Source organism: Athene cunicularia (assembly GCF_003259725.1).
Source record: "Athene cunicularia isolate RWA chromosome 11 unlocalized genomic scaffold, athCun1 chr11_part1, whole genome shotgun sequence".
Classification (NCBI taxonomy): domain Eukaryota; kingdom Metazoa; phylum Chordata; class Aves; order Strigiformes; family Strigidae; genus Athene; species Athene cunicularia.
In genome coordinates this window covers 10,768,617-10,832,627 of record NW_020799113.1, presented here as the reverse complement: position 1 = coordinate 10,832,627, position 64,011 = coordinate 10,768,617, and the positions used below count along the sequence as shown (strand labels likewise).

The 64,011-nt window shown below is 39.0% G+C and overlaps 3 protein-coding genes and 1 long non-coding RNA gene across 4 annotated transcripts in view; 2 read left to right on the top strand and 2 right to left on the bottom strand.

Annotated features, from left to right (window-relative positions):
- LOC113484422 (protein C19orf12 homolog) overlaps nt 1–51 on the bottom strand; it is a 4,434-nt gene extending 4,383 nt beyond the window's left edge. The window contains exon 1 of the mRNA XM_026856804.1: nt 1–51. Coding sequence (XP_026712605.1) covers nt 1–51 — 51 coding nt within the window.
- A 4,285-nt stretch (nt 52–4,336) lies between these two features.
- LOC113484421 (uncharacterized protein F13E9.13, mitochondrial-like) lies at nt 4,337–45,174 on the bottom strand. Its single transcript, XM_026856803.1, has 7 exons — nt 45,091–45,174; nt 37,665–37,845; nt 30,124–30,274; nt 27,858–27,985; nt 21,687–21,782; nt 20,729–20,845; nt 4,337–9,333 (listed from the first exon to the last, which is right to left on the bottom strand). Exons 2-7 carry the CDS (start codon nt 37,822–37,824, stop codon nt 9,311–9,313), a joined length of 675 nt encoding a protein of 224 aa, XP_026712604.1. The 5' UTR covers nt 37,825–37,845; nt 45,091–45,174; the 3' UTR covers nt 4,337–9,310.
- Nucleotides 45,175–51,147: 5,973 nt separating this feature from the next.
- CCNE1 (cyclin E1) lies at nt 51,148–57,457 on the top strand. Its single transcript, XM_026856845.1, has 9 exons — nt 51,148–52,506; nt 52,604–52,746; nt 52,824–52,959; nt 53,769–53,915; nt 54,737–54,832; nt 55,203–55,337; nt 55,426–55,537; nt 55,622–55,779; nt 56,603–57,457. The coding sequence occupies exons 2-9, from the start codon at nt 52,637–52,639 to the stop codon at nt 56,723–56,725; spliced, it is 1,017 nt and encodes a 338-aa protein (XP_026712646.1). The 5' UTR covers nt 51,148–52,506; nt 52,604–52,636; the 3' UTR covers nt 56,726–57,457.
- A 3,316-nt stretch (nt 57,458–60,773) lies between these two features.
- LOC113484498 overlaps nt 60,774–64,011 on the top strand; it is a 13,948-nt gene continuing 10,710 nt past the window's right edge. The window contains exon 1 of the long non-coding RNA XR_003399241.1: nt 60,774–61,075. This is a non-coding gene — a long non-coding RNA (uncharacterized LOC113484498). The remainder of the gene's footprint in view (nt 61,076–64,011) is intronic.

Genomic DNA, 64,011 nt, shown 5'->3' with positions numbered 1-64,011 from the left:
AGGCCGGAGGTCAGGCGCGGTGGAACCGCTCTCCTGGCGGCCGGTGCCCATCGCGGAGGCACCCGGGCTCCGCCGCGCGGACACGGCCTTTATGAAGGAGCCGGCAGAACGGCCCTGGGCTTGCAGGGTCTGTTCTGGAAGAGCACGGCCCGGCCCCAGCTGAGCCCTTCCCCGGGAGGAAGAAAGGGCCTGCGGCGCACAGAATGCTGCCAGGACGTCCCTGCCTGTAATCTGAGAGCATCGGCGGAGAGTATTTTTGCGTACTTTTCATCCAGGTTTATTTCAGTCATCAGCCCGGTAAAGCGCAGCCTGCCAGTCTGATAGAGCACCATATGTAATCAAACGCGATACGCACCGAAGCAGCGTTAAACAGCTGTGTCACATATGGCGCTTGAAATATCACACTGCTTCTTAACACCGGTACAATCTTTGGAAAGTTACTGCCTCATGTTAAAAATGCTGCCATTTCCCAAGAACGGATTATTAACAGAGGTTTTTGTTGTTGTCAACTAAACCTCTATTATGATTTCATTTCTGATTCCATTTCGGATTTAAGGTAAACCATCTCCCCTCAGTTACTTGTTGAGAAGATGAAAAAGCAGGATGAGGAAAAGAAGGAGGAATATAACTTGCCATTTTTGTCCATTTCCTGTGACTGCGCTGGGGACTTCTTAACCTCCCCATGCTTTATACAGTCACATAAAATAACTCTCTGTGTAACAACTCAAAATGTTGCAGGTCTGCTGGTGCTCTTGATTTTTTATGATTTGGATGTAAAAAGCAAATGCAATTCCTAAAATGAGCAAAGAACCAAAATGCCATGTACATTTTTTTAAGTAAGGCCCCAAATTCCAGCTGTAAGCAGCTTTCTGATGAGGACAATTAAAAGCAATTAAGTCTGCCAACCATCGAAGGAGGTTGTTTTTTGTTTGTTTTTTTTTTTTTTGGTATCACTCTATACCTCACTACTCCAGTTAAAAATAAACACATGTTACTAAGACCACATAAGCAGGTGTTTATGATGTCTATTTTTTTCCATGGTAGAAGTTACTAAAACAAAAATAGCAGGCAACAGTGCAGAGCGTATCCTTTAAAGATGTACATGCTGCTGTAAATCATACTACATTCTCAGAGGAATTCTGACTGTTGAAGTCAAGGAGAGTCTGGTTATTGCAGTCTGCGGGATTAAGATTTGATTCCGTACATAAGGACCAGCCAGCATCCAACTGCATGCCTGGTATTCTCCTCGGTGAGCGTTAGCCAATACACGTGAATCAGCACACCACATGTTCCACCAAACATTCTGTGAGTTTGGGCTAAACAACAGCACAGAAGTCCTATTTTTAGTCTTACTGAAGCAGCAAGTCCCGACCACGTTTGCTACCCGGCGGGCTCCATCTGGTGGCTCCCCACACCTCGCCATCACCGGAGTTCGGCTCCGCTCGTGCTGTTCGGGGAACAGACATCCTAAACACAAGCAGGGACACCTCTGCTGGCTGTATTCTCTGGTACAGGAGTGTGTATTCTGGCTGGATCTGTCCCTAATTCTTGTATTTGTGCACATTCCAACATCCACTCTTAACAGATAATTAGTACCAGAGATAAAGGTTCACGAGCTTTTTAAATTCTAAGAGTGGAGTGAGAGCAGTTCAAGGTGGTTCTGCTCCTGCTGCAAATCAGTTCCTGCCAGGAATCTCACTATATTCACTGCAGTATGCTGGGCTCTCAGAATTTGTTATTACTATTCATAGATCACAGTTCTCTTTGTCCACTTTATCAGGATGTTTTACATCTTTTTCCTCTCCAGGCTACTAGGGACTCTATGCTTTTAAAAATCAAGAGAAAAAAAATCCCTTTCACCCCCCAAAATCCTCAAATCATCTGTCAAAAGCAAGCTTCAGAAATCAACCGCAGCAATGGTGCATTGCCACTCTGGTTTGATGAGCCACTTAGCGGATTTTTGCCAAATCCTTCCTTAACTAACATACAGCAAGAACCCAAAACAACCACAAGGCAGTTCAGCATGTCCTCAGCATCCTGGGTTCACTGCATATTTTCATAGCTTTTGACATCCTAGGAGATACATTGAGGGGCACCAGGAATGATTTCAGCTGGAGGTGGACTGTTACTAACAACAGAATGATTCATTCTGGCTTTCAGCTTGCTCCTTACAGGGTCTCAAGAAAATGCCCATCAGGAGCAGGCTCAGTCTGTAAGAACTGTCCAGAAATACGTGATGCAATCATCTGAAATACCTGTTACCTTCACAGGAAACCATGACAGATTTTTTTAAGGTGAGGCACTTAATCTTGTTGGACAAAAAAAAAAGCTGTTTCTCTGAATTCTCTTCTATGCCAGAGATTCCCGAAGAAAACATGAAGATTAAGCAACTGAAAGTAACAAACTTAGTTTCATCATTTCATCTACTTGCTTTTTTTTTTTTTTTCTCAAAATCTTTACATTTCTTACTATCACAATGGCAGGAAAGAAACATACAAAACTTAGGCAAAGGGATCTATATTACTTGCACTGCGTCAAGTTTGCAAAGCACCTAAAAATACTCAAGATTTCCCTTTTGTGTCAGTGTGTTAACTTGGATATGGGTAAGGGTGGTTTAATTTACAATGTTACATCAAAGCAAGAAGGAAAGAGGAAAAAGGAAGAAATGTCATGTGTTCCCCAGAATGCGTGCATGATGGGAGTGGTCCACAGAGAAGAAAGGGGATGGAAGATGTAACAAAGCAGGTTTCTAATCACATCCAAGTTTAGGAAGGTAAGAGATTTCTATCAGTTCCCCCAGAAGTCTGGGAAATCCTATGCTGCAGTGAGGAAAAACTGCTCTGCTTATCCCAGTTTAACATCTAGGGCTCCAGACAACATACATCTCTCCCTAGATACTATATAACCCCAGTATGCATGCTTTTACAGGGTCACGGGGAATACAGCATCTGTTCTGAAAGAGTCTGCCACCTCTGCTTTGTATTACATTTATAATTTGAACCTTCCCTTCCTGACAACAATACAGTGTTATAACTTCTGGGTTCCTGATACTCCGGATTACCAAGAAAACGGTAAGCTTCACAAGATCAAACAAGGCACATTGAAGAAGAAAATTAATATAAAAGTAATGCTATAGCATTTCAATCCTTAAACAGAGCCACTTAGTAATGGAAATTTTGCAACTGCTTGACTGTTCAAAAGGAATGGTGCTTTCTCCAGAACTCTCTACACTGAAAAAAAGGCAACATTTCTAAAAGCAGGAACTCAGCTCCAATTTTCATCTATTAACACTCTTCACCTCTGTGCATGCAGGTGTAAATAAAATAGTAAACATGACCGAATCGCTACAGGAAGACACAATACTAGGTTACAGAGATCCACTACAAGCAAAACATATGCTTGATGGCAGATCTTTTCCCCATTTCCTACATTAGATATTCATCAGGGTCTGACTTCTAATTGAATGCAAATAAAGGATATAACAGGTTTTTGCATATGAAGTGAAGATATAGAACATCTGTCTCTTCACAGCCTTTCAATGTACCTTATGTGACATTAAGCAAAGAGGAGGTTTGCCTCATCAGCTTGTAGGAAACAGTTTGAATTTAAAGAACAGTATCACTGTACTAAATCATTTCACTGCTGCTGTAAAAAGTGCTTCTCTGGTCTCCCTGCACAATCTCAGGTGATAAAATGGCAAGTTGGACAAAATCAGTTTCAATGCCAAAAAGATAGACTGCTGGTGCAGAAGGTCACAAAACACTATTAATTGCATATATCAGCTCAGTCTTGAAAGATAATGCAAAAATAAAGGCTGGTGCTTTGGAAGAAGGCATCTATTGCTAGCTAGCACTATCCAAGTGAGCTGTTAAAGATACTTAAGGCATATCCTTAACTGCATAACAATCCATAAAGATCCTTAAGGCATACCCTTAATGGTGTACCAATCTTCTGCTCTTTCAGACTCTTATTACAGTAGTCATTTGTGCTGGCTTTTTACTTCCTCAGAAGCCTCATTCAGAATTGTGTTTACCAGTACAGAGTAGCCATTTTGTGACCTTTTCAGAAAAAGCTATAGCAAATCTGAATGTAAAAGTCAGTGTCCTGAAATTAGTTTACATGTTTACATGTATGTATGAACACTGAAGTGGAAATAAAACCCTGGTTAAAAAATAGCTACACAAAATACCTGCAAGGTTTCCAGTCAGGAGCTAAAAAAGTGGTCTCCTACAACCACTTCCTCTATTCAACACTCTTTTGCAGAATGTATCCAAGAAAAGTGCATCTGAGCTTTCTTCAAACCTCTAATGAAAGGGCATACATAAAGTAGACAAAGTTCAAAATCAGATCTAAATTGTGTATTGTGAATTCAGTTAAAGAACAAAAGCATTCTACTATCAAGGATGGAAGGATGACATTTAAAGGTGTCTGGAATAACATTGGGGATAGATTTCCATGCTTGATACTATTCAGTGATGTGAGAAATCTGCACCGTAACCTGTGCTTGTGGAGTCTGAGAATAGTAGATGTTCAGCTACATATAATTCTGGCCCCAAACATATAGTACTTCAGAGACACAAAGAGTAAGCACAAAGCAGCTGACTTAAGTCCCATCAGAGTCAAGGCTCCTTGGCTGACTTCACAGGTGCTGAATGAGAGCCCAAAGATACAAAGCCATTAAGACTAAGTTTCCTGTTCTTCTGGGAACACAGAACAGCTCTCTCCAGCCTTCCTGGGTCTCAGTTCTGATAACGTGGCAGGCAAGAGGGGAATTCTCAGTCAGCTAGGTAGCAGCGTGGAAATGAAGAAGCCAGCTTGCACACAGTGTATTGCCCAATGGTCTCTTCTCATATGATAGGTTGGAGGCAAGAAGATGGAAAGGTGAATTTGAATCACTCTCTACAATGATGGACCAGATTCCAAGCTTCTAGAAGTCACTGCAAAATCTATTATGGTGGGATTTTCAGACTTACACAGTTCAGCGTGTTATATTTTAATACTGTCTCCTGGGCCACCTCTCTGCTTCACGTGGAATCACAAGGGTGTCACCATTTGGGATCACACTTGATGCCGGTATGGCTATAAGAGAGTTGTATAAATAGCTATTGCTAAACTAAGTGAAGAGCAGGGCAGTGTTTATACCATATTTATAGTTGTACCATAATGTGATCTAGACTTAAGAAACAAAAAGAACTGGAGAGTCTTTGCAAACTACAAAGAGGCCCTTTGCTGGTTTTCTGCAGACCTCAATTTGGGAACCACTGCCTTAAAAACATCACAAATGACTGTCCCAGAAATAAAATGATGTGCATGCAAACCCATAATGGGCATAATTGATAAAGAACAGCTGATACCAAATGGCTTTAACTACAACAGTGTGTATATACACAACCATGAGAGACACTGGAGTAGAGGGCACTGGCCAAGCAGACTAGAAAGGGAAAGATCTGGGCAGCTCCTTCTCTATGATAAGTTCCAGGGGATCTTTCATTCTGCCCTAAGTAGACAAGCATTAAGTTCTCAAAAGTCTGTTGAAAAGACTCACAGCAGGGTGTGTCAATCTCTATGTCATGGAAGAATAAAAGGCTAAGATTTTGCTGCGATTAGAATAAACAACTGTCCTTAATTTCTGTCAAACAGTAGATGTCTCCCTTTGCCAGTATTTGAAATGTGTGTAAAATGTTGTTAGGGTACACATCCACAGCCAGCATTATTAGTCTTTTTTTCAGCCTACATTCCCATCATGCCTTGTAGAAAAATCCATGGGGGACGAAAGATAACACTGAGTCCAAACCCTGAGAACAGAGCCCCATGAAAGCAACAAATTATAAACTCTACTGAAGAGATTTTCTTCAGAAAGATCACAGGTCTCATGCTTTAGTCATGGCCCGTTCCTTTGCCAGCAGGTTCAGAGAGAGTGATCTGTGAGAGCTAAGTGATTTCTTTCAAGTAAGCTGCTCACGATGACTACAGAAACCGCAAGGATTACAGTGCACAAACAATGGGAGAAAAGCTGCTTCAAATAATACACCCAGACAATGGAGTTGCCATTATGGTAGCAATGCAAAAAAACGGACAGGGATTTAAATGAAATGGGTGATATCTGTATACTTTGGAGGGCTCACGTGTGCCAAATTTGGCAGCATGAGTGTTCATATTGCTTGTTGCTCCACCCCTTGAACAATGAGGCTAAACCCCGTACGTGCAGAAGTTGGTAGAGCACAAGCAGTTTTGCTAATCACACTGCATGCAAAAGCAAAAAGACAAAGGAAACTAGTAATGCTTAGACTAGCATTGGGGAAATAATTAAGCATGAATGAAATATTGTATGTGGATTTGAAATGAATGTTCTTGGAAACAATTGTGCTGTTTCAGTTGTGCTGCTTTCCCCCCTAAGTTTCACAAAGTAATTTGCATGTCATTTAAATAAATACCATAAATTATTGCAAACTTTTTGTTTTTATTTACATAAACCAGAATGCTCATTTCCATTATTGTTTGGATTACCTGACAAGAGTGAAATGCAGAGGTCTGAGAGGAAACTTGTCTCTCCAAAGAATATTAGAGATTTGTCATGCATGAGCGAGCCAGAAAGGAGGGCACCACCTTTAGCTCTGCCTCACATAGTCAATTAACACTCTGTAGATGTAACAGAGATACAGGACTGGATCTTACAGCTGAGCCAAGCTGGAGCTGCAAGCTGGTCAAGGGTACTGGTGTATGCACTTGTCCGGGCTTCATGGCCCTTCATGAAATGAACAGCCTCAGCACTGCTTGTCGGCTGGCATGCAATGTTCACTGGCCAAACCTGCTTTTTCTGGGATAGCTTAGTTGTTTGGGGCTTAAGCACCTGCAGTGAACAATGACAACAGCAACTCTACAGGCATACTGAACTTGCACAAGCTGCTCGAGAGCCTGACAGCATCTGCAGTGGATACTCGCTACAGCTTTCACATGCTGGGAGGTTAGGATATTGTTAACTCTCATCTCTCTGATGAATTCTGTTTCTCTTTGAGAATTCATGAGATTTAACTTCAACCACTGTAACGTACAAGGCCTACACTCTTCTTCTCTGATGCTCATATTGTTTTCAGTTCCATTCAGTGTTACCCACACATCACCATTTTGATTTAATCTCTGATAAATATCTGCCTGCCTCCTTGATAATATAATTAAACTTCCTTCTCAGAGTCCTTCTCAAACCTGTTTTCTCACCCTACCAGGGGGGTCAAGGGTATCCAATTCATAATCATTGCCATTCTGTGCATTCAGAGAATTAAAAATAAACCAGATTATCAAAATAGAGATCCTAATCCAGAAAAAGATGATTGCAAGGTAGCCTAAAAAGTTAAGTAGGTGCACATACCTCTGCACAATCATATAGACCTGTTGGCCACTGAAAACTGGGTAGTTTTCAGATAGGTACCATCACCTGAAAAACTAAGTGACCTAACCATCTGTAAAAGCAGGAATTAAATATCTAGCCTAAATTTTAATGTTCTGGCCATAAGACAGTAAATGATCATTTGGGCTTCTGACCTGTGAAGACTACCTGCAGGTTTCCTCCACAATGCTTTATTTACATCTGGTTGCTCTCTCCAGTCTAAAAAGGAACCCAACAAATATTCTCCTCCCTTCTCACACAACCCTGGGTTGCTTTTCCCCATGGTCTGTTGTAAAATACATCCAACAATACAGACTGCAGAACAGATAAACTCATGATACAGATGTTCTTTTCACAGAAGAATATCCTGTAGTCTCAATTTCTAAGGCTCTTTTTTGTTTCATAAACCAAGGGATTCAACCCGCTTCACATCTTGAATACAAAAGCATTTACTTTCATAGACTTTGCTTACTGGAATCCTAAGTTTGCCTTCACCACAAAGGAAGTAAAATTGACTGGGTCTAACTTTGTAATTTCCAGGTATCACTAGGGTGTGCTGTAGATCATGAAATCTCAGTAAAGCACAGTTAACAAGGAAAAATCCAGCTGCTACACTAAATGTTTTAGATTAATTACAAACATAGAAGCAACACTGACTCAAATTCCTTTTAAAACAACATGTACACTCAAGAGAGGTAATATAACACCTTAACAATTTAGAACATTTTTGTTACACAGGCTTGGTAAGCACAATGTGGTACACAATGGAGAACTAACCAGAGTCAGGCAGATAATCACACACCTAAACTGCACATAGATAACTAAAATCCAGGAATGCAGTCTAGTGGGAATTGAAAAAATGGGACTAGAACCAATATCCATAACAAACCAGGTAACAAGCAATAAGGGACTCTTTGTGGAAAAATTTATTTGAAAAAAAATTATGAGACTATTTAAGTCACTAGAACTCACAAGGGTAAGGCCTGGAGATGCAGAGTCAGGGACTGAATAGTAATTATTTATACCAATTAATGCATAAAAACAATGGTGCTGAAATTCCCAGTGAGGACAACAGTAGAGCTGAACCAAATTAATCACAGGCAACTGCACCTGTCAGGTATCAGTTCTTAGTACAAGAGTGCCCAGCACTGAGTGACACTGGGAAGGGGACCGCAGCCTGAGGAGGTGGGAACCCTTGCTACAACCTACACCCAACTAGCTGCTCAGCTCTTTGGAGGGAGCATCTTCCTGCTCTTGCACCTATAACCTTCAGCCTAGGAAAAAAACATCTATTCTGGCACACCATCCCATCAACTCCCATATAGTCATGGAGTAGGGGTGGGATAACAAACCCAGCACAATAAGGATGCTGAATCAGAAGAGGTTTTTAAGCACACACTCAAGCATATATTTACACTAACAACCACAGACTCAAATGTAAATTTAAAACCATGCACCTATTTAAATACTAACAAAAGCTTAAATGGTTTACTGGCTGAGGTCCCAACTGTCAGGACATATCCTGTATGCCACAGTTAGTGGTAACAGCAAACAGAATTATCAAGTGATGCTTCAGCAGGCTGTATGAACTGAGTTTGGTAGTCTTACACCATGAACCATGTATTCATTATTATAACAATTTGTATTACTATATGTAGCATCTAGGGAACCCCAATCAGGGCTCTATTGTGTTACAGGCTGTACAAGCACAGAAAAATAGGATGGCTCTTATAATGAGTACATCACAAGCCCCACTACCATAATTAACATTGATTAGCATCGATGCAAACAGCATGGGAAGACAAAGATTGAGCCAGTCTGGAAGATGAGGTACTCTCTCACCCTTTAAGGTGACTCTGGTTCCCAACTGCAGAACAGCGGGGAGGCTGTTTCAGTGGGGAAGGCTGCAGTCTCCAGCACTCCCAGTTAGCAGCTCCCATGAGCACATTCTAGGACATGGGATTCAAAGATGCATCTTTGTCACTTACTAATCCAGTCTGTATCAAAGGCAACTGCATCACACAGTCCTGCCCTTAAAATTATCAAGCACCATTACAAACCATCTAGGAGTGCTTTTTCTTCCTACTCAGGGCATATACATCTCTCTGAAAACAAACCAGGTTGGCTGAAACAGTTGCATTAGACTGTGTATCTGTGTACCTACATACAAAAGAAAGCCTACTCTTTGCTGTCACGGATCAGTATTAGTGTGAAATACAATAGTTAGAACTGACCTCAAACAAGAATCAGTCACACTTTCAGGGTATGTAAATCAACTAAAGTCAAAACACCAGTACCAAACCTGCTCCCTAATGTCTGAATGGGCTATGCCCCCTGCTTCTCCAAGCCCCCCTCCCAGCATTTGTTACTGTTCCCCAGTACTGCTATGAAGCTGTATGATTGCAACCACCACAATCTATTCTGATCAAAAAGGACAGTTAGCAACCTCTGATCTACTTCATGTATTAGAAAAAAAGACCCCAAAAATCCAGAAATCTCAAAAGAGTGACCTTAATGGACATGGAATGTGGAGTTTCATGTAATAAACTTTCTCTCTCCAATATACAGCCCTTGTTACATCTATAATTATTATATGCACCTCCTCATCCCAGGCCCATGTCATTTTCCCAGGATTGCTTTGGATACTAAGACTGTTATTCCTTTCCAACTGCAGGAAAGAGCATCAACAGCTCTGTAATGCCAGGAAAAAACATTTTAAAATGGATAGTGTGAAATTATAGGGTTGAATATTTTGATTGTGTAATGAAACTACCTTTATTAACCAAATTAGATTCAAGACCCAAAATGTGCTTATAAACCATCCTCTCCCCAAAATGTTTCTGTATGTTTTTATTGCATAACCTAAAAAAAATACAGCCACCTTGAATTTTACTTTCATATCCAGTACCATGGAAAATATATCTACAAAATATACATTCACACTAGAAATTTAGATCACTTCTCCATGGCATCACTCATGTCATGACCTAACCTGCAGTCTGATGTATCCTCAGACTGTGAATATCTGAAGAATTCTCATATGCATAAAACTGAACATGTATGTAAATATTTGCAGGATTATACTGTAGCCACAATATCAGCTGCAATCCAGACATGTTTATATGTTCAACTGTAGTTAGGTTCTGGTGTTTTGCTACTTTTTGTCATTCTGGTAAAGTTTCTTAATGTAATTTTTTTTTTTTAAGATACTTCCTACAATTTCACTCAAAGGGAAGTGAAATATAATTCTATAAAGCCTAAAAATAAACATAGAGCTGCTAAAAAATTCATCATTTCACTCCCAGGCTTCCACCAGCTGGGCTTCTCTGCCTTAGGTTTGACACCCCTGAGAGCTACAAGCACAACTTATAAAGATGAGCAAGTTTACATGAGAATGATTAAGAGATCCAATTTTTTAATCTTTCCTTTGCCAAAATACTGTCTGGGGCACTTATTAGTGGAAGACATTTGTTTCTGGTAATTTCTCACTCACTTTTAATACCATACTTATGTTATCTGCAAATTTGGAGCGGTAACGTCCAAATACGTATACTTCTCTATGTGTACGTCTTTCAGGTTTACTCATTACATTCGTTAAACTATTCAATTCTCAAGGATCTACTGGAGATACAGTGAATACCCCCTGAACAGCAGTTAAGAATAAACCTGTAATGAGAATAAATTACACACACATATCAATTGCCTCAAGTCCTGTAAGGAGTGAGACCCTTCCACATAAACATCTGCTGCAGAATTAAATCTGATACATTAATAAAAGCCCTCCCCGCCCAAATGAAACAATGGAAGTAGATCAGTTACCCTATCAGCTAAAAGAATAAACCTTTTAAATAAATAAATTTGCACTACACCAATTTATGTCACTGTGGTACTTAAGGCGAAACCTTTTAAAGGAACAGATTTACTGTGCATACAGATCTCCACTGGGTATGTGTAATTATGCAAAGGAAAGGCATTACTTTTAAAGTGGATGAATGGCTGATACTTTTTAATTTACTGCTAGAAACAGAAAAATGGTAATGGCATGAAATAAGCATTTGCAAAACCGTTTTGGCAGACAGAAAATGTGTGATTTACCTAGGGCATCCATCAGGTTCTATACTTTAGATAAAAGTAGATAAATGGAAAGGCAAATGGATATTTGGAAAAAAAAATATCTACAGCTTTTCTGTCAGCCCTGCAAGTAAGTTAAATGTTTGGAGGTGGAAAAAGCCCAAGGCTCTCTGGATGGAAGAAAGTCATGATTCATCACTGCTCTGGCAGCTACAGCTTTCTGTATTTACCTGGAAAGGTAAGAATGGCATGGAAGTAGCTGTAACTTTCTCATTGTGGGCCTGATTCTGAGAGGTGATTTGAAGGCAATCAGCAAAGCTTAACATTTCCATCTGAGCTGGAAATCGATAATGCATACCCTGGGTCATATTTTCCTCTCAAATCCAAGTTGTTCACCATCTTTTTCTCTCCTCTTCTGTCTTGAATTTACTTTGGTGAAGAAAATAGGTTCCAGTCAAGACACACACCCCTCAAAAAACAAAAAAACATTGCATTCACAGATCCTTTCAAAACCTTTGCAATAGGAAAGCACACTTGAAGGTAGGACAAGTCTTACTGGACAATTATCTGTGACAAGTCAGGAGACTAAAGAACCAAAAATCAGCTTCTTCCAGTGGCAGAATTCTTCCTAGAGGTTCCTAGTAAAAAGCATGATTTCTGAGTGTTCCATGATCCCGTACTGAACTCCTCCTCTACTGAAATGCATCATCAGGAGCTGTGTAGTGTACGCACGGTGTCAAAACCCTTAAAGCATCACTAGACCTGTGGTACATGTGTTGCACAGATGGTCTGAATGTGCACAGTAAATCCAAAAGTGTTTGGGACACATCCAATTTGTTGTGCTCGTGAAAATTCACAGGAGGGCACATGCACAAGAAAGAGCCCCAGACATATCAGATTTACTGCAAGTGTGCACACCATGTGCAGCAGGCATTTCCAGTAAGTGTCAGATTTGCTATACATGCACGGTAGAAAGGATTTTCTCATGTGCCAAGAAAAGGCTGCGATTACTAGACATCTGGAAATCTTGACAAACATACATAATCCTTGAATATAACCTCTCGACAAAATGTCTGGCTGGGGCAGGACATGTCTGGAGAAATTCAACTTATGTCCCTCTGCTCATTCCATCAGGAAGCAACGCAGAGTACGGTATGGCCTTTCCAGGTCTCTCCACATCATCATGAACATGAGCAGCAAAACCATCAGCTGCTTCTACATCCATTTATTCTACAGAAGAGTTGTCCAGCTCAAGGGGCCAAAGAACAATCAAAACTGATGTCTTTGCCCAGATAGGTAAATATCCCAGCAGGACGTTACCATTTCACAACAAGGGAGCTGACTGCTCTCTAGGCTACTTGTTTCATACATTTGTCATAACAAAATTAGCAGATACCTGTTCCTGCTGACTTACGTGGCCTGTAGTTTTAACTCAGTAGCTTATCCTTGACCACTGAAATACTGGAACAGGTTACCCAGAGAGGTTGTGGCAACTCCATCCTTGCAGATATACAAAACCTGTCTGGATAAGGTCCTAAGCAACCTTTCTAGTTGACCATGCTTTGAGCCAGGGGGCTGAACTAGATGATGCTCCTTCCAGCCTCCACTGTTCTGTAATTCTGTGGTGAAGATTATTGCCTTCAGTTTTGTAGATGTGCTTGCCTTCCAAGAAGTAATTAATTGATCATACCTCTACCATAAGCAATGGCTATCACTCTATATGGAGAGCTCAAAGATGCCGCATTTGTGAAGTGGGCCAAATCATCTGCAGTGATCTGCAGTTATCAACAAAAAAATGACCAAAAATTATGAAGTTTTACCAACAGAAGAGACCAAGAAGGACGATGCTAGCCTTCTGTTGCATTCCAGTATCTGTGACTGGTAAACAGCCCTTTTACATAAGGCTTTACATATACAGCTCCACAGACGAGATGAAAATCAACATCTTCAGACCAGGCTCAGCAAGCAACTCTGACCTTTTGTGACTATATGCCCTCCAATCTCACATCCCTAATCCCCAAGCTTATCTTTAGTTATACTTCTCTGAAACAGTACCTCTGCTACAGACTTCTGCATACATAAAGTCTTAAAATCAAGACTCAGGACTGTAAGACCACCAAATGCAGGATGCATGTACACCTATAGCAGTCAATGTCCCTGTGCGAGCTGAACATTTCTGCACATCCAGGGATATCTGAAAGTTATACACTTTATCTGTAGAAAAAGTCATTGCAAACTTCAATGCAAGGAATAAAATGTGTTAAAATATTGAGCTAGATGTAAGGCCAGACTGTATTTCTCCTCCTGTAATAAATCAGCACTATATGTATATATTAAATCCAATCCGTTGATGTGTCCAGTTTCAGTGATAAAAACTTAGTGAGCAGGGTAAAAGTTATTGGGTAGAAATCGATATGCTTGCTTGTTGTCCTTGATTGGCAATAATGTGACATTTTCTCCTTGACTGTAAGAGGCGCTTTTGTGATTTGGGAGCATAAAGAAATTCTGTACCTGACAGATTTATATAGTAGGAATACGCTAATGTCCTTTGACCCGCCTAAGAATAAATACGACCTACCAAATTGTCATTTTTATGGGTATTTACAACTGAGGCACTTTGTAAACCTAAGAACTAATATTTCCCAAAGGAAATCTGTGCTCTCGAATCTTGATAAATTACTGAAAAATATAAGCCACTACCAGCCCTACAAATTTTCTCTTCTATTTCTCCTATTTTTAGTTACATAGGAGATGTCAAAGCAGATTGGACCACTGATCTATTTCACCAAGTATGTTGCTGCAGCCATGGCTAGTGCTTCAGAGGAATCCTGTAATATTTTTGGCTATTTGATCAAGGTTGTGTGAAAAAAAATTATTTTCTGAAACTTGAAGGTTTTCAGTGTCCAACTGAAATATTAGTCATATAACCCTTTAAGCTCTCAAATTACTATTAGAAAAGTATTAAAACTATAATTTCCACAGCCCAAATGCCACCGGCTGCATTTGGTCTCATGAATGCTTCAGCTGATACTTTAAACAGACAGTGCAAGCAGTAGAATAAGCCACACCAGTTCACCCAAACTCCAGTGCTCACCAACTCATGGGTGTAGTGCAGATACTCTGTAATTTAACTCATTACTAACCAACTACATCCCTTGTTTCTTAATTCTGCAGGCCAGCTGACCCAGGAAGCCTTCACTTGATTGCTGTATCACAGCTCCAGTTCATCTCACCTACCCAACATTTGCCACATAAATTTCTTCCATCACCCTCATACTGCCTCTGCCCACAAAGGCTTTCAGAAAAGACAAACTACCCACAGAGGAGAGATGGAAACTAATGAGATGAGGACCTTTGCCCTTCAGAATCTTCCTTTGGAGGACGACAGTGCACAACTATACCTCTATAGCTTGATGTTAAGGAAACAGAAGTTTTTGACACGAAACTGATTATTAATATTATCATCCATAATAGAATGGTTGAACACAGTTTCCTTTTATCACTATTCTCCAGCTTAAAGTTGACAAAAAGTCAGCGCTATTCAGGACAGTATCTAAGACATAGGCCTTGACATATTTTTCTAGCAGAAGCTTATTGTTTCTCCTCTTGGTTATATCCCTGTACAACAGTACAGATCCTCTCAAAGACTTTCAACACATCAGATTTTAACTAAAGCATCATGACGTGGCACTCTTCTCTACTTTTACTCCATTTCTAAGGGCAGCTGCTTTTCTATTTTTCTTTGCGCATCTGTGGACAACAAAATCTTTTCTCTATCACAAGAATGTCTTCATTAAGTCAGTTTCTGCCTTCAGCTTATTCTTAGTCTTCTGCACACTCTAATCTATGTATATGCACAAGAAAGGCTTGAGAGGCAAACTGAAAAAGCAGGAAGCTGGAATAAACAATGAGGCAGGAACTGCAGGAAACTTAAGCATTTTTTCTTGCCCTTACTGTGCTGCCTTCCTTTTCATCCTTGTTTACTGTTGAATTTGGGATTCCTCCTACATTTGTATGAAACATGATTTCAATGTCCTCTGTTTTATGACCTCATTCTGATAGCAGTATGATATGGCACAGTGACTGCGGCACAAAGTCAAACAATTCTGAGTTTAACTACTATCTTGAACACTTAATTTCGTATCAGATTTAGCCAATTTAGATATTTAAAATTTCTTGTACACTTAAGTTACACTTTTGCACTAAATGTTGCTCCCTAAGTGATAAAAAGGTCCTTAATAGCCACTGATTCATGAGTTCCTACCCCCTACACTGGGTATTCCATTTCCCTTTGCACAGGTAGTAGGACAGAAGTTGCATTTTAATACACAAAACACCTGATCCATGCAACCAAACAGCATCTCTGTCCCATTGATTTCAAGTAGAGTGACATCCTCTAGAAAAATAAATTATGAAACACTAAGATTTGCTGTCTGACACTGGATTTACTTTGTGAAACAATGAAAATTCAAGTGACAGGAAAGAGAGAAATTAAACATAGACAGAGAGTAGTAGTTTTACCCCAAATCAGCAAAATCCCTTTTTAACATCTTGAAAGAAACCTACCTGTTAATAAGATCAACAGATTTTTAATCAAGATAATTACCCTCACATATCTTTTCCTTAAGTGTTTAAGAAGAAACATCTTAAGCTCCCCTTGCCTTTACTACTTCTAAAGCTTCAAACTGTAAGCAAAGAAACAGACTGTGTTGTGAATTGCAATCCTGTTGCCTCATGTGAAAGGCTTTCCTATTTGCATTGCAGAAAAGACTTTTTTCTCCCTAAAATTATCTGTGCGTTTAAAGATTGGGGTGAAAAAGCATCTATTACTCTCAACATTTCACTAGAAACCATCTGGCTTTACTTTTAGTTCAGCTGCTGCCTCTGTTTTCCTCTATTTGCTGCAGACCTGCAGAGGCTGACAGGAAGGAGCAATAGTTTTCCGTCTGTGAGCAAAGCATGGAGGAGAAAGGGAGTCATCTGTGAAGGCTGGAATACTTCAGTGCCCCAAAGGCATTGGTCTGAGATAGTGCATAGGCAAGTAGTAACTTTGCCAGCTGAAGAATAATTGAAGGGAAGTATTTAATAGGTCTGTCTGGACCTGAGCGAGTGTCAAAGTCTTTTTGACAGATGAAGTCAGGAATATGAATGCAATCAGGAAACTATGCAACATTTTCAACTTAATATTGACCAAGTATGGACTTTTGAATAGAAAATTCCCAACCAGTCACCATATGAGAACAATGTGACTGAAGTTATTAGTCCTAACACAGGCCTTCAACAGACATCCTAAGAGAAATAGGCTTTTTATCCCTAAAACAAGTGTTCAAAGGATCAAATAATCATTGTCACTAAGAGTCAAACAATGGTTATGAGTAGGGGGAAAAAATGGAGAGAAGTTCCTTAATGCCTCAACATCATGCAAACCTCAGTCACAAGCACTGGCTCTTACAAAACCAGTGAGCTAACCGAGTACATTTCTCTGTCACCTCTAAGGCAGGAATCCAGCTCTGTCTCTGAAGGATTTTAAGTTCTGATAGTGTTTCTGCAACTGGGACTGTAAAGTGGAGGGGAAGGTCAATTCTACGACACACCATGGCATGTTAGCTCACAAAAAGAGTATCTCAAACCAATTCTCTACCCCTTCTGAATAATATATTATTTAGGTTGCATAAAAAAAAAAAAAAAAAAAAAAAAAAAGCCAGATAGAAATTGAGCTTCGGAACAGAACTAAGTTCCTCAGCACAGCAAACACTGACTGGATGTTAGGGCAAAGGTGCAGGAAGTGAAGTTTTTGTAATGCAAACATTTAATGGTTTCTTTTTGAAGATACATACAACTAAATCTGCTCTTAAGCCAAGGAACTGTGAATTCCAAGCCTGGATTTTGCTACAGATAATCACCCTCTATTGCCATAATTATCCTGCAAAACTTCAGCTTTCATTTAGGAAAAAACATCTCCCTAAACACAAATACCAGCAGAGATGAACTTGGAAACAACCTAGGTGTGATCTCACAAAGTTTTAACTGAAGAGGTTGCAAACCTGAAACTACACCAAACATCCCCCCCATGTAATTATCTGAAGAGAACCATGCAATGTAGAAATTTGTCATGGACCTTGAGATTTTGTTAAAGCCGAATATTTTGGTTTCCTTCCCCCTTCCTGCTCTGCCAGGACCTGCCTACAAGTCCTTTCCATTCCTGTTTTGCCAGCAGTGAGGAGTTCGTTGGCATAGGTGCAGGAAACAAGAACTGGACTCCAACTTGTAATCATGGAGTCTGCAGAATCAAAGTAATGCAATGAAAGAAGAGCCTAGCAGCTGGATCAACTGCCTAAACGACATAAGGAAGAAAATCTCTGCAAATCATCCATAAATCTTACAAGCTGACATACTTTCAGCACCAAAATACCTAAAAAAGACCATTTGTCTTATTAGGTTTAAATAAAAATATTTACATTTTATGAATCAAATGAGGATTTATTAAGATTTATACATTGATTTAGACCACAAAGTCTATTATTACCAGTGAGTTTTATTCATCTATAATTTCACTAGAGACCCTCATTTTACTAGGTATCTTCCCGGTAGTAAAGGTGATACTGAATCTTCATGGAAAGTCATTTTGCTACACAAACGGACACTTACATTCTCTCTGCTGGTTTATAAGTTTAACAGTGAGAACTACAGGTGAAGTTCAGGTGGGCACATCAGGGAACTGAGCTGTGGGCAATTACTGTTACATTTTCATAATCTCTTTTAAAGTTTTTTCTGCTCAGCACAGAACAGACACGAGTAAGTACAGTAACTATGCAAGAGCAAAACCTGAGAGAAAGAAGAGATCCAACAAAAAAGGGAGGCCACTATCTGACATTTTAAAAGGGCAAATCGAAAGCAATCAACACTCAACAAAATGCTCAATGTAGGATGAGGTGATAGCTTAGGATATACTTAGGATACCGTAATGAGGCTACCAAGTGCTGTGTGTTTTAATGTAAATTAACACAAGATAATCTCTTCACATATTTAAGTGATGCACTTCAAATTAATTAATACATATTTAATAGAAGTCTTCTTGAACAGCTGTTATTTACTTCTGGAGTTTCTACACATTAGCACTGCCTGCTTTGTTCTGCTCTGAAGTTGTTCATGCTCCAAAGTACTTTAACAACTTGGGCTGTATAAAAATTGAACGCTCTTCCCAAAAGAGACAGCCTTTCTGATAACTTAATATTTTTACATTAAATATTCAAACACTTTCTGAACAAAAGGTCAAATTCTACTTACAGCATCTGTGTGAAACAGGCAAGCAGATGCTTAATGCTGCTAGACAAATACTTTCGACACAAAGAATGATAAAGAGTTGGCGATCAGTCACATTTCCAGGCTTTAAAAATCAGCTTTTCTTTACTTCCATTCCCTGAATTCTGCACTTACCATTCATATGTAACAATACAGACCCAAATTATGGCCTGTTCCTTCCATAAGTGTTACAAAATGGTGTGTTGAATGAAATCGTGACAGTGAACGTGCTCTTTCCAGTATTCACTGCATGTTATGAGTATTACACCAAGTCCTTAGTGTTTTTGTCTTAAAGACTACTGGGTATAACATTACTTCATTTAGACCTTGCATACAGCATTAAAGTAGTTCTCACCACCTCTTTCATTCAGAGGAAAACCCATTTGAATTCCAGTCACTTTTTAGGATGCGAATGAGTAGAAACCAATTCAAGAAAGATGCTAGTAACACATTATATTTTCACACTCACAGTGATGAATGTGACTTTTGGCAACTGTAATCAGTTTCTTTATACATCACTGAGCAATCCTTATCAGTGTATCAGTTCTAGTTTTCAGGTGACTACTTGAAGGTGTTTACTTTTTTTTATGGCACTAGAGCACTGGCTACTGATTATTGCTTATGTGCCAGCCTTTCTAGCTTACAGGTTTACTGAAAATAACTTTCAAAGTTGGTAACAACTGTATTAGAAAATAGCTGTTGGGACAACCATCATTAAACCTTCTGTGCAATGATGTATGGAAATATATGCAACTTGTGAAAGGCCTGAAAACAGTCCTAAATACACAAAGGTGAAAAATATGTCCTGATTCAGGCACACTGATACTACTGATACCAAAATTATTATTTTTTTTTTAATTTAATATGATGTTTTTCATAATAAAGAGGACATAAGACAGAACTCATTATTCAGGCTAAGAACTTAAAGACTAAACCAGATCAATGCTTTACCATTAAATATACTGTGAGTGAATGAGTGTGTAGAAGACAGATTTAGAAAGCATCTTCACAATCCTCAAATAATTCTGCACTGCCTTGGAATTTGAGCTGCAGATGCAAGGAATGAGGAAGATGACCTAAATTCCCCATAAACAACACCCCCACCCCTGCCCCAAGTGTGGCTGGTACAAGACTGGGTTAGCTTTCAGCTAGAACCATTTCTTGATCCCTATGAGGCCACACATATGCTCCTGCCGGCACAAGAGAAATGGTGGGGACAAGTGGCTGGGACATAACTGTTGGTTTTGATGGAAGTCCAAACACATGGCAGATTAAAATGTGTGTGAAAATGTGGACTTCTGAAAAAGTAGTGCTGACACAATAAAAAGGCACCTGAAAGGGTTTCTATGCACTGAAACTCCATCAGTATATTCAGGAGGAAAAGGGAGCCAAGCAAAATGCCAAGGTTGTCACAGGGTCTGAAGAATCTCTTTTCCAGGTCAGCACACCAAAGACATTTCACTGCTTTGATAGGAGTCATGTGAGAAGCAGACTAGTCCAGAAAAAAAGAAATGTGAGAAGACTTGAGCTCATGCTGTGATGTTCTAGAATCATCATTATGTTAATGAAACTAAATTTCTTGAAAATCTCTTTGCCTTTGGAAGGAGGATGTATCTTTTGTCCAGAGAAGCACAGGCACTCTGCCAGCTGACACCAAAAAATGTGGTTCTATACTTGCTTTGATATCTACAATATAGCTTTAATTACCATAATCAGAATCCTGATGCATAGATGTCAAGGAGACACAGAGACAGAGACAGATCCCAAGGATAAACTTGGCTCCTATTCCCAAGGAATGAAAACATATGCCCACATTTTATACAGCCATGACATAACAGATATTCTTTGGGTTATTTTAAACTTTCTTAGAGCTAAAAGATCAAATTCAAGGGGAATCTCTTACAACATACACAATGAGACTGTCATATTTTTCCTCTACATTTTACAGGAAAAATGAAAATCTGTGTTTACCTGTCAGCTTTAGTAGAAAGGTTTCCATCATAAGTACACCTTGTTTATTGGAAGGAACCTGGCATTTTTTAACATCACTAATACTAGTCTGGAGAGGTACAGAGTTGTATGAGTTTGCTGAAAAATAACAATAAACCTTTATTAAAATTTCCAATTTTTGCAAAAACATTTGGACTAAATTCCAACTCTACTTAAAATGTAATTAAATATTTACATTTATTCTCTAATAAGTATTGTAAGTAAATCAATTTCCCAAGTATCTTAAATTTTTGCATGGTATACAATTACTACATTTTTGTAATAAATGCACAATTCTAATGAAAAAATAATGATCTTGAACTTTAATAGAGCCCTTCATTTGAGATGAAAGTGCTGTATCTTCATTCATTTATTATATCTTACAACCCCTGTGTGATGTAGGTACTATTATCATCATTTTACAGATGGGGAAATTGAGAGGCTAATTAACTTGTCCAATTTACAATACTCTTAGCTGTAAACCTAGGGCATCCTATTGTACTCACAGGCAAAACAAAACTCAGCTCACCTGTGATGAATATTTACTACAAATTCTTAAACTCCATAAGCATTTTACTTATAGGGGAGAATATATTACACAAGCCTTTGGAGAGTTGGTTTCGCACTGATGATGGCTTTGAGGGCCACAGAAATGTGCTGCCTAGAAAGAAACATCAGAGCACCAGTTTATTTTAGTGTCATCATGTTTCCCAGCTAGTTATGGAGATGATGTGCATTTTCATTTAATGTTATTAGGCATTCAAGCACACATTTGTGCTTTAATTCTGTATGATGTATGACACTGCACTTATACACACACAAAAAAATACTGTTTGCTGACAAACTCATTCTCTCAGTTTACATATGTGTTCCATAAATTTCTTTACTCTGTCAGGATCAACACCATTTGCCCAATAACCTTCTTTCTTGAAATACGAACCAATTATTAGAGCGTTTGCATCCAAGTAATTCCTCATATTCTCCAAAGTCACCCCAGACCCAATCAGCACAGGAATCTTCACAGCATGTTTAACCTCTGAAGAGAAGAAAACCAAAATTAGGGTTAAGTCCCATCTTTGAAACTCTATCAAGACTCTAGTTTGTGTAGTTTTTTCAACAGCAAAGAGAAGTAAACTCATGATCATGGTATTTCTTACTTCTACTATAGAATGAAACAACTCCTCTAGAAAAAAACACCTTTAGCTCTGAACAGCTGTTAAGAAAAATCTCACTTTTATTTCATTTTGCGTTCTGTTGTTGTATGAAATGGTGCAGAATAATATTCCTGACCACATATCAGAGGATGGTTTCCATGCTATGGAAGATATGAAAGTTGGGTCTTGGTACTACACCTGTACCCATCTTTATTCTCAAGGAACAAGATTTAAGCAAGATTTAGTTCAGCTGGCTGGCAGAGAACTTACTGCATTTTACTATACTCCATCAAAATCACTTTTATTCCACATCCCTGCTAAGAAGAGATAGTAGATGCAAGAAATTTTTGCACAGCAGGACCAGACCCTTTTACTTACTGTGACTGCTATCATCACCCTTCGAGGCTCCGTTGTGCTCGAGGCACTACACATACACGGGAAGGAGCTATCATTTACTAGTGTGCTGCAGTAGCACCCAGTATAGATTCCAGTTCCATTGCCTTGAGAAGGATTTACTGATGTTGGTGGGACCATGTGGGCCACCATGCCCCATCCAGAGTTTTAACTGTGTTCTCCATTTCCCTCACCTTAAGATGAGAATAATCACCTCCCCCAATCTTTCCATGAAGTAATCAAAATACAGCTACAAGAATAAGATGCCAATCTTGTTTCCATTCATTGGAAGCTCAGATTCTTTTCTGCGAGTCTGGTGAGATCATTACACTGGCAGAACTATTCAGCAGAGCTGTGCTCATTACAATTCTTCAGTCATCAGTTTAAATCAGAATAACGGTAGTTGGACTGGTGTGTATTTCTGCCAGGTCTCCTTGCTGAATTTATGCGATGTTGACAATTAGTAGAAGATCTTCAGTGAAGAAACAACAACAAGGGCCTTATTCATAGGGAATGGAAGAGGAATGTGCTCACTGCTTCATGATCAATTTCCAGGACTCAGAAGTAGGAAAGTAAGTGGTGGTCATACAGACTCCATTGATAGCTCCAGCTAGTTTACCAGAAAGCAAAAGATAGTACTGATAAAGACTACTTCTCTATGAATGGCAATGGAGCAAAAAGGACATTATTTTCTATATAGAGTATGTATTACTTAATTATCTGACCCTATACCTAGGTCCAAAATGAGAAATAGACAAAATATCAAAACAGGCCTCAAAATATTACAGATCCACTTCACCCCTCACGTACAAGGTGGATTTCAGTCCATGGTTCAGGTGACCAGATTCACTGTGAAATGCATGCATTCTGACCAACCTGACTGTGCAGAAACTGATCTGTGGATCAGTTAGAATTTAATTTTTTTAGAATAAAACCAAAAGGGAATGGCTGTTTTGACAACATAAAGGTTCCCCATGGATAAATAAAGAGGTTATTAGAGTATTTTCTACAGAACTTGGGTCAATACTATCTCTGGAAAACAGAAAATTAAAAATCCCTGTTCAAGAATTACTAAGCATTCTCATCCTTTCATTTCAAACTGACCATCCTAAGAGTTACTCACAGGACTCCTTTCTTTAGAGAAATGTTGAGGCATTATTTCTGACCTTTAAAAACACAGAAATTGATTTAATTGGTGATAAAGTGATGTAAAATGGTTAGAGCTTGAAGTAACTAGGGAAAGCATATATGCAACATATAAGTCTGCTTCAAAACACTGTTTAAGTGAAGTTTCATCAGAAGCCTAACTTATTAATTATGCTTCAGGGAAGACTAATTATTTATCACCTTCCTGCTTCACTGAAGAAAGGGGATCACTTAAAATGCTCTTGAATCCCTTTTTAGGTCACATGTCCTACCATTTTTCTTACAAATATTTTAACATAAAAATAACCATTCCACACAGTCCTTATTGAAAATTTTAAGCAAATCAGATGGATCATGCATAACTATAGTTATTTCTATGCATATTTTACATTCTTACATTCATCCTGCTTACAGCAACAAAATAATTCATTCTTAGTTATTTATAGCATTATTACTGAAATACTGTTCTAGAAAAATCAGAATTTTATTTATATAGTATCTACGTGCTCTTAGAAATATCATATCTGCTTTACATAGATACCAATGCATAATTAAGGTGCTACGACTGACCGCAGCTTTGTGCAACAGTACTTTACTGTATTCCCAGAAGAACTGCACTCCCAAGTCAATATTTGTTTTTATGACAAGCGTGTAAGGCACATTAGCAGGTACTTGTTCTATAATTATTTCACATCAGCAGGAAAAGTAAAGAGCCAAATAACTAAACAGAGCATGACCACATGGGTGTGAGACAATGGCTTAGCCCTACCAGGCAAAGAGTAAAAACCAGTGAAACCGGAGACTGGCTGTGAAACTATAAAACACCCCAAAGCTTTCGAGAGTAGCAAGGTAACCAACTCCTGCTGTGATCCATAAATGACACATGAAGCCCATACACACATCTCCTGTGCTGGAGATGTATTCAGATTGACAATGTGAAGAATGGCAATGAGACTGGGTTATCTAATTAGGTATGCTACAGATGCTACTTTTAAGTCATTTCCAAGCACATCAAGTTCTCAAGTTGATTAGTAGAAGGTGACTTGTCTATTAGCTGTGTTAATAGAAATTCTAACTTGTAAAGAAACTAAAGCAACAACAGGGAGATATGCTTTTGCATGGCAACATTCAGTCATTGTCAAGATGTCTCTAAACACAGAGCTTTGCTTTAAATCCCTCAGCCTTCTTGGCTTCCCTGCTTACGTATTTTTTGACACAGAGAAAAAGAGACAATTCTGTGATGTTACAGTAACAAGATCCTAAAGTTTACCCAACTCACACATTTCTCTATTTCAATAAACTGTAACTAGAGGGCACTGTGCTCTTTCTTGTGACAGTACATCTGCAGACACGTCTTTAATAAAATCAAACGAAATAGTGCTTGGTTGCAAAGCACAATGAAAGCATTTGAACTATGGTATACACAAGTTATATGAAATAAAGGCTCCTAGCTTGAAAACAATGGTGAAGAGCAGCGCAAAAATAAGCACCACTGTGCCAATAACTTGCTCGACCACTCTTCAACAGCTTTTTCATATGCAGTAATCACTGTACCGTACACAACACTATGCTTACGGTAACGCTCCACTGTAACACATTTTAGTTTTTTAATTCAGAGGACCTTTTCTCTGTCATTAATTCTAAGGTTTACAAAAAATACTCACCGGAGACTCACATCTCTCGTTATCTCCAAGGGTACTGCAAAGGCAGTAGCCTCTATTTTGACCTAAATGTATCATCAAAAGGTGAGAGGGTAAATCAGTCTTGACACCCCTTTTATGAACAGTAACTAAGGAGGTAACAGTCACAGCCAGCTGTTGGGTTTCATGATGTACCCTGTTTTCCACTGGTTACTCAGCTGAGGCCATTTGCTTTGTTCACACAGATAACTAAGCAGTCATTACATAAAGCTTTGGTCACTTAAAATACAGCCTGGATGTGAAGCAGGTATTTCAACAGTTACAACCAAACAGAAAACCTGGTAGATTCACTCTCCAACCAAAGAATGTTTCACAGTGTAGCAAACTGAAGAAACTTCTATAAACCTCTTAAATGAAAATATCGCTTGTTAAATAAATTTACTGTAGTTCAAAATGCTCAGCTATAATTCCTGTTCCACAGTAACCTGAAGTCTGAGTTTTAGACCTTGTACTCTGTCAACCACTGGTGCCCCAGTATGCCCAGGGAGCCCCAGACCAAAGCCTGCCAGCCTCTGTAAGGAGCGATGCTGACGGTTGCCTATGAGAAGGCAGACGCACAAACTACAAACAAAACTCTACTGAACACGGTTCTCTGGCTTGACAGGGGAACATTCGTTTTCTACACCCCATCACAAATCAGTCAATTCAAGACAAAGACACAAAGGCAAAAACACTTCTATATTACTGCACCACAAAGCTGAAAAAAAGACATGACAAAAATCTCATCTGTCTCTTGGTTCTGCTTTCAAGAGATGCTCCGCAGTGTGATGAAAGGTGCCCAATTGTGTGTATCATCGTAATACAGCACTTCCAGGGCTGCATAAATTCGTGAAATGCAAAATTTCACTCACATCAACACCAACTTTGTAGACTGTAGATCTGATTCCTTTTAAGAATCTGTTGACATATATATGCCTAATTTGTCATTTCCTTATACTCTGGAATATTGATTCTTAAATTATTCTCTTAGCTGTTTTAAACCAACATTCTTCTCACGAGAGGGCCTGCTAACATCAAAAATGCTGCGACCTAAGTAAAATAAACCCATGATCTGCAGACTCTTGCTTTCATAGCACAAATCCAAACACAAAATTAATGCATGTACTTCATTACAGCCGCCAACTCTGATTCATTTTGTTCTTTGGACCCAGAAAGAGAACAAGACAGAGACTGACATGTTTGTTCACATGAAAGAAAAGCAGAAGCCACGGTGCTGTCTGGTTGGAGTCCTGTGATAAAAAAAACATGGGTCTAGAGGTCAGGTTTTGCTCTCTGATGCAGGAAATCAGTGGAGGTTGCACGTGCATATGTGAAAGCAGAATTTAACCTAGGATTTTGCCCTAAGACTTATCAAATACTTATCAAATGCTTTTTGCCCTTTTTTTTTTTTTTTCCCCATTATTTAATCTGCATTAAGAGTGATGAGGACATTAATTGCAGGTAGGGATGGAGCTTTAGATTAATGAAATTTTGCAGTGTCTAAAATATACCTAGCTTTCAGGGTCACCTATTTCATGTATCATTTCTAGTTTACTATACCGAAAGACTCAACTAATTTGAGAGCTCTGTGTTCACATCAAGCCATCATTTTCTTTTTAACATTAGTGATAGAAGCATAGTCATTTATAACATATTATTTGGCAAAAAGCTTAATATGTATGAAATAAGAACCCATTTTGACAAGTTCAAGATTCATTTTAAATACTGTTAAGCACATACAATATAGATAAAATCCTGAAAATAGTGAATTATTTCATGTTATTTCAAAAGATATTTGAGGTCCAGGTTATCTATGGCAAGCAAATTATGTTCTTCACCCTGATCAGCTAACGTACGTTGAATACAATACACTCTGCAATGGAGCTTCAATACATGCTAAGATAAATAATGCATGTCTGCAAAAGTAAAACCTAAAAAAATACACGTTCTATTTTATGTAGTGAGAGCCTCAAATTCAAGTCCTTAATCTAAATTAAAACTAGTGATGAAAATTAAATACCCTCATGATAGAACTTTAATTCTAGCATGGGAGCAATCCAGTTTCATGAAGACAGCCCAAACTTATGCCAGTATAAAAATATGAAGACTCATGTAACGCTTTTGCAAAGGTCAGAACTCATAGGTCAAATGATGCTCCCTTGATAAAAAGTCCATACCATTTAAAAATTACCTTGATGTAATAGCTTGCTACCTACCAATGAACTTGTATTCTTTCTGAACATCTTTTAAGTAGTACTTACCCTGATATTACTGTTTGGAATACTGCCTTATCAAAATGCTCCTTTTCCTGCAGGACTTCCATTTTCATTGTGAAAGATAAAAATGCTTAACTCTTCATTGGAAAGATTTATAGTTAGTTTTCTAATAAGGCTACAAAGTAGCTTTTTCTTATATTAAAAATTTTTAGATATGGAAGATTAATCTTTTTACATAATTTTACATCCTTTTTTTTTTTTTTTTTCATTTAAGCCTCAGCATCATTCAGTGTTTTAAAAGTTTGAAATAATTTTCTTTTTTGTCCCGCCAAATTGTTGTTTGGAAACATCTGAATAGAACCTCAATGACATTAGTTCTGTATCAAATCAAACCCTACAGTGAGAGTTTCTTTTCCTTCCTCTTTTTTTCCCTTAAGGAAGAGCAGACATATAGATTTCTTTCTACATTAATCCAGAAGCTGATTCACTGCCTGTTGCCCGACCTTCGTATGACAGCTCTCACCTTTCAGCTCCCGAGGATCTGCGGGCAATCCAGTAGCCGTGCCAGTCAGTACAACCCCATCAGCCATGAAGAGCTCGGCAGCTGAAGCGGTCTCGGCCACGCTGACATCTGCCGTCAGAGCGTGAGCACTGTAAACAGCAGGAACGTACCCTGTGGTTACTGCCAGCACACACATTTGTTATCCATCTTGTTGAATGTTTAGACTGCATTTCTTCATCTTCCCGCTGTCAGAACAACCAAAGGCAGGCTTTGTGAGAGAGGGTAAGTGTCCTGTTTTAAATTGGGAAGTAACACTGCAATACGAACAAGAGGAAAAAACCCAGCCTTTTCCATCAGGGAACCATAACTATTGCTCTGGATCTCCTGTCTCTAAAGAGTGATTGCCAAGTGTGAACTACCAAGTGTCAATTGAGACAGCTGCTTACGTGTCGAGCACCTGTATTTCAGAAACGTTGAGCACACGCAGCTCTCTGACTTCAAGTGGGAGTTGTGGATGTGCAGTCATTCATAAATCAGATTCTCTTGCCTAGAACAGAATTAACACCCTCCATATCATTTCACAAAGTCCAACTAACAAAGTATAGTTATTACCTATGATATAATCACAGGAATCATCTTACAAAGCAGTTACAAACATCAATTACCTGCAACCTAGCTTTTCACTAGCGGTCTCTGATATACGGGTGACACACTTTGAAACCTACAGCAATAGCAGCTTTTAATTTAAATGGCTCTACACTTTGAAAGAATTCCGGCCATTGCAGGTTCAACACCTGACTTTATTGTTTCTATACTTCTATTTAAGTAGAAAACAATGGCTATGGCCAACATGCTGCCTTGATGAGTGCTGATGGAGCCAACTGCTTTCCTGGATCAGCCTGGCTGGACAATGCTCTTGGAGGGGGCCATGCTCTGGCCACATTCAGAGGCAGCACATGTGTGCATTGTATGCCACTTGTGGCAATGGATGCAAAAGGAAGTACAGCAACTCCCTTTCTGCAGCTGGAGACAGGCAGGCCTAAATACCTAATACATACAGTGAGGTTAAAATGGGGCTTAAGGCACCCTAAAAGCAGCACATGAAGGGTAGCCGTAACAGAGCAAGCAGAGTGTGGAAGTAGTTTCTTCCCGTTTTAAAGAACTGGAAGTTAGCAGCAAAGTGGCAGGCATATTTTTCTAATTAAACAAACTCAACCAACAATCCCCTCAACATTTACTTCTCAGCTTATGAAACTGCCTGAAACAAAAAACTCTCCTCCTTTCTTAAAAGCAAACCATTTGAACAACAGGAAGTATAATCCAAATATCAATTCATCAATTGTCAAGACAATCACATGACGCAATCAATTTTTTTTACAAAAAAAGTCTAGTGGTATGTATCACACACACACACACACACACACACACACACATATATTTAAAGAAATCATTAGAAAGGAACCACTCTGATAGGACCTTAAAAGTTTCATTTGACCATGCTGCATTGTTTCCTTTCCATTTTGAAACTTCTGACCTATTTATTAGGTATTTAAGATCTTCCAGACTTGGTTATTCTCATGATTACCCACATACTACACACAAACTTTTTAATTAGGTTATTTAGCATGTATAATACATAACACTTGAGCAGTTCTTCTGGGGAAAAAAAACCAAAGAGTGACATCTAAATAGCTGAAAGTACCATGTGAGTGATGATAAAGTATCAGCAGAAAAGAAATTGTATTCATCTGTCATAAGTTCATTCTGTTTGATAATCATAGAACATAATCTGTACATAGACAGCACTGATTTAAGTAGAAGAAAACACTATTATTGGCAGGAAGGGGAAAAAAGAGAATAGCTTTTTTAAATGCCAAAGTATTGTGATTTGGATGCATTTATATGGCAACTACTTGCATAACTAAAAATAAACCTTGATGCCTAGCCTTCAGAAACAACATTTCCTTAAACATATAGGCATACACATGAGTATACAAAATCTCACCTAACACCAGATGCAAAACTTATACAGTCTGCATTTATAAATCCTGAAGGTTAAATGACTGCAAATTTCACAGATGTAGCAACCTGCAGCTTACAGGTGCAAATTTATTTTTAAACATATCCCCTAATAGCACTGCAAGACCTTGCTTGAACAGTAAAGTTCTCCCTATATCATTAACTTCCCTGACACTAAATAGGCATTAAAAAAAAATAATCAGAAAGTAGAGAAAAGTATAAGGTCATTATTACATTCATATTTACATAAAATATTTCTTGTATTTACCTATGTTTCTTTTTAATATCAGCAAAAATCTGAATTTTCTCTGCTCCAACTTGTTTTCTGTATCGTAGCAGGTTACCTGCACAGGCATTTATAATCCCTTCATCAGCAACATGAGAAAACACAAACCCTTCAGCCCGGATAAAATCAAGACCTGGAAAAAAAAAAAAAAAAAAAAAAAAAAAAAAAAAAAAAAAAAAGCAATCATAGCTAAAACTGAAGAATGAAAAACTGAAATACTAAACCCAAATTAAACCCCACCTTACTGACCTCTTATTTGATCCCAACACAAGTTGTTCCATATGCTCCAAGACTAACCAACCTTGCTCTTCCACTTATTTAAGTTTTTCATTCTTTATTTTCACTGATATTCTCTCCAACTTCTTTCCACCTTACTACCTTCAACTCCTGTCAACCAGTTTTCTCCCTATCCCCATGGTCCCCTCCTCTTTCTCAGCCCCCATCAGTTTGTTTCTGTGTGGCTCAGAACAGGCAGCTGCACATCCTGCCCTGCCTCTTGTTGTGATGTGCCAGTGGGCATGTACCAGAGGAGCAGGTAGGTGAAACATGGCTTCTTTCTCCTAACAGTGTGTCTTCTCTCCAAAAAGGGTCATTAACTTGGGTGCCTCCCCTCTTTCCAGATACTCTTTCAGTGTATTCCTTCTTTCCCAACATCTCTTCTGTTAAATATGCCTCAAGTTGTCCATCAAATCAAAAAGCATTTGAGGACATGGACACACAGAGGAACAGCATAAAGTCTTCTTTAGGAAATTAGGCAAGAAAACACAGCCTGTGACACATTATATACAACCTGTTTGACTCTTCATCTGAATGTACCTTGTGTTTTCTACACAGCACCACAGCAACAAATTATTTATAGAGCTGTGCCAAAGGTATAAAAAGATAAGGTTTGGGAAGAGTGAAACATTTTCCATTCTATTCCAAACTTACTCCAACCATCAACTCTACCATGTCTTAGCAACATGGTTTCCACCATATCCATTTTTTAATTTTTTTTTTTACTAGGAAGATTTTGTGAGATGGATACTTAAGAGGAAGATTACAAATAGCAATGACTTCACACAGGCCATTCATCTACTCTCAGGGACCCCCTACAGAGTCTTGAAATATTTCTGTGTTAAAATACTGAAGCCTTCGGCCATGATGTAATAAACCCACAGCTGTGAGGCACAAGATTGAATTCTGACTCCCTTATTGTATTCCCCTCATCTCCTGTCTTTCACAGCCTTGAAGTTTATTTCACCTGTCACTTAACATACGTGTCAAAGCTCTGCAATAATCTTGTGCAGCTTTTGCTGTTCTTCCAGTTTTCTTTAGAGGTCTCTTCCAAGCCCTTCTGGAGCTCTGCTGTTGCTCCAGCTCTGGAGTCAGCTGCATGTTTAATTGGAGCTGACATCATACCAAGGAAGCCAATACATGTGAAAGCAGCCATCAAGAACAGTCCCACCCACCAGAGAACTGCTTAGGCAACAGAGGCCTCACCATATAAACATAAATGATCTTTAAAATGTATTTACCAAATGACAAGGTGCCTGTTTATTTCAAAATTTCAGTTTCATTCCAAAAGCCCTGAAGTTGCAGAAACAGAATCTTATGCCTGATAGAGAAGAGCCTGTATTGCTTAGCAACACAGACTCCAGCTAACAAGAAACATCACAGATGGATGCCGAATCAATTGCAAGCTGTCCTGTGTCTTGAGATTAGTGGGTGAAAAGCATGGAATATTCTCAGAACCCAAAGAGAAGAGCGTACTACAAGTATAGTTACAGGTGCTAGTAGGCATTGGGTAATAAACACAGTGCAAAGCTAGATAGAGATTTCTGCATCCAGGAACAAAAGCTATAGGTTCTATTTAAATCACCCAAGTTTACAGTACAATTCAGAGTTAAATGAGAAAAAATACGTCTCTAATCATAAGACTATCAATGAATGTAAAGATATGTTACATTTTCACAGCAATCATAATATCTAACTCAGGACAGGGGCTATTCATTGAGTAATTTCATTTATTGAAGTCACTACTTAGATGTTTGTAGATGCTTGGTTTGCATTTCCTTAACTTAATAATTTAAGACTTTCTGCTAAACATTAGGATTGTACTTAGTTTAACAAGGCCGCACTCTATCTGTTTTTTTGGGGACTATGAAAATACAAATTTTAACCAAGTGTAATAGGTGCAGGCACCAAATCATTACCCTTCTGTTTTATGAGGCCATAATCAGATTCCGCTAATGAATTCATTTTTACGCTCATAAAACTGTGAGAATGATACTATTGCTTACTTTCACATTTGGCAAGTTGAAAAGTAATAACCGTTGAATAGTTAATAGGCAGTCCCATTTCTGACTTATATGGGAAGAAAAAAAATTTTGTAATCTCACTAGAAGACAAGAACAGGAAATTTCCAATGAAGCCTAATAAACAGAACTTCAAGAGTATATTAAGATCATGGAATCAAGCAACAGCAGCTGCAAGGCCTACTCAAGGAACCAGAGCTTGTCTCTTTCTCAGAAGTTAGTGTTACTGCACTTACTTTAATCCTATTTAAACAGCTTTACCTAAACAGATGTGAAAGTCTATCAGTTGTAGAGAAAAGTTTTGGTTTTTTACTTTCCTTCCTATGATAATTTATGACTAAAAGAAAAAAAAAAATGACAGACTGAAACACTTTTGCTGGGTGAGAAAATATTGCAAGACTGAATTGATGGAGGAAATAGTAATTCTACTTTATCCAAGAAGCCCTTTCTCAGGTATGCTCCTTCCTTCAGTTAAAGTCAAAAGGAGCTGGGAGCTAGGATTTACTGCTTTCATAGAAATGGGATCTGGCCTCTGCAAGGCGGCAGCTCCTGGTTGCTGCTGAATTTTGGACTTCAGGCCCTTTATACAAAGGCAAGATGCCGCAGGTAACTTTACTGGTGGTACCTTTTTTTTTTTTTATGTGCAGTAAAACCTGGCTCCCAGCTCCTCTTACCTTTCTAATTCAGAAATAATCTGAAAGACTGATTTTGTGCTGAAAATGAAAATTCAGAGTAGCACTGACTTTGTCTGCTATTGATGCTAGTCAAACAATCTCCATGCTGTGAAGACCCTTTACTATTCAGGACATTATTTTGCAGCATCTCCTTCCGTTCTCAGCATGAATTGCAGGACTGGGACAAGCGTCTCCAGCAGGGCCCCCAGTGCTCACTGCCTTGCTCCACAGCCCCTGTGGCTGCAGTTCTCAGCTTAGCTGCCACCCTACCAACACAGCATTAATATGGTGACAGCTAAAAAGAAAAACAAAAAAGCAGTACACAATTCTGCTCAATTTTATACCGCCTTAAACAGTGTCATGGGCTGTAGAAAGTGAAATACTGTGGAAAATATCTCTGATTGTGGGTGAGGGGAAGCAATACTCTCAGACAGCAAAGCTGTGTTTACAAAAGACATGGAGATATCTGGGTACCTGGGATATTTTCTGATATGAAGCCTCACTTAATCAGCTACCAACTGTGTCATTATCATTGATGAAGACTATTTCAAAAATGGGATTTCAGTAACATGATCCTTACAGGAAAAAAGGGCAGTTTCACAGTCAAGAGGAGATGGAGTTGGACTAAATGATTACTCTAAGTCCCTTCCAACTGAACTATTCTATTCTAAATTTATGAGTTGAGAGAAGATAAAAACTAAGCCCTGATTCATGACAAGTGTAACACAGGCTCACCCATGTGTAGGGAAGCTCCACTCTACAGTAGCCCCTACAGTCCTTGCTCCTAGGCACCCAGACTGAAGCTGTGGCCACAACACAAGAGCATAACTTGCCTCTGGCCCATATACTAAGGTTTTCCACCCTGTGGAGTCAGGATGCAGCAGGGAGGGGTACCTGGAATATCAGAAGTGTTTCTGTGCATTGCTACAGAGATACAGCTATGGGGACTATTTATGCCTCAGAGATCAGCAGATGGCCGGGCCAGTATTTCACAATGGCCATTTTTCTTGAATTCCTTCTTCTCACCATTAACTTTGTCTCCATTAGGTTAATGATGGGCCAGTTATTTATTTCTTCTCAATCACTGCTACATGTTGGTAATGGAGAGCATGCGGAATATGCAAAATAATAAAGGCACTATCACCAGCATATACTCCCTGTATTATAAAAGCTCTGCATCTCCTCTGCAAAGATCTACACTATCTACACTGATAGATTAGAGCCAAGCAGAACATCTCACTAATGCAAGGAAAAATGCAAATATCAGCTGAGGGCTTTTGGGCAATTCCTTTAGACACAACAGTCCCTTATAATATGAATAGTGCTTCATAATTAGCAAACTTTCAATAAAAGAAAAGCCATGAAATTTGAAAGTCGATAACATCATGCAACATGATTACATTAAATTAACACATGGTTAACTTCAGGAAGCAAGGCACGCTGATAAATAAGGAAAACCAAACACTATACCTAAATCTGACCCAGACTTAGTAAACATATTGTGGACATTCCTGAGCACTGAGAAATGATTACCAGTAATATTTGCTAAACAAAAATAAGTAAGGGAGCATTTGTATTTTTATCTCCTCTACAAATGCTCATAGAACCTACTTATATACATCATTTTGTTTCAACCTCAAGCAGATGTAGTTAATTAAATCAGAAACTACAAACAGGAAATTATACACCTCTAAAAACCACACGGTACACCTGTTAATAATGAACCAACTGAACAGTAAGCCTAGCAAACAAATTCTGACTTGCTTCTCCACAAAGAGCATTTTAGAAAAGAAGGAAGATAATACAGCCTTTGGAGGATGTCATTAAAATGAACTATTAAGAAGGGTTGTTTTTCTGAGAATAAGTATTTGAGATTAAGATGGCTTCCAGTCAAAAATATAAATACAAAACTCTACTACTCTGCATCTGTGTTCTGTGGCCTGCGGTTCCTTGGGGACAACACTGTATTTCATATTAAAATGCCTACATTAGAAGAGTACAAAATTGAGCAGCAGAATATGATTTTGCCCCACTATCTGTGTATATAAGGACACTGACTTTTGAGTGGGCTAACATTGCCATACCCGCCCTTAGGAAGGGAGGAAAATCCGGCAGATTTCAGCATGGGGCAGACAGAGGGGGAACACGGGCCCTGCAGGCAGGGAGATACCATGGCCTGCCGGATGGATGCCCTTGGGCAACCGCCTCCTTCAGCCCGCTGGGGTGGACCGGTCGGTGCCTGAACCAGGAGCATTCAGCACTGGCTAACAGTCTGCAATAACCTTTTGAAGCTGGGAGGATGTTGGTAACAACTGTTTTGGCTCAATAGTTGTTTTATGGTAACATGAGGAACTGCTTATTTCTGTCAAAAGAGTGGAGACACAGCAGTTCCCTTTTTCTTCAAGATCCCCCACTGTTTTCCTACCATTGCCCCCTACCTTTGCTGAAGTATCCTGCATGAACATGCTTTTGTTGGCATTCCTTCCTTTAGGTGCCTAATTGGATAAATAAATGTTTCCTATAGAACCAAAATAAAATTTTAAAAATTCTCAACTTTCTCAGATGCCTCATCCCCTGATCTATTACTGTTATTTTCAGATTTATCCAATACCTTGTCAATATGCTAAGAAAATTCCGTGATTTAATCTGTTACTATTTGGCTACCCACAACATATTTATTAACATAACCACACATTGCTGATGTTGAGCTCCTTCTAGTCACACCATAAACCTGCTGACTTGTTACCCCCTTTACAAAATAAAATCATTACTTTCACCTAGAGACCACTTAGAATTTCCCTGTGCAGCTCTCTTCAGAACAGCTATTTCTACCAAAGACAGGAGCTTCCACAGGGAAAGTGAAATGACTACATAGTAGCAGGAGATGCTACATATGCTTTTAACTGAAACACCAGCAAGTATTTTTTGTATTGAAAGCAAGAAAGGGCTTGCTTTATTAATAGCCACCTATTAACACTGTATTGACATTAAAGTCACTACTAAGTTGCCAGGGAAAAACTACTCAAACATTTGCTACCTACACAGCAGCACTCACTTTCCTATGGTTTTGCTTAAAGTGATTTTCTTTTCGCTTTCCTGTTCAGTGAACTTCAGACAGTAATTTTTAGAGAAGTGCAATGAAATGCATTAAACACAGGCCCTTCCTAGCTGGTGTTCTCCAGTTACAGAGCAAATAGTACAGAATAGTAGTAGAGCTGAGCAAAACCCAAGCCCTCCAGGAATTCTCTACCTCATTAATAATTGCTGAGAAGTAAGAGAAATACACTGTTCCCACACTATATCCCTTATTTAGTGATCAATTTCACTCCTCAAAGGATGCATAACTCACTAACAGTTTGACTACTGCTTTTAAAAATGTGTAAATATTTTTGCAAACGCCTGTGTACTCCAACTATCCTACATGCATACAATCCCTAAAAACTAAAACTGGATTCTGTTAGCGCTTTTATTTCAGGTTTTCATATATGTTCTACTGCAGCAATAAAAATCAGGTTTTGTCAGTTTGTCAAGTAGCTAGATACCTTGGAAACGGCAACTTCTGGTTTTAAAGCACCCAAAAGAAATATGTTCAAAACACATCTACTAACAAGAATTCCTCCAAGAAAAAAGGAATTTAAGACTTTTAGAACATGATCAACATAATTAAAACTGTCACTGCAAATAAGTTAGCCTACATTATTTTACCTGAAGTATGATTTTCAATTAACGCCAGCATCTTTTAGTTTTTAATTCCTATGAAATTCTGCCTGTTTATAAAATTTGTACATTCAAAAATGTGCAACCTTACCGTAATCACATATGCAATTTGGGCAAAAACAGGCATTAGCCCTCAATTTATGAAGTATTTAGGAAGTACAAGTCTTCTGTATTAAACCAGCCTCCATCTTTAAATCATGGAACATAACTTGAAAAACTAAAATTGCTTCAGCAAGCAGTAGGAGCAGAAAGGTTAGCAAGTCTAAGATTCATGTGATAAAGATAGATTAATTTGTATTTAATTCCCAAAAATGCAATTTAATTTTAAATAGTTTCACTAGCTGTACACTCTATTTTTTGTTATTATATAAAAAGCTTCATTCCATCCATTCATTAAAAAAAGGCAATGAAAACTTAGTTTTAATGGATAACAGTAGTAGCAACAAAATATAATTAGATGCTGAAACAGGATGCTTAACCACAGTGGGTTAAATTGATCCTCAAATATAATTTAACTGAAGTAAATAGAGTTAGACCAAAGGTGGCTTTTAGACATGAGTAGGTTTAAACTAATCATTATATTTAGACAGGTTTCACCCAGAAAGCTGCAGAGTGGCCTTGGGATTTTTAGCTGCCTCCAACTGAAGCAGTGTGCAAGTATCATCTATTACAATCAAGGAGGCATCTTTCTCAAAATCTAATTTCTGCCTTTTCAGGGTACAGTGAGCTTTTCATGTCTCATTTTTCATGGTATCTATGTTAGTACAATGCACAATTTGCAGAGAGTAAATGCCATAGCAAACAACGGTAATAACTGATGAGTCATTTCTATTACCTGCAGCAAGAGCAACTGCTATCGCCTGTTGATTTGCAGCACACAGGATCTGGACACCCAGCGTGAGATGGGGGCAGGTTCGTCTCACTGCAGCACTAACAACTGTCATTGCTGCAGTTACTTCAGGCCCAGGACACACCACGTAAGGAAGATCATGCATGTTTTCTACTATCAAGCCATCCTGTGGAGATTATAAAGAAATATGATTAAACTGGGAAAAAAAGAGGAATTTTAAAAACCTGGCTAATTTACCATTATGCAGTTTTGTATTAAAAGACACAAGAGTTTAAAGGTTTTCCTTCAAAGGAAGGATTATCTAAAGTAAATTGTGTTGATGCATACAAGCACTTATAAAAGTGCTTTCATCAACAGCATGGTATTTGTAGGGAAATAATGAAGAGAAATAAATGTGATTTTAATTATAGATTCATCAACTTGGTTTCCTTTGATCCATCCTAAAATGTGAACTATAGGCGAATGAGTTAAATCTTAAACCTCATTAAAAATAGTGTAAAGTCAAACTTCAATTATCCAAGTGAAATACAGGATATTGAGAATGTTTGGATAACGGAGGATTTATAGATAATCAATGCAATTTTCAATTCAATTAACGTCAGAAAATAATTGTTATTTTGGATAAATAAAGGAATTTTTTGTTTGACTATTATTGTGCCTATTTGCAGTGTGCCTAATACCATAGTATTAACTATTGATATTTCTCCCATTGTGGATTCAGAATTACTTGAAGGAAGATACTGCTATTTGTTATCTACTGTACCTCTCACTCCACCATGGGCATAATCTTAGCAAACATTGGAGTGATGATAAAATACTCTGCTGATGTAATTTATACGATTTACTGAAAATCTTTGTACATTATCTGATACCTTGTACTTTTCCAATCATTGTACAGTATATATCAGAAAGTTTTCAACAACTGCAAGTCATATATAATTTTGTCAAGGACTAATAACAAGAATAAAAGTATAGCCTTGAAACATATTTCAAGCCTGATGTTTTGCATTTGCAGTGGGAATGTTGGAAGAAGCTAGAAATTTCTCATCTGCTTCAACCTAAAAGTGCAAAAAGTTGAACAGGTAAATTAATTGTATATATAGAAATAAATTTCACTCTCTCTGGAGTTTTATCACACATTTTAATCCTTTAAAATGAGAGCTTTACATTTCAAAGATATTGTAACTGAAGCAGAATATAAAGAACATTTGAGGAAAAAATACAACTACACATTATACAACGAAGTTTGGTTAATAATAATGTAGAAAAACAGGAAGGGGGAAAAAAGGTTTCCTTTTAAAAAAAAACCAAAAACGTAACACTTCTTTAATCTTTGTTGTAGTGCAAAAGCCCTTTTGGCAGTAAAAGAAAGACAGTATATAAAATGCAGTCAGCATTTAATGGCTGAATTACAGGCCAAACCACAAACATCATAAATGAACACCTAACGTGGAGGATGAGGAGAAGGGAGAATGGAAATAATCCAGTGGAATAATATGGTCAGTCCAAACACATGACCCACCTACATTCAGCATACCAGGGTACAGCTGCCTTTTCCAAATGACTTACAGCCTAGTATTTAAATACACAAAATACATCATACATCATGCTACCTTAAAACCAAAAGGACACAACCTATTATTAATGGAAAAAGTGATCCAATATTGTGAGCACCCAACATTAGACCTACTCACTATTTGGTGCCATTCATCAGCATATTTCGTTACAGAATTTCAGTCCAAGAAAACCTCAACTAAGCAAAGGAAAACCAAATATGACAACTAAACAAAATATCTCCTTGACTTTGTTTCTACGTCCAGTTCTATGTATAATTTAACATCCACACTCTAGCTGTGATAGGAGATAGCTGTATTACAAAGATGACAACCAGCCCTCAGAAAATCCACAGCATTTTCAGAAATGAAAAAAACCCACAAACTTTTAAGTCAGTTTCTCTGAATGAGGTCAGGACTGTTCTAATAAACCTGAACTGACCAAATGGTCTTGTACCTCAGACACAACTACTGAATCCTGTGTGGTACCAACAAAAAGTTGGTACCTTAGCCTTTTGCCCTCTGTAAACGTAAATATATTAGGTTAGTCTAAGCAAGAACACAAAGTTGGTCAGTAGTAATATGTGGAATTAATGTAGAACTATAATATTTTAATGAAACAAAACAAACTCAAAAAATGCAATGAACCTTCAAAACCAGAAAGCCCTTGGTCCTTGGCTCAAGAATGCTCTCACTGGCAGACTTCACCAAAACCTGGATACCTGGGAAACACCAAGCTTATCCTAGAGGCAAGGAGCTAGGGTCTGCAAATCAGAAGCCCCAGGCTTTCAGGCAATCAAGAATCAGCCTCAATAGGAGACACAGGAATAAAGCAGAGAGGAAAATTTTTCACAGTAAGAACAATCAGTCACGGGAATAATCTCACCAGAGAAGTGGTGGATTCCCTAACATTGGACACTTCTAAGATTCAGCTGGACAAGGTGCTGTACCATCTTATCTAGACAGTGCTTTTGCCAAGAAAGGTTGGACCAGGTGATCCTTGATGTGTCTTTCAACCTGGTATTCTATGAAAGGCATCTGAGAAGGGGTCTTCAGCTGCTCTGCTCCTGAAGAGCCACCCTAGCAGCCAAAAAAGGAGGAGAATAGGCTGGCAGAATTCCACAGGAATTCAACAGTGAAAGCGAGCTTTCCGTGAGTTGCTACTAGTCTGACAGCTTGGGATTTGCATAAAGCAAATTATTCCATTAGATACATTAACAAATTAATTAATTTTTAAATTAATTAAAAACCCTAGCCATACTACTGTGCGTGAAAAGTATCTGATTGAATTCTAGTTCAAAATGCAGGCATATGGGAGGATTCCAACATTTCTCTCTTCTGCCTTAAACTGACTATATTCACTTTCTAGCAGTTGTCTCTTCCTATGGCCTCAAGGTCCAGTTACAGTGAATATTTTTGTTATTACTTTAATAACGTGTTATTCTTTTGGTACCATCCAATAGACTATGTTCTTTCGCATATTATGTTTTGTTTAATCAAAAATGAACAACATATGCTCTGCAAGAGAGCTGAATTACACATGCGTTAACTCAAAGCTTTCTTTCATATTTTATATAAAAATATAACACCACAGATTTCTGTGTTTACTGAATTGATATGTATATAAAACAGACTTCAGTACTATCAGACAGCTAATTAAAATGGTGGAAAGAAAACACTTACATTAAAGTTCTTGGAATTTAAGATTATAGTTTAGAAGTCTATGGGAACAACTACTGTATTATACCCTCTAAAGCAGAATTTATTTAGATAGTATGAGAGAAAACTCTAGCAAATACCTTTTGTGTTCCTTTTCCACTGAATACTAAGATCATTTAAGTGTTGCTTATATATAATAGCCTTATTATAAAAGTAATTCTCAAACAATATAACTCCTTTCTAGTCTGAATGACTTCTGGAGTACTACGTATGTGCAAAGTGCCTCCTGTATCACAGTTAGCTATTGAAGAACAGGTCATTCAAATAGCTCTCTGATTAAATAGAAAAATAATTTCCTTAGCTTTATTCCACTTACAGAAATGACCTCTTAAAACACTTCAGCTGCATGCACACATATCACAGTAGAAAAGCCTCAAAAATAGTCACAACACTATAAGCCACAACAGGTAGAACAATCATACAAGCTTTAACTCAGCATCTACCTAATATAACCTTTACCTAGGGCAACTTTAACCCCAGTGTTTCCCCTAACAGAAAGGCTCTACCTACAGACACATACATGCTAATACAAACCTTTGCAGGCTTAAAACAACTACTCTTTCCTACAGGAGGAAAGAGAGGTTTTTTACCATACCTGTTATTATATAGGCTCAAGTATGCACTAAGATAATAGCCTTTCCCACCATCACTGTCATATGCACCTTATAAAGGAAATCAGGTGCTTTGGTAGAGCATTTATTTGCTGTTTCTAGGCACAGCTCGCTTTAATTCCTCCCTAATTTCTTTAAAACCTCTATCTCCAGAGCAAGCAATTACTGCCTTAATATATGAAAGTAGGTATCTTATGTTCTGCATATACCATAAGAGGTAGTAATATAGCTAAGACTTGAAATGTTAACCTCTGTAATTTGATAACTATCTATATGTTTCTATGCAGAAATACTAGTTTATTTGGTCTCAACTGTTATTAAACTCTAAGCAATGTATATTCCAACTATAATCATAGTTATAAGAGTAACAGACTTGAAACTTTGCATTTTTCAAAAACATCAGTGTAAAACATGTACTCCCAAGTACAGAGACAAAAGAAGTGTTGGGAGGATCAGAATAGCAATGAATGCATCTCCAGAGACAGCACTGGTAGAAGAAGGAAACCTAAAATTTTGTGTGGCAAGAAGCACCATAATATCTGCAAGTCAATGTAGCTTTAACTTGGGGATTTTTATTTTTTTTTAAGAAATAGTTTTACTTCTCTATCTCTAGCCATCTCTAATGTCAGCTATTCAAGTAACCACAGCTATATAACAGTAACTACTAGTAAAGTGATCAACATCAAGGAAACTATAGGAAGTTTGTGCTCTATTCTGTGGCTACAAAGTAAGCATAACCCAGGCTGAAAGAAATGAATAAAAGTTAACTTGAAAATGTATTTTGCATTTTTTTAAACAAAAGCAGATACAAATTGGAGGGATCATAATGCCTCAGAGCTTGCTGCTTATAAAAATCTTGTCTAGGGAATTTAATTGTTTAGCAACACACAAGTACAAAGCATATACATTTTGAGCACAGATGGCTTCCTGACTGAGCGCTCACTTGTTTTCATTACTGTGCTCTAATATCACAAATCTTTTATATTTATTATGTTAAGCTGCTAATGTGCCAAACAAGTCACCTTTTCTAAATATACTAGGATTTACTTCAAGTGCAATGCATATTGAGTGAGCAAGACCATATTTATTTTTAAATGTTAACACCAATTCAAGCAACTTGAAACAATATGTAAGTATCTAGTATCAGCAAAATGGTTACACATCTTCTTAAAGGCTACTGTTGGCAGCATTTGGAAACACTGTCACTAGAAGCATCCATGGAAAAAACCTTTCACTTTCTAGCTCTTCTTCCACAAGAAAAACAGAGTTTAACGGTTCATTTGGACTACTGATGGGGAAACCCACATATATTCCCATTACAGAAGCAGGAGAGTTAGTGTGGAAGAGTGGTGACCTCGGTGCAAAAGCCAGAAAGTTTCTGCAGCATCTATCATGACAACTTGCATTTCTCTTAAAGTACCAGGAAAAACCCAACAAGTGAACTGCAGAAAGTGTTAAGACAACCATACTGGTATTTATGGACGCTCTCACGGTTATCTCTGGCCTTCATGGCATTAATAAAGGATTTGTTTGCCATACTGCTGTAACACTGTTGTGTACAGACATTTAGAATGAAGATTGGTGTGGAATGTATACTGATGTTCTTGTGACTTCTATGGGAAACAGACTAAGCGTAACTTTAAGCCCTGAATTTTTCCAAATGTGTAGAGAAATTACTGCATTCACCTCATCTGTCTACCTGAGAGGTACGTTTAAAAATATATTCTAGAGCAGAGACTGCAATGCAATAGGAGAAAAGGTAAACCAGTTAGACCTGGAATAGCGGAATTTATTACAACTGTTGAAAAGACAGTAAAGTATAAAACCCAAATTAAAATTTTGTGTTAATACTGATATTAAAGCTTGTCTAAAAACTGTTTCAGCTTTGTGCATGTCAGCAGTGAAACTGAACTGCTTCAGTACCCTTCCTCACTTTTAGGCATACTTGGTGTTTTCTCCCTGCTGCTAAAAGTTTCAATGTGTAATTAGAATATAAGGGAAATGGGTAAACATGCACTAGAATGTGGGGCAATGGTTTTACCCGTTATAGATCACTTGTGTAACCACTTCCTCTAACACAGGAAGACAGAGACTTGCCACTCCTCTGCTGTAGATCAAATCACGTTATACCTCATGTTGATACTGTAACTGTAAAGACAAAATATAAAGTCACAGTACAGAATACAGAGCTACTGCACACCTGTTCTTTCAAGAAGCATGAAAAGGAAGAAATCTTACTCATTCTGTACAACATGCAGTTAAAGATTATTCTAACTGGGTGGACATCTTGCGCATGCTTGTCTGGTTCACAGGAACTGAAGTCCACCTATGTAAACATCATTCTTCTGCACTGCTGTTTATCCTTCCAACAATTCTGTTCTTGGGATTTTTTCCTAATTTAGACTTCATAGTGCTCTGCCCATAACCTACTTTGTGTGACTTGTTTTGCATTTTGACCATGGTCTTCTATAATTTAGACTAAGATCTTATATTCAATTTGTTTCAGTCTGTAAAGTACCATTCTAATTTATGCCATTAAAAAGGTTTCAACTGACTTGTTATTAAAATTTTGCAGAAAACAGCAGCTCAGAGCAGTGACTACTTGATCATTTAAGACATTTTCAAACCTCAGACATTAGGACACCACCTTACCGTGCCGGAAAACGCACATAATACTGTAGGCAGGTCAAAGAAAAAGCACATCAACACCTGAAGACAAGGTGCAATCAAATTTTTAAAACATATCTGACCTTTCAAAAGGACATACACCCTCTTAAAATCTACTGACCTATGGAGATTACGACACCACTTTAGGTCCAATGGCAATTCAGTCAGTAGTACCTGCCTCTTCTTGCCTCTGGCTGAGACTGGCCTTTTGGGCCTTCTCCTCTATATGTGCAAATCAGGCATGCTTGCTGCCTGGGGTTAGGATAGAAGGGTTAAAGAGGGCAGAAAAGGGCCTAAGCTTTTTTCTTTAGTCCTTGAATGATTGGTGCTGTTTTGGTACGAAAGCAAATGTGGGGTGATCCTGCACACTACAAGTGACTGAGGTATGCATGCAGTGCCTTGGCTGTACACATGGCATTACTGCATGACTGTGAAACTGGAGCACTGGACAGAGCTAAAAATACCATGGCTTGTCAGACTGGATACAGCCAGGTATCTAACACGCCAGCAGCTATCTATCTGTGTTGCAGTCAATTTTCCTTTTTTTTTTTTTTTTTTTCCCCGCTTAAGATTTGATTCTTAGAAATTCTTAAATTGATGGTAATTCAACTGAAGCAACTTGAATTGCATGGTTCGAACCTAAGCTTTTTCAATTGTTTTGGGTGCATGTATATTTATTTTAGGGTTTGTACTCTAGAAGGCCTACTTACCATTTGAAATAAAAAATGTGGTTTTAGGCATCTTCCTAAACAGTGCGTTTTAAGATGCTTTTGATGAATTATAGACTCAACTTAAAATATTGGCTATGGAGAAACAACTTTGTGTAAATGCTGCCATAGGAAGAAGGAAACCAAAACTTACAACTCCAGCATCCTTGTAAGCTTCTGCCTCTTGACAAGCTTGATCAGTGATCTGGGTCAATGGAAGGGAATTTCTTGGTGTCCCTGCAAGAATGATGCTGCTTACCCCAGGGCATGCACAAACCAAAACCACATACAGTAACAGCTTTCAGGTAGAGTAACCACAGGCATACTGAAATAGGGAGAAAGAGGGTAAACTTGCTAGAGGGCTGCCGTTATCTCCTTGTGACATGCCTTGGTGGCATCTCTTTCTTTAGCTGAACTTGACAAATCTGCTGTAAAAATTCAGCTCCTAAATCTAACTCACAGACTTAAGGAATACCTGCTATAATCTCTTATTGCACCAGCCCTGCTGTTAGCTTGTTATTCCTGTACTTACTACAGCTTATCCTGCATTACTGATGCTCCACACAATACAACCTATGACTGACCTCTAGATCTGCAGAACACCTTTGCTAAACACCTGTCAATGTAAAATTAGTTAAAGCTATCTTTAATCTGCAAGGCTGATTGTATCTGATCTGCAGTATAAGTGCTTCATGGCAGAAATGAACACGCATGGATTTTGCTGGAGTTCAATGAGTAAGATAAACTTAAGATCAACTCCACAGTTTTTCTGGTATTTGGGTTCCTAAAGCCAGGCACTGAGAGTGTGAAATGGGGACTGTGAAGAGCCCTCTGACGTCTCTGTCGGATGGTCTGATTTCACAGCGTGGGGAACGCTGGCCGTAATGTCTGGAGGCTGCTCCTGGGAAAATATGGAGCACGGTGAGCTCCGGGCACGAGCCTGTCAAGGGGAAGGTCAGCTGCTGTAATCAGCTCTGCTTCCCTGAGCCCCAGAAAAGGGGGGTGAGGAGGTCGGGACGGAACAAACCCTGCCTGTCGTCTGAACTTCTTGCCGCCTCTCGCGGCATGTGAGAGCTCTGTCCAACCACTGTCCTGTCCCAGCGCTCGTACTTCCCAACCCCTGCCTCTTGAAACAGCAGCGCAGAGCTCACCACAGCCAAGCCCCAGTTCTCTCAGTCCAGCTCCCTACGTGGAAGCATCTCCTGCCTCTTTTGCCTCTAGAGAGGGAGATGCCCAAACCTGCGGCACATCACGGGGGCCCGCAGCGGCGGTCGAAGGGACAGGCCTCCAGGGGAGCGGGCCCTGCCGCGGGGGCCGCAGCGGCCAATTTGGCTTTAGATCATACTCCTGTAATCTTACTTAACCCTATTGTGATGCCTCATTATTATAATGAACATGGTGCGACAGGTACGTGGCTACCAGATGCTGTATAGCAGTGGGCGAGGGAGACCATCAACCCTGCCTGATCAAGAGTGCGAAACACTTCAGCTCATACAGGTTCCTTTGGAGTCTTTGCAAGAGATGAGGACTGTGTTGGTCTAAAACATTATGTTAACTTCAGTATATCCAGCTGTCCTGGGATTGCAAGTGTGCACTTTACAGAAGCCATAACATGCATTTAGGCCTATCTGGAGGGACTCTGCATTGACCTCTCTAGAGCGTTGCAGCAGTACAGCCATGTGCTTACGTGCTGTACCTTGCAGGCCAAAGCACAAGGCTCTTAAGCGTATGAACAGAATCATCTTTTGAAAAGTATTCTTTTTGCAGTAGTATCTCTACTCATGTGTCACTTGGCAGAGAGAAAAGATCTCCCATTGCTTCCACCGTTAGCTCCATTCCTATTGACAGGTGTCATTATAAGGCTGACAGAGTATGAGGTTCCTGATTAGAACTGAAGTTTCTACTGGATGCTAATGCAGTAGTAAAATAGGCTTCATTGCTCTGCAGAACAGGAGGATAATTTCTGTAAAGTCATGTAGCTGTGGAAATCAGGCCTGCAGTGGAGGTTAGTAGTGACCATTGCTGGTTTTCTCAGCAAGACATTTATAATGATTTCAGTAGTGTCCTCTTGCTCCCTTAGTGCCCTTCCTATAATCTTTGAACCTGAGATACTACTGGTATCTACACTGGATGCTATGTTGGTATATGGTATTGAAAGCACAATGCTTTTGTACATTGAGATGCCCACTCTAAATAGAGTAGACTGTTTTCTGAGATAGGTTTGCCCCTCTCCTTTTGTTGTTTTTTTTCCTGTATATACACACATGCTTGCTCAGTCACTGTTGCTAGGACTTCAGTCTGTTAATGCATATGCAGGGCGATAAGCTGCAAAAGTCATGATCAGGGAGTACAGGTCATACTCATTTGGTACGCGAGGCTATGCATAATGTGGCACATCTAACCAGAAGTGGCAGCTGGAAGTTCTAAGACTGAAGTGCTACCGTAACAGATGGGCATCATTGTTTGGAATGGCCTCTGCTTGTTGCAACTGCGTATACTAGTTATCAGTCAACATATTAAGCGGGCTCAAATGGTGAGCATTTAATGAGGGGATCTCTTCTTCCCTTCTGTCTTTCTTTTGTGCAGTATATTAAACTAATTTCTCACTTCTGTCAAGGAAGAGCTGCCTGTCCTTTACTACAGCTCTCTCCTTCACCAAAACATTCATTCTGTTTGAGCTGAGCAAGGACTTCTTGTGCACGTTTATTGCATAATATTAAGGTATTGTTAAAAAACCCACAATGGAAACCCAATTTTACCTTCCTTCGGAAAGACAGTAGAAAGAACTTGAAATATATTTTGCATACGTTGACCTTCAACTCTGAAAGTACCTAAAGACTTGCAATTTTGTCTTTTTGTTTGTGTTTCTGGCATGGTAGCCATTCAGTGTTACTTCAGGAATGATAGGTAAATTCAAATTTAGATAGTTTAGGCACCAGGCATCCAGAATATTTACTTGAGAATTTTTCAAGTTAAGCTTAGGATACTGGTGGGATTTGGTCCTTTGATTCTGTAAACCATAAATGAAATTGGTACCTGTGTATCCATCCTTACATAGAGAAGGTTTTTTGTTGTGACAAAGTAGCCAGATTGTTACAGAGCTGTTTAAAAAAGCTAACATTTGGCTGCACAGCAGCAGCTCTTCAGTCTATGGTGTGACACCAGCTATTTTCTGATATAAATTGCCATGGGCCACTAATGAGAATATGTTTACGGTTCCAGCAGCAGTATAGCAGGCTTGTATGATAGCCAGTGAGATAGTTATTCTGTTGAGGCACAACAATTCTAAAATGCAAGTAGCTATAAATCCACTGCAGCCTATACCACATGACTTCTCCATTAAATAAATTGTTTACTGACACTAGTTTATGCACAAGGCAAAATATCATAGTCACATCCCACTTTACAGCATCTTCATAGTCAATTCATTAGTTTGTTTCTGTTGAACATAAGGCCTGAGTTCTTAATTAGGATGCCATTGCCCTTTATGTGATGAAAGGGTGGCTATATCATCAGGTTTGTGACAGCAGAATATTGCATAAATTCTGTGTTTGATTTTAGAGAACTGGCACTGCTGTAATTCTGCTAGCAATTCTCATATTAATTCTGGCTGCTTTCTGTGGACAGATACACTTCCAAGGCTCCGTGTAAAACAAAATTCATCTAACTAGATTAGAGTCATCTGTGCAATTGTGATACAAATTACATAGCCACCTCCATCTAGAGTGGGGAATTGAATATAGAAGTTGATTTCTTTAGATTAAACTAACTTAATGTTTTCAGGTGGTGAGGAGAAATTGTTTTGACCAGTTTTTCACTAGACATTTTTCCAGAATCCAGTCTTACTGTTGTCAAAATGCTCCACCTAACTGGTTTGAAAATATCCTCCAAAAAGTTTCTTTAACTAGTCAAGGTTATCATTGGAAGATCCAATTTAAAAAAGCAAAATCCCAAAAACCAACTTGCAAGTTTTGAGACAAACAGATAAAGAATGTAAACTATTTCCAGGTTGAGAGCTTGATTTGTCGCAAATTTGGGGCAGGGCAATATTCAGACTTTAGAAAACTAAAAGTAATAGAAGCTCTTGTGCTATTCAGAAAGAATCAAAACAGCTTAATAATGTGAGTTGCTCTTCTCTTTCCTATTTAATTTCTGATGGTCAAACTAAGACTGCAGTGTAGTAGTTGATTTCGATGCCTGTTATGTGGTGCTGTCTTTTAGGGTGAGACGAACAGGGCTGTTCCTCTGCCTTTGATTTCCATGCTGAAAATCCTCTGAGCTTGCTGTTTGAATGCAGTTCTGGGTCACTGTCTTTCCCTGTTTTTCTGCTGCCTTCCTTGTCCTGGTCTGTGGAAGCTTGTTCTGGTGTCTCCCAGCTCGCACTGAGACACATGAGTGTATGCAGCTTGTACTCCTAAGTGTGGCTGCTTCACTGGAGGCTCTGCCTGTAACCAGTAGCCCCAGTGGTCACTACCTGCTCCATTTTGTGTCTGGCCTATGTGCCTGAAGAATGTCCAAAAAAAAATCTGTTTAAATGAACATTTGGTTTATCAGCGAGTTATGACGTGCTGCAGAAAACACAGATGTGGGAGGGAGCATTTTAGCTTTAAAAAAACCTAACCAACACCTCTGAACTCCTGGGTTTTATTTTTTTGAAGCTGTATGGGCTTGACTGCTCTGATGGACTTCTGGTCACCTACCTTCTGCCCTTCTTGGTGCTCCTATTCCTAATGAGCCTTTTCATGTCCTCAGTTCAGTTTCTCTAATCTGTATCTAGTTGTGGGGTCTGAGGTACAGATCTGTATCTCTGATAAATTGTTCTATTTTTGTATCTGGAATATTACTGTGGGTGTCACCAAGCTTTCTTGCTGGGCTCCATATAGATTTGAAGAGGCAGTTTTCACCATTGATTTTTGGCTTGCATCTTGGCTCCTATTTGCCTCAGAAGTAAGCCCAGGACAGTAGGATTTCCTCCATTAGGCTGCACAGATTCTCTGTAACATCTGTCACTTTTTGGCAGCTCCCTGCTTTTGGGTTGGCTCCGTCGAACCCCGTCCAAGAAATTGTTTCTTTTTTCAGTGGTGGCTCCCATTTCCTTACAGTTAGTGTGGTATAATGCAGTTTCTTGATATTGTTTCTTAGTTTTTGTTGAATGTCTTGCTGAATCTGCTTTAAAGACTCAGGAGTCTGATTAATATGCTCATTCCCTCAACCAAAACCATGCCAGAGCTGTAGTGCTCTCACACTAATTCAGACTTCTGTCTCCCTTCCTGGTAGCTTCATGCTTTTGAGGGCCCTGCACATTTCTTTCCTTCTTGTCTCTAGCTAAGCCAGATTTTTTTTCTGTTGCTTGCATCTTTTACCCAGTTGTCTTGGTGAGTGATATTAACTAGTCAAAAACTTTTTCACTTCTGAAAATGCTTAAGAGGCTCCTGAGTCTTGATTTATATTTCCTTATAGAAGATGGAGGGTAGTGAAATCTTAAGTCAATTGTTGCTGCTGCAGTACAGTATGTGAGGTAGATAGCTCATATCTCAACTTTGGTTGAGAACTTTGGAGCAAATCCCTTGTCTTTCAGAAGCTGCTGGCATATTAGTCACCTTTAAATAGACATTATGTAATGTTACTGCTCTTCTGTTGGTTTGCTGATTAGCTGACAAAGCAGCACTTCTCCAAAGGCTGTTAGCAGCTGGATTGCTGTGCAGTTTGGAGGACAAAGTGTCACTAAAGTCTAGTATTGAAGGAGGACAAAAATTAACTTAAAGCAATGCTGATGTGACACTTTTATTCAAACTTTCAGTTCATAAGGAATCTGTCACTTTTAAGATAAAGATACTATTCCCTCTTTTTGCCTTCCCTCACCCAATTGAAATCGTGGCGTGGCTGGGTATGTAGCTATGCTACATTTGCATGTAGAACTCCAAGAAGAAAAACTACCTATCTGTGTGTCAGTAACTCAGAATACAAAGCAGTCTTAGCTGTGAGTGAACTGTGAAATGTGGGTTTTGTTTCATCAAGTCAGTGGTTTCTGTTTCTGAAGCTGGTGCTAGAGGGTAGCCATTTTGCTGGAAAGTGATGTAGGACAGGACAAATAACAGGTGTGGAACCTTCTTTGCAAGAGATAAAAATTAATGTAGAGCATTTTACTTGTTAACACTTAAACCCCCCCCCCCAGAAGAATCATTTTGTGGCTCATCTTTCTTCTTGAAGCACACTAGGAATCTTGTTAAGGATTTCTGTCCTTTCAGCACTGCAGAACAGGGCAGTTCACAGCAAGATGGCTCACTTCACTATTAAGCAGAAGTGCCAAATTTGCTTAGGCATGATGACATGGGGCTGGCTCTGTATTCTGCCAAATAAACCAAAAAAGGTTTAAGAAAGGTAGTATTTTCCTGGGGAACTGTGTGAAGTGTCCACCAAGATCTTGTTTAAGAAAGTGAGCCAGTACAAGAGTAAACCTAAAGTGAAGTTCTGGTCCAAATAAAAGGATATGAAAGGTGGAGTGTCAGGTGTCTGATGTTTGCAGGCCTTGGCAAAATTCTGTATATGGACTGGCCAACTTGATACTTTAGTGGCAATTGCTTAACATGTGCTTGCTTTTATTCTGAAAACAGTTGAATCATAAGTGCTTTGTTTTTTCATCTTAGCGCAGCAAGATGAATGAGTAAGAACAATTCTACAACCTAGTTTTTTACTGTGTTCGTTGTCAAGGTTGCTTTGCATGGAACCACAACTTCAGGCATTACATCTACATATTCCTTACCAGAAATCCTGATCTTGTCTTTGTATAATTATAATCACAAATTGGGTTTTTAAAGTTCCATCTGCTCATTCTTTACCTGAAGGCAAGCATCTTGCTTTCAATCAAAATATTCTTGGTAAAAACAAAATGCAGTGTGACAACAGGAGACCAGATCTGACTTGGATATTCTTTTGTGAAACAGTTGTGGTCCTTCAAAAGGAGAACAGGGTAATTGTTCATCAGCTTTAGTTGCAGACTTTCTTTACTCTGAAAATAAGCAACATGCCTCTACTCACTGCTGGTTGAGGTCACACCTGGAGTACTGTGTCCAGTTCTGTGTTCCCCAGTACAAAAGAGACTTGAACATACTAGAAAGAGTCCAGCAAAGGGCCACTAAGATGATTAAGGGACCAGAGCATCGGTTCTATAAGGAAGGGCTGAGGGAGCTGGGACTGTTTAGCATGGAGAAAAGGCGGCTCAGGGAGATTGTATCATTGTATATCAATACTTGAAGGAAGGTTGTAAAGAAAATGGAGCTGGGCTCTTTTAAGTGGTGTCCTGTGACAGGGCAAGAGGAGATGGACACAAACTGAAGCACAGGCTGTTCCCTTTGAACATCAGGAAACACTTTTTTAGGGCAGAGGTGACCAAGCACTTGTGCCTGTTGCCCAGAGAGGTTGTGGGGCTTCCATCCTTGGAGATATTCAAAGCCACCTGGACATGGTCCTGGGTGACTGCCTATAGGTGACCCTGCTTGAGCAGGGCGGTTGGACAAAATGACCTACAGAGCTCCCTTCCAATCTCAGCGATTCTGTGCAGTTTAAAGAGGTAATTGTAGTTTCTCGCCACTGTCTTAATCATTTTAGTTGTAAATAAAAGATAATTTTAAAAGGCACAGTGTAAAATCTCATATTTCATTTAATAGCCATCCTGGAATAATGTTCACAAAAACGCCCATATGCTGATTCCTACTCCGGATAAAGATGATGATCCAGTTGGTGTTGATTACTCTCACTTTATACCTCTAAGTGTTGTTCCAACTAGAGCTTCACCTTTACCAGTTCTAGGGTAAGTGTGCCATTTTGCTGCTGCTTGTCTGCCTTCTTTTAGTCTTATTTGATACTAAACATATTGATTTGTCTTAGCTGGGCAAACAGGGAGGATGTATGGAAAAACATGATAAATAAAGACGAGACATATGTGAGGGATAAACTTTATATGCAAAGGCACCCTCTCCTGCAACCTAAAATGAGAACAATCCTTCTAGACTGGCTAATGGAGGTAAGCTTTTCAGTGCTTGTGAGTATTTCAAGTGTGCTTTTGTTGAAGTGTACTAATAACTGTCATGATCATGCTTCATGATCTTTGCATAACTCATTCAGCACTAGATGCTCGTCTTTGTCTTAAGGTTTGTCAATGGCAGCAAACTTTAAAAAAGAATATATAATGGATTGAGGTGGTGGTATACAAACTGACAGTATATTCTGATATTCATTTATATTATTGTGGGTAATAAACAGTTTGTCTCTAAAGCTCCACCATGTAAGCTTTTTAAGGTCACACCGCAGATAAAAGCTGCACAAATGATTATGAAAGTCACTGTAAAAAGGAAGGTGTGGTGTCTTAGAGACCAGATGCATCTCTCAACTGCTCTGTTTTGGACATGTAGAATGTAGTACAACTCTGCATGTGAGTCCTTTTTGCTGTTTGGATGACTTGGTGGCATAGTTTCTGTTCTTAGTTCTAAAGTATTTCTGAGAATTTTCTCTTTTGAGGTGTTGGAATGATGCATCTTTGCAAAAATGAAGAACTGATGTTCTGACATTGTTAGAACATGTGCATGCATTTCCTAAAAGGGTTTTTACTCTGATCTGTTTGTTTTGGGAGTTACTGTAGTGGCAGTCATCTTGTGTCAAAGGAAACTGTTTAACTCGTGCTCTTAGTTAACATCTTACTTCATAATAGCAGTGAAACAGAAAGCCAATATGAATCTTATGTCTAGCTCTTGCTTTATTTGAATACATCTGTGGCATCTGGTTTTGTCTCTGTAACACTGTTCTTGACCTTTGTAATCTCTGATGTCTCTCCAGGTTTGTGAAGTCTACAAGCTTCATAGAGAAACTTTTTATTTAGCACAAGATTTCTTTGATCGGTTTATGGCAACACAACAGAATGTTGTAAAAACACTATTGCAGCTTATTGGTATCTCTTCTTTATTCATAGCAGCAAAGCTTGAGGTAAGTATAACCAGCTTTATTTAAACATAAAAATGTGAATGGACAAACAGTTCACTTACTGTATACTAGATGCATTTTTGACAGGCTCTATGGAGTTTGTTGCTATGACTTTTCAGCTAGGAGACCAAAAAAAAAAAAAGCTTTTTTATTTTCAAATTCCTCTTTTTGATTTTTTTTTTTTTTTTAGAAGTTGCTAAAGACTAGCTAACATCACAGTATATCTCTTTAATATAAGGATAGTCTTTTCAGTGTTGGAATAAATATAAAGTTTTTAACTGCAGTTGCTAAAGGAGTTTTTGGCTGGCTGCTGTATACAGAGACCACTTGTTGCAATTCTGTTGTCAATAGAGTACCTACTGGATGATAGTCACAGCTATTCTTTATTTATTGGAACAAATTGAACTATTAAAATCCATAGTGCTTTTTAGGTTCTTACTGTTTGTCTTTTAAGAGGGCTATTATTCTTCAATTTGTTCTTAAGCAAGGGAAGAAAGGCCTTTTATGTATAAAAATCTAGATGTCAATTATGATACCGTTGCAGTACTGCTGTAGTCAAATATAATGCATGTTGTACTGGTCCATCAAAAGTGAAAGGTGAAGGCTACAAGCAGAAATGTTGAACAAGAAATCTGTGTATGTTGTTGTACGTTGCCTTTAACATCACTTAGGGTGAGGGGTTTGGGTTTTTTTTCTCCCTCTGTTCTGAAATGCTGGACTAGTGGTGGGTTGTTCCTTTTTTTCTTTTTCTTTTTTTTTTCTTTAGCACATGAGATTAGTTACAACCTATTCCACAAATTAATACTTGATCTCCTATCTTTCAGGAAATTTATCCACCAAAGTTGCACCAGTTTGCGTATGTTACAGATGGAGCTTGTACAGAAGATGAAATCCTCAGTATGGAATTGATCATCATGAAGGTAATATTTCAAAGTGGAATTAGTTCTACTTTAGTTTTTAAAAATGTATAGCATAATCAGGCTAAAAGCAGAGAGCCTCAGTTAATCTTATGTGCTGCTAAGAGGCACAATTTCTCTTTCTAATTAGAAAACAGTGTTCTATAGGTAACAAGTGATTTAAAGCATCCACCAGTATGTGCATATTAACAAAATTAATTGTTCCCCCACCCTATCAGCAGGAGGAGGTACAGGAGAGGATTAGATTTGTGTGTTTCAAAAATGCCTTGATGAACTGGAATTACAGCTTCTGATCTGGAGTACATAAAGTTGCATGGTTTAACTTAGGAATGCTTTAATTATACTGAAATCTTGTGCATGTCTACTCTTTCAGGCTCTCAACTGGAACTTAAATCCACTGACAGTTGTATCATGGCTAAACATTTACATGCAAGTTGCATATTTAAATGAGCTTTATGAGGTATTGCTGCCACAATATCCACAGCAAATATTTGTACAAATAGCAGAGGTAAGACTGATTTCCTTCAAATGCTATTTCACTTGGGGAAAAAAAGGTGTTCTTGTGATAGACTTATTAAACATTTGTTGTGTTGTAGCTTTTGGATCTCTGTGTGCTGGATATTGGCTGCTTGGAATATACCTATGGAGTACTTGCAGCTTCTGCTTTGTATCACTTCTCCTCATCTGAGTTGATGCAGAAAGTTTCAGGTATTGGCATTTATAAACTAAGTCTAATGTGTATACAAATGTCACGCTTCATTCAGGGAGATAAATATATGTCCTGTCTTCCAGGTTATGAATGGTGTGAGATAGAGGAATGTGTAAAATGGATGGTTCCATTTGCAATGGCTATAAGGGAAGTAGGAAGCTCCAAACTCAAACACTTTAGAGGTGTAGCTCCTGAAGACTTGCACAATATACAAACGCACATAAACAGCTTGGATTTGCTGGTATGTATACGCATATTAAAGACAAAAGCTGTCTGTAGAATCTCTTAACATCTTGTTTCTTCTTTGGTTCAAACTGAACTTAAGTGAAGCCTTTTCAAATTGAGACTTGAGTGTATGCAGATGATAAAAGGCATAAGACTACTCCAGTTGCAAAATTCTTGTGAAAGAGACCGGATTTGTTCGGTTTTAGTTCAAAAAAAAAAAAAAAAAAAGTGATTGACTTAAGCCTCTCATCTCAAACAGAAAATAATTACCCTAGAAATCAGAAGCATATTTCTACTCTTTGGGATGCTTCAAATATTGTTTGTTAGACCTTTCTCTATAGGAAATACATGTAATACAACCTTGTCTGATGGAGAAGAGAAAATAAAGACTGATCACTTGACATTGATCTCATGGGACTGTTATGTGACAGTGGTAGATGACAAGAAGTTGAGTCTTTTATAGCATGAGAAATTTGCAGAATATCAAAATCTAGTCCAACAAATTGTAGTTAATCTAAGATATTGGAGGTTTTTTATTTGTCATTTAGTTGTAGAAGTTAAAGCTCTACCTGTTCAGCTGCTTCTGAATTTTGTTTCCTTGATACAAGTACAGTAATGCTGATGGTCAGTATTAACTTTTGGAATCTGACATCTTGATGTTTGTATTCACTGTTGTGTACTGCATGATTTATCAGTTCCTATTAGAGGGGTTAGATACAGATATGCATTTCCAGATTAGCAATCTATCAAGTTATAAAACACTGAATTATACTGATCTGTTGCATAGATATACCAAAGTGAAGATACTATTTTTTTTTCTCCTTTTCATGTGCTTTCAGGACAAAGCTCAAGCAAAACAAGCCATATTGGCTGAGCAAAATAGGACTTCACCTTTCCCCACTGGTGTCCTTACACCACCCCAAAGTAGTAAGAAACAGTCTTCTGGGTTGAAGCTGATATGACTTTAGAAGCTGTTGACAGACAATTTTGCTGAAGTGCCTGTTCTGCTGGTTCTAACTCCTGCTCCATTATAGAAATGCTGCCAGTGAAGTTCATAAGCTTTTATGGAATCTGTAAAGGAAACCCTACATTTTTTTTGTGACAGAAGAACTTTTCTATTTGAAATATTTTTATTGAACATTAAAATATTTTAAAGAAATGGATCAAGTACACCAGCCACTTAAAAGAACACCGAAGAGTGCTCCAAATGCTGCTATGGAGGGTGATGCTTGATGAGACCAACTGTTGAGAAAAAGGGCTTGAAGATAAGATTAGTTACTGTGCCTGGTTGTCCTTTGGATAATCTACAGTTATTCTGTCCCCTATTGACAAATGGGCAAAAAGTGCTGTGGAAGACATTTCCAAGCTCCTTTTTCAAATGGTTGGCTTACAACTTGATGCCTTTTTAAGAACCCTTTATTGTAAATGCTGCTATGTCTCTGTGTATCCATTTTTAATAAAAATGCTGTCTAAGACAGCTGGTTTTATGTATATTCCTATTTTCTTTAATTATGGTCAGCTAAGGTTTTTTAGACTGACCACTAGTAGTGTGGGAGTTGGGGATGAATTACGTAGTAACTATGGCTTTATTTATTTACCACTACTGGCTTATCAATTAAAACTTGTTTTTTGGATACTAAGATAAAACTGTCATGTTGGGCTACTTGGATTTCCCTTAGCCAGATGCAGGTGGCTAGGGAGGGGATAATAAACATGACAAGTATCTGAGGAATCCTTCCACAACACACTTTCTAATGATCAGTGTGTTGGGAAATTCTTGAATGAGACTGTCTGGATTGTTATGTTTAATAGCAAGAAGTGATTAGTAGGAGAAGCCTACCTTTTCTTGAAATAATCATTTAAACTTTGGTATTATGGCATAGTCTTTGTCAACTACTCGTCTTCTGTGCAAAATTGAACTCTGGAATGGTGTGTGCTGTTTTACAGGAAGAGTTTTCCTTGACCCTTGCAAGGTCTGAGAACATGAGAAGTCATAAGATGCTTTCTGAAAGGACATGGTTCTAGACAAAAGGGGTATAGAGAAATAAATTTTTTAAATGGCTGCCTTTTTATTGTGTTTACTTTGGAGGTTCAACAACACTGAACTTTTGTGAGACTACCAGGATTCATCATGTCCTGTAGATAAATGCTACAACACTTATTTCAGGAAGCTCCTACTCTGCTGTTGGTTAATTTTTCTAAACAATAGTTCCCAGCAAGGCTGCTTTTTTCTTCTATTTTTTTAAGTTATTCTCCCTTCTGCTCTTCCCTGACCCAGTATTCTGATAAATGTTAAAGTTTTAATGTAATAAAAATGCCTATGGTAACTAATGGTAAGCAAATTCTTTGCTGTTGCTATTTTTTTTTTCCCCCCTTGCAATAAATGGTTGTAAGTTCTGTGCAAACCAAACAAGTGTAAATGTTAGCTGAACATGTTTGCTGGTGCTTGTTCAGAGAGGTTTTAATTTCTGAGAACTACATAGCCTAGAATGTTATATTTGCCTATAATTGAAAATGTTTGTAACATTGGAGGAATTGTCAAGACACATTTTGGGACTTTGTCCTTAAATTTAGAACACAAAAAGGGAGGGCAATAACTCTCCTGAAGGGTAGTCTCTAGGCTTAATTTCTAAATTACCAGCCAAGACTGAGTACTAGTTCTTTACTGTTGTTTTCAGTGCTTTGATGAGTTTAATCTGTCTCTTTAAATTTTTTTTTTTTAAACTGCAACCAGCCTCATAAATGGGGATTGCATTGTCTTTGACTTTTAACTATTCAAGAAAATATTCTATAATAACATTACAGGTATGACAAACTCTCAGTTCAAGCTACATCTAACTTCCTCGTTAATACTTCCTCAAGAGTGAATGCAGGTGGGCCACACATTCTCAGCTGAGAGATGCGTAGTTATCTATGACTGAAACTGTTCAGATTGGGTCTCTGATTTAGATGGTCATCCTGCTAATGTTATACTGACACCCCAACACCACTACCCCCCCCAAAAAAAAAAAAAGGTTATTTGGCTGGGAAGCAGCCTGTTCACATTGTGGGGATCATGGCTTTGCAGCAACATGCCAGAGATAGGGTACTTTCCAGCAAGGGTGACTTACCTTAAGAGCTTTTTTCTGTCTTATGCTTTTAGAATCTTTGTTTCTGGTTGCCTTGCAACACATATGGATACTTCAGGTGGAAGGTGCTGTTGTTCTAGGGTACCTTGAAAAAATTACGCACTGGTTGCTACAGGCTGAAAATCATTTTACTGAGGAATGGTGCAGCTAATTTTAAGGAAAGGGGTTGTTTATTGAGGAGGAAAACAAACAAAAAACCCCCAAAACAAAATCAAGAGGGAATTCTCTCCATATTTCTTTGCCTGAGGGTACTATTCTTCTAAATTCTGTCTGGTCCTGGACCAATCTGGAGGCAGATTCATGGCAGGCAGGAAGAAACAAGTGGTCAGTTATGTCTGGCTAGATAAGAGAAAAAGGTTTCGTTTGTTATTACATTCCTGCAAACTGTCTCTGACTAAGCATGTTACCCTGAGAGCTGGGGCAGCTCCAGGGGAGGAGGGCCCTGGGGCAATGCACAAGGTGCCTGTTCCCGGTGCAGGTGTGCAGGGCAGGGGGCTCGATGGCACTGGGGAACCCCGAGAAAAGCAATTTAGCTGTGCATTGCTGCATGCTCCTCAACTGGAAAGTGTCTCCCTTTAATAGCTACAGACCAGCATAAAGCATCCTGCAAAGTAAATTGAATTCTGCAGTAATCCAGGTCGCAAATGATTGTCTTCCTCCTCCTGAAAGGTTCACCATAACTATCCATCAAAAGCTCTCCTTGGTCTGAAAGCTGGGGGCACCGGAGAAACTGAACAAGAGAAATTAAACCAGTGCTAATTTTGTATCACTTATACTACAGAACTGAAAGTTGCTTGTAGCTGTGACTGTTGAAGGGAATAGCCCCAAACGAGCGAGCTGGGGCTGGAGTTGTGCTCTGGGGTGGAGGAGCAGGGGTGCTGGTGAGCAGAAAGGATGAAGGTGCAGAGGCTGTGAGGCTGCCAGGTGCTAAGCTGTTGAAAATGCCGTCGTTCTCCAACAGTAGTTCGTGGAAGTGCTTCGCATGGCCTGTCCGTGTAAAGCAGTAGGGTGGTCTGCCTGTGGCGCTCTCGCTGTTCCTGGGTCTCGGGTCAGCATCTCCCCTCGGTTCTGAGGAACTGCAGCGCGAGGGGTTTGTTACAGCCCTGCTTGCGCGAGGCGCGGGTTCAGGGGAGTGCTTCCACCGGCGCTCGGCCAGGCATCCCCTGGGAGCTGCAGGCCCTGCCAGCCTTGTGGCCTGCCTCAAAGTTCTCAATCCCTGGGCGCTGTTTCCTTCACGCACAGCGCAGCTGGCTCACTCACGGCAGGAGCAGCCTGGATTCAGGCAGCTGGCTAAAATGTTCTTCCTTCAGCTAGGCTGTGAATTTGGACCTGGGTGGAGCATAGGAGGCTTACTGCAGCATCGCCTCTTGGTGGGGGAGGCATCGGGGAAGTTCAGCTTGGGAACAGCCGAAGCTACAGCTGGCTTTCTCCGTGGCAGAACGGCCAGTCGGGCGCTGCGAGGCGGCTTAGAGGCCGTTAGGAAATAGTCACGGGGCCGATGTGCAGCGCGGCGGGGAATTGGCAAGTGCGCGTGTTGACACTGGATGGACCCGCTTTATCTTGTTTGTTGGCATAAAATCTCCTATTTTGGGAACATGCTTCCTCTACACACTTAACAACATGCATTTAAAGTATCAGATTACACATACCCTCATCTTCAAAGCCTTCCTCCCCCACACCCCTCTGCCCTCGAAAAAAGGGAGACGCTAGTTTATCCTGTGAAATAATAGAGGTTAACTCAGACTTTACCTAGCCTTGAATTTGTTGGGGATTAAGCACAGCTCCTCCTGGTTGGCAAAGCTGAGGTCAGCTTGACCTGGGCTCTCGTAATCTCTCTGGAGAGATCTCCTGCTCAGACTTGGCATGTGAGTCGGGTGTTCGGCTCTGTCAGTCATGCCTGTGGCAGGAAGCAGCATGGCTCTTCCTTCTTCTTCTGGTCCTCCTGCCCTCACCCCGGCCAGCATCCCCTGTACCCCAGGGCACAGACATCGCAGGGTGGACTGACTGACAGGTTAGGGTGGGGGTTTTGTGTCTGTGAGATGGCAGGAGGTGATTGTTATACACAAATGCGAGAAGACTTTAATGTCTGTTTCTTGCCACTTGATTTCTAGCCAATTCCTGACATTTCTGCACTTTGAAGTTAGGACTCCCACAAAGCAGCCGCTTGGCTTGAGTTGTTGAACAGTAAGTATTTTGGTGATGGGCTCTTTCAGCCATGCTACCTGCAAAAAAAGTCACATTATATCTTATCTTTAAAGTACAAAACCTGTTTCTCTTCGTTTTTCAATTGTCTGCTACTGACACAACTTATGCTTAATCAAACATTTAATTAAGACTGCGGAATATTGTAATGCTATGTAATCTGTCTCCTTACAGTCTCTTGAAATAATCAGTTCATGCTAAGCACAAAAGGGTAAGTTTCTATATGAAGCTTTTAATTTCTGTTTATGGTGAAACTGAGATTATTTAAAAAAAAAAAAGTATTCTTTGTAGACTGAATAAAACCAGGGTTTTCAAAACTCTGCAGACTGGCATGTTTTAGGGCAAATTCGATCAAATAGCTATCAAGGAAGGAAGGAAAACCTTTCTGAGCCCGGGGGACTTTGGTCCTACAGCTGCTGGCAATTCAGAGGAGCAGACTGTCTATTGGAACTGCGTATCTGTTTGAAAACAGGTTTTGTTTCACTGAGTTGAACATGATCTCATCTAAATAGTAAGAAAGCAAATGTATTTTATAATGTACTGATGTTTCAGCAGGGCTGCAATAATATTCAAGGAGGAAAATTATGGAAGGCCTATTTCTTTTTGGATTAGGATATGTGATCACCTGAGATATAAGGAAAAATGATGTGCAGAGCCTCACCCTAACCTTCTCTTTGCCAGTGGACCCTGGCCAGGTAGACCTGTTGTTTCCCCTCCTAGGAATTTCAGTTAAATATCTGCTTGTTTGAACTGAAGAGACTGCTACTGACATGTAAGGGGGGTGAAAATCCCCTGCTCCTCAGTGTGAGAGTAAGGCCTTACTCTACAGACTGGTGCTTCTACTGGAAGACATCTCTACCAGCCTCTGCTCCTGGGATGGAGAAGAGCCTGCAGTCGCCCAAGACCTTTTCTTTATTTGAGGGGGAAGTATCTCCCTTATCAGCATGTTTTAGTGATGTGTTATGAGTCTCAAACGTTACATTTCTGACTTGGTCTTGGCTAGAGAAATAAGGGCTTAGTTGCTTTCTTAAATTTCCATGACCATTGGAAAGAGGAGGAGCTAGTGTGTTTACAGACAGTGGCTGTGGCAGGGAAACGGTCCTCTACATCTAAATGCACTTAATGTCTTTCCGGAAATACTGCAGTTTGTCTTCACTTTATTGGTTGTTTTGCTTTGTTTTGTTTTGTTTTTAAAAAGTATTCAGTCGCATATGTTAATAAACTTCTACGCTATAAAGGCAAAATCAAAGGATCAAATGTTTGGGTTTTTACAAATTGTGAAACTGAAATGATACTGGGTTTAATCATGAGCTCAAGAATATTCCAGACAGAAAAAAGCAACAAGCCTAAACATTTTCTGGAAAATCGTGCAGCTGAAGGCCACACCACAGCCATGACTTTCATGGTAATAAAAGCACATCTTGGTATGTTGTATTTTCTTCCATTGGAAGGAGATTCTTTTATTTTCAGTAGGGTCAGGGGTGCAAATAAGGATGAGAAATCCAGTAAAGCTGAGAGGGTGAGACTGCTGTTGGTTAGCATGAGCAGGCAGCACACACCTCTGGATCTAGGACTGTTGCTTTTTTTCTTAAATATGGATGGAAGAAGCTTCACATAGAACTAAAAATAAGTGGCTTGGATGGAAATTCGGCCTTCACTGCAAAGAGAGTAAAAATGTAATAAAGCTGTGTAGGACAGGGTTTGGGTTTCTTCCCTCACACAAGGCCAAAGAAGAAGTAGGGACATCTGTGATTTGCCAAGTTACTGTGTTCAGACTCCAGTTACATGAATTCACCTGTTGCGTGCCCTGCGTGTAACCAGGATAAATGGTTTGAGCATTCTTGGATTGAGTCCCAGAGTAATAGCATCAGACAGAAAAGAGGAATATGGTGCTTTATTTCATAATTCTGTGTAAGGTGTTTGGATTTTTTTTTTTTTTTTTTTGAGGAAGTACTGTACCAAGATGCCAGCCTCTGCAGCTCAACATCTCAGTTCAGTTTTTCTATATGTTAAGAATTATTGAGCATGACAAGAGTTAAAAGATAACTCTTTTTTTCCACCCCAATATTCACTTTCCAAGTGTTACCAGATAGTGTAATATTTGGACTGTACAGCTCACAGTGAGGTTTGGTTGTTACACTTCAGTTTAAGGTCGGTCTGAGAATAAACAGGTTGCTTTCTCACTTCAGCCAGATCTGCAAAATGTTGCTTTCTGAAGTTCGGAAAGTTGATATTTCTGGGCTCACAGGAGTCATCCCCTCTTACCTATGCCAGAATGATGATGATGTTATTCGGGCACAGTAGAGGTCAAGTGAAAACCTTTTTACATCTTGGTTTGAGAAGTCTGGTTGTCAGCCGCAGCCTTGTGAGAGCGGAGAAAAATGTTTTAATTTTGGCCAAAATCTTGCAGAATGAAGACTGCACTGAGGAAAGGTTAGCTGATCCTGCGTGGTTTTATTAGTATTCTGGGCTTCAGTCAGGAGATTAATAATGGCCACAGACAGTGTCTCTTCATATTAAAGTGTCTTCACATGAGTAGTTTGGGTGAGTGCAAAAGGACTGCAAGGCACAAGCAAGCTGTCTTGTCTCACCCCAACTGTCAATGAGTCAACACTTTAGTATAGAGACAGTTGGTAACAGTCATTAACATAACAAAGTGCCCTATAGATCACTCCAAATGCCTCTGACTGTTTTTAAGCAAATGTTATCCCCTGAGAAGTTGTAACAACAATTTGTTGAATGTTTCGCTGCCTGGGCCACCCTGTTCTGCTGGGAGTAGGAGAGGTGCTCCTGTGGGATGGCTGGTCCTGAAACCTCCTAATAGAGGATGGTATTTGCTTGGACAGTGTGATGATTTTTTTATTTTCTAGCCTGATTTCCTACCAAAACTGGACTATGGGGCTTTTCTGTGGTTTCAC

Excerpts from the sequence above, each read along its gene's own strand:
- LOC113484421 (XM_026856803.1), bottom strand. The coding sequence starts at position 37,824 with ATGCATGATCTTCCTTACGTGGTGTGTCCTGGGCCTGAAGTAACTGCA. Across the intron at positions 27,986-30,123 it reads GATATTAAAAAGAAACATAG|TGCTCACGCTCTGACGGCAG; the intron begins GTAAATACAAGA and ends TGCTGTTTACAG. Across the intron at positions 21,783-27,857 it reads AGATCCTCGGGAGCTGAAAG|AGGTTAAACATGCTGTGAAG; the intron begins GTGAGAGCTGTC and ends TCTTCTCTTCAG.
- CCNE1 (XM_026856845.1), top strand. The coding sequence starts at position 52,637 with ATGCTGATTCCTACTCCGGATAAAGATGATGATCCAGTTGGTGTTGAT. Across the intron at positions 53,916-54,736 it reads TCATAGCAGCAAAGCTTGAG|GAAATTTATCCACCAAAGTT; the intron begins GTAAGTATAACC and ends CCTATCTTTCAG. Across the intron at positions 55,338-55,425 it reads TATTTGTACAAATAGCAGAG|CTTTTGGATCTCTGTGTGCT; the intron begins GTAAGACTGATT and ends GTTGTGTTGTAG.